This window comes from Sinohyriopsis cumingii, chromosome 2 (genome assembly GCF_028554795.1).
Source record: "Sinohyriopsis cumingii isolate HCF-2022 chromosome 2, ASM2855479v2, whole genome shotgun sequence".
NCBI classification, from domain to species: Eukaryota; Metazoa; Mollusca; class Bivalvia; order Unionida; family Unionidae; genus Sinohyriopsis; species Sinohyriopsis cumingii.
In genome coordinates this window covers 10,818,852-10,890,940 of record NC_142962.1, presented here as the reverse complement: position 1 = coordinate 10,890,940, position 72,089 = coordinate 10,818,852, and the positions used below count along the sequence as shown (strand labels likewise).

Below are 72,089 nucleotides of genomic sequence, written 5' to 3'. Positions count from 1 at the left end.
ATTTGTAGCCACGATTGTAGCTGGCCAAATGGGAGACATCGGCTAAATCGGCTTGCCATTGATGATCGATGCCTTCCACTCGGGTGCGACTTCTGGCAAACTTGCGACGAATGGGTTTGTGTAAAGTGTAGGTAGCTTGTTCTTGTAACCATCGTTGCACTTGAGGTAAACGGAGACTTTTCAGTGGCGTTTTGGCAGCACGATACAATTTTTGAACTCCTGCGTAACCTGCAGGATGCGAGGGATCGTAGTAAATGCTGGCTAACACTTTTTCCATTTTGTGTTTGTGTGTTAATAGGGCACCCACTCTTGGAAGATGCTACTCTTGTTCTCTTGGGGTACTTTCTTGGATTGCAATGCTTTGCGTGTGCGACCGGCAATAGGTGTCGCAGAGGAGGATGTCGGAACAGGGAATATCGGTTCTTGTTTCACGTCTGTCTTCACTTCTGTCTTCACTTTCTTTTTTTCTTGTGATAAAGAAGGGGTGGTCATCATCTTTTTAATCCATCCAATTCTTCTTTTTCTGTCTTGGTCACTGGTAGTGGTGGTGGTGGTACTGGTGATGGTGCTGGACTTTTCATCAAGGTCTTAAAATCTTTCAGAGTGGGTACAGCTGTTTCGTCTAAAGCTTTCTGGTGAAAGAGTTGCAGTCGTTGCAAGAGTTGACCGTACTTTTGCGATTTTTCTCTTTCGGACAAATTTTGGCGATCCATCAAGGACTGCAATTCGTGTTGTAACTCTGACATTTCGCTCAGATGGGGATTAGGAGGTAAATGCGGGGTGCGTTGTTCTTGCCAACGATGGTATTCCATCCATCGTTTGTAAGGCACTAAAGCTAGTTTTCGTCCTTCCATGGGGTTGTCAAAGGTCGATTCTGAGATCTTAGGACTTCAGATGGCCTTTTTATCTTGCTCCCATCAGTCCTCCCAACATGGTTCCCAAGACTCATTTCAGCAATGGGCCTAACAAGAGGAGTAAAATGCATCCACGTTGGACCAACATCTTCTTCTTTTGACGAAGAGGGATTTTCTTTTGAACCATTTGGCGAAGAACCTGACGATGTTTGCGTAAGCATTGTTTCTGGTGTTTGGACAAAGGGATCGTACCTTTCAAGACGTTCAAACAACATTCGCACACGGTATCGATGACCTCTTTGGAAGCTGATTGAATGAGTTTTTTTTCGTAGGGGTGGAGAAGCTTTGGACAGGACAGATAACATGTCCCCATTTTTGACTAAAGGTGGTGGCAGTCCTTTCCTTTTCTTTCCTTGGGGTTGTTTAGAAGAGGGATGTTTTCTGGAGGGTGACATCTTCAGGAGCACCAAAACACTGATGCCCTACTTGGTCACACACCTTTTTTATACTGGAACGCGTCGCCACTGATTGTCTTTACGTCGTATCAACTTCAGGACAGGCATGACACGTCGTGCAGGGGTACGCAACGGACTAAATCGAGCCAGTTCTTGCTTGGACAAATCCAGTAAACTTTGTAACATGCCCGATCTTTCTTGGACTTTGATTTTGGGAGAAGGTACTTTGTGAGCAGCGGCCACTGCCACTAAATTGGAGGGTCCTGCTACTGGAGAAGTTCTTGGGGTCATCAACGGAGAAGTTCTTGGTGTGATCAACGTCTCCAAGTACTCTTCAGTTCTTGGTGACATCAACGGAGAAGTGAATGAACCTGAGGCTACCGGAGAAGCGGTCACCGCCGTAGCAGGTCGTGGTTTGCGTGTGTAAGGTTGCGTCCTGGCCGAAGTGCCTCTCTTGCGACTAGTTTTCTTCTGTGGACTTTTCTTTTTCTAGGGGACTTTTTCTCTGTTTCTTTTTCTGGGGGCTTCTTTTCTTTTTCCGGGGTGGTGTCTGGTAAGAGGAGGGTCCCGCCACTGGAGAAGTTCTTGGAGACACGGGTCTCCTTGGGGACCTGGTCTTTTCCTTCTTCTTGGAGCTTCGTTTGACTTTTTTCTTGGGGAGAACTTTGGGGGCATTAGGATCCCATCTTAAGAGAGAGCGAATGATGACCCCTCCCAGAGTACCGCTCCCTCCAGGTTTCAAAATGATATTTTTTTTGGTTTGAGTGTCGATGCGAGGATCGGCCAGTTGGGTCAAAGCGACTTTGTTTCGATCAAAAAAGCGTTTGGTTTGATGAGGAATCTGAATGATCCCTTGTAGTAATTGACGTGCAGTCACCGTGAACCATCGTAAGACTTCTTTGAGACTAGCTTCTAAGACACGAGCTCGTGTTTGTGGATTTTTTTCTCGACTGATGCCATACAAGGCACGAATCAATTTGACGGGGAGATGTGATTGTAGGGACGTCATGTTGACGGTGTGTGAGACAGACGAAAAGTGTCTGAGGTTTTTATAGATTTTTTTGTGGAATGAAATTAAGTCGAGGACGGAGACGTGTACAGGACAGGCCCTCCATCTTGGCACCAGTGGTGAAACAAGTGGGTACGAAATCGCAAATCATCGGGGATCGTAGGTTTCAAATCGACGAGTATATAGGCGTGTGGAGTTTGAGTGGCATCGTCGTACGCCTGAGTCAGCCAAGGCGTTCCTAACTGTTTGGCTGAGACTTGCACTTGCCATTTATCTCGAGGGCTTTTAAACAAGACCACGTAATGCGCACTGAGACTGATGGTGCGATGGGCTTTACTTTGTTGAAACTAATTTTGAGCGATGTAAACGACACTGGCATTACGATGATGCCCTTTGCGCGTGAACCACAGTTTAATTTCTTCTTCGTCTTCTCCTAACATGTCATCGAAAATGACCAAATGGGTTTGACGGGAGTCAGAGACGATACCGTCGTCTTCTTTAGGAATGCCTTCCACAAACACGATGGAATCGCCTTGACTTTCTCGCAAGAGGCTGTACGCCGATTGCCACTCTTTGTAACACCACACGATGCGCTGAGGTGGTCGATCGATCAAATGATGTTTATGTTCGATCAAACGTTTGACGAATTCGGTTTTGCCTGAACCGCTAGGTCCAGCAATGAGCATGTTAAAGGGATGGCGAAGATACAAAGCCTCCCAACTGGCACGATCTAAGTGTTCGTCGATGACTTTGACAGTAGAGGAAGAGGGAGCAGAGACAGCAGAGGTAGCCATAGTGTTAGGAATGTCACTTGTGACACGAAAAGAGACAAGACAAGAGTTTATATACTTTTTCAGAACACGTTTATTGAATGTTTTAAACATGAACACGAATGGCAAAAATATATAAAAGCACAAGGATAAAAGGCACATCAAAACCATTAACGTGGAATAAACACAAGTGTCTGTACAACATGTTTTGGGTAATGTTCTGACCAGTTCTATAGGGGGTAAGGTCACACAAGTGTCCTCCCGAAAGGGTCTTTCAGGAATGTCCACGACAGTCCTGTCCTGGGTGACGGGTTCTTCTGGCACTGTCACTAACACAGGTTGAAAAGTAACTTTTTTCCTTGAACAACTCTCGTGCATACTGGGCCACTTCTTGGGTCCAAGCCTCAAAACCCCCATTTTTCCAGTCACGGACATCTGTCCAATGGGGATGTAAGTCACAAGCTACACACACATCGTCATACACGTCTTGGGTAGCTAAAAGTTGACTAATCTTTTTTTCCCGTAGAGGTCGAGATGTATCCAGATGAAAACGTAAGGCTTTGAGCAAAAGGAGTCTCTCGTGACCATTTAAGGACATTTGGGTGGTAAGTACTGTTCGTAAAGAGTCCACAAGGAATCGGCTGGTAAACGAAATCCCAGAAAACAAGTCACTAAGACACACACTATGCGTCGACCCAAATTGAATGGATACAGTTCTTGTAATAATTGATGGTAATGATCCACGGTTTGAATATGGTCATTGAGTTCCTTCCACGGAATCTGTTCAATCACTTGTGACATAAGCCGTGGCATGGATTCCTGATTTTATAGTCTCTTTATTTCGGAAGCAATAAAGGTACTTTCTAACTAGACATCTTCGTTCTCCAGTAGGGAATCTAAATCTTGCATACTGTGACCTACACTTCAGAGTTTGTTTAGATGTTTCGTCTTCCGCTAAGCAGATTCCACGTAAAATATGTTGGTAATCCTTTAACTCGTCTTCCTCAATACGTTGCTCTAGGTGAATCTCGAAGTAACCAAAATTACGAACATTTAGTTCATTCACTAACTGAAAGTGTTGAACAAAGTCTGACCACTGAAACAATTTCTGACGAATCAGTTCTTTTATACCATTCAGGTACCAGTGGTTAAAGATCTAGTGACGTAACGGATGCAACTGTTCTTTACGTTTGACTTGTATTTTGACCAGCTCTCGGTAAATGCGTTCTCTCAACTCCACAGGCAAAGCACGAATGTTCTCTTGTAAAGTATCCAATAGGTCAGTCCTTACAATTCACAATCTTCTCCTAGAGCAAAAGTGATCCACATAGTGAGTAATTTCTGACCACTGCCATTCAGGGTAACGTCCAAGAATCTCACTGAACTCTTTTGATGTAAACGGTCTTGAGTGATATAATAGGATGAATGCACACTTGACTCAGAGAAATCTAACACACTGGTTGACTTTTTTCACTTTCCTCTTGTGAATTTCTCGGCACAAAAGTTCTACAGTGACCCATTGAGATTTCACTCTGGCAAACCCCTGCCAAACTTCCTTGTAAATCTTCTATTGCAGTTCTTTAGGTAATGATTCAATATCGTTTTTGAAATGAAGTTTAAATACTGGTCTCGGTGATGTCCAACATTTGATTCCTAACCAATCTGGTTTCTTCTTCTTCAACGACATGGTAAGTTACTTCAATGTCTCGGTCCCACTAAGGGTAAGTAATGACAATTCGGTGACCAGCGAGCATGTTCTACGTAGGCCGAATCTTGCGGTTCCCAGTGGTGAAGTGACACACCGCAACTGAAGCACTTGACTTTATCCCCTTCGCCCAAGTAGAAAAATCCGGCTCTGGCTAATTCTTCGGGGGTCGGTCCTCCCAGATACTTAGGCCATTTTCCTTTGAACGATTGAAGACGATTTTCAAAGTCGCAGTATTCCGACAAACGTACAGGGAACGAATATTCGTCTTTCACAGGTTCGTTTCGATGAGGGTAGGGTGACATGGACAGGAGTTTGCTCAGGGCTGGATGACATCCGTAGTGGGGTAGACGTGAAGGTGAACATCCACCTTTAAAATGAAACCCAGTAAAGTGTCCAAGAGGACGAGCGGCATCGCTTTCGCATCCCTCAGGTTTGGCACGGACAGCATCACTTTCCGTGATAGGGGTAGTGAGAACAAAGTTCCCATGATGCTTTACGGCATCGCTAAGGTCACAGCGTACAGCATCGTTCCCGTCGCAAGGCTCACAATCGCATTCCACTTCAGAAGTCCCACACTTGAAGTGTACCTGTCTGAACTTGTTTTGTGTTTCTCTGAAAGTATTCATCTTGTTCGCTTGGTCTTGGTAGTCACAATGAACTATCGATCTTGACCATAGCCCCTTTTTATACTAGTCGCAATGCAGTCTCAAGCTTATACATCGTTCCTTTTTTATGTCTTGTTTTGGAAGGTACCGTTTCTAAGGCACCGTCATCATTGTACCGTAATGTCATGGGTGGAAAGGCTATAGAAAGGTAAGGGCAGTGCGGAGACCATCGAGTATGTTCCAGAATAGTTGAATCTTTATAGATACATAGATCCATTCGTAACTTCAGTCCGCAAGCGAAACACTGTACTTCGTATCCCAATCCTGACTCAGGTCCCAAGTAGACAAATCCTGTTCTAGCTAAAACATGCGAAGAAGGTAAAAATCCTTTCCTATCCGTAGGCCATGCTTGAAACGTGTCCAATCGACGGGCACAATCACAATAGTCAGGCAAGAAAACCGGAAAATGGTAGGGTTTGAACTTGGAGTTCTCATCGGGTTTCTCACTCGATTCTTGCTGTGGCGAAGTCATCCTTCTGGTGGGTGGCTACCCTCTTACAACCAATGTTTTATATCAACATGTCCATACGGCAAAGTAAAGTGGTTGGGCAGTCGCACTCGCTTCTGGTACACGATTTGATAGACTTTATCCAAGGGTTGACTGATGATGTGGTGAGTGGGTAAACGTACAATCTTGTTCGGTTGATAGGTGGTCACTTTAAAGTGTTCATCTTCTCTAGACTGCAAAGCTTCTTTCAATACGCCAAAGTTCACCACTCGACTGGTACGATACGTCAGAGTCAATCCTTTCACTTTACACGTCGTGTGCACTTCTCCTTGTTTGTCCCGGTATTCGTAACCGTAATTTTTAGGACCACCACTGGCGAAACTTAGAATCTTTCGTCGGGGTGCTCGTCTGACCAGGCTCCTAAACGGTCTCCTTCGATGTCAGGGTGCTGTTGACTCGGGTGATCGATGTAAATGCAACTGTCCGTGTCAAAGTACAGGACACGTTCACCTAACAGTTCTAAACCTTCGTACAATTTTAAGCGAGCATGAGCTGTCACGTAAGCCGCAATGATGACATTTCCAAAGGGGTCGTCTTGTACAAAGTCCAGATCTTCTTCGTAATTCACTAAGATCAAATCCTCGCGAACGACGTCCACGTGTTTCATGAATTTGATTTTGTCGTGAATCATCTGGAAGTAGAGGGAAGGTTCGGTCAAATATTCCGTCTTGGGTAAACACGGTCGTTGTGCCATTTTACAACACAAGCAATTTAACATCACTTTCGCCTGCCATTTTACAACACAAGCAATTTAACATCACTTTCGCCTGCCTTCGTTTTTCTCGATGTGATCTAAAGGGATGCCTTCTTGTTCATAGTATTTCTCTTTGAATGTCTTTTGGTCTTCGGGAGTGTGACACCAGGACGGATAGCCGCTGGCTTCTTGCTTCAGTTTCAAAAAGGCATCCACGTAGTCGGCGAAAATGCCTTTCTGCGTGGGGTCACCCTTGTGGTAATGTTGTGTCTTGGGAAAGTGATAAATTTCGTACACTTCTAACAGTTGATATCCCATGTCCAGAGCTTTGAACAATTCTACGCTGACCCAGGTTCCCGTCAAGGTGCGTTCTTCCTGAGTGTGCTGACAAGGCTGGTCTTGGTTGCACAAGTACGGCACAAAGGAAACATCAGTTTGCCTTGACAATGGTGAGGTAACACGGGATGGTACAAGTCGGTGGGAGGCAAAACTTTGCACTTGATCAAACCTTCGTATTGTCGAATGTTTTTCAGGTCGATGTGTTCCGTGAACAATTGCGGGTGCCCTGCAGGAAAGCGACAATATTTGCATACGTAGGGATACAGCGAACACACGTCCAAGTATTTGATTTCTTCTCCTTTCTATTCGTCGGCTTGGTATAGCAAACAGGTGGCATTGGTCCTTCCTCCGTACAAACTATCCCTCGGGTTCAGGGGGTCCATGAACTGGTAACTTTCCACGAGGCGTTTAAATTCGGGATCGGTTTTCAAACGGTGATCGTATTCGTGTTCCCACATTTCCACCACTTGGTATCCTTGCTGTTCTAACTTTAGGCGTCGCTGACAAGTGGCCTGGTACAAGTCTTCCATGGTTCGTTGTAAAAACTGATTTTTAGTGCCACGGTCAGGGTAACAGACGGGACATCCGTGAAATAAGCAACTGTTAAACTCGTACACGATCTTGGGGTTTTCTAAGTCCCAGCCATCGACCGAATGCGTTCCAATGGTCTTTTCGCCCCCTCCGTTGCGGGCATGCTGAATCCATTTGTCTTCCTTGTCACACAAGTAATGTAACCAGCATAGGGCTTTGACAGAGTATTGACGTTTGACATAATTGGTCGTTTGAGGACTGATGACAGCCAAGGTGTTTTCAGGCGTGAATCGTTGTCGGTACACTAAGGAACACGCTTTGGCAATGGTGCAAGCTTCTTTCAAAGGATCGACCCCTCCGTGTTCCATGAACAGTTCTCGAAATTTTCCACAGCAACGCCGTAAAATGTCCACGTCGGAACGACAATACTTTAGCATTTCTTCCTGAAAGTCAAAAGGGTCCGAGGCATGGGTCTGGTACCAAGCGTAGAAAGCGTCTCGTTGTTCGGTACGCATGTTGTCAGGGTCGTAATAGTGAGCCTCAGGCAAATGGGGTAGAACAGCGTGTTGATTGGCTTCCGTATTGAAAAAGTGTGGAAAGTACCCTTTAGCCATTTCTGTCATTCCAAACGTTTTAGGCATTCGACTCAAAGGCATAGCCAAGTAACTCATCGAATCTTTAAACTGTACTTGTCCCACTTGCATGAAAATGATTTTGGCTCCGTTCAAAGTGACTTTAGGACGTTCGGTGCCTTGTTCCGTATAGTATCTCAAAAGAAACTGTCCATCGTATCCAGAGAAATTGTGAGCCATCACCGTGGCATGACGATGACAATCTCCGTAACGTTCGATGTCGTCTTGGCTCCACGTCTTGTCGATGGGGTCTAAGACCCATCGGGCGAAATCGGCTAGCGTGTTCGGTCCTCGAAAGATTTTTTCACGCCCTCCAGGAATCTTGCTGCAGTAAGGGTAATGACTCATGATAGGTTCTTGAATGCACTTTTCGCCCGCTCGATGAGCCACGCAGAAATTAGGAATGTGAATGCCGGTCTCTTACATTCATTCGAAATCGAAAAAGATGAAATTGTCTTTCTTCTTGTGTCCATCCTCTTTCCCTGGTTGGGGTTGGTATTTTTGCACGTAGCATTGATGTTCCAAGTCCACGATGTGGTGACAAATGTGACATTTTTTCTTTCCTGAACATACGTGTGCCTTAGCACTGTTGCCACGTATGCCTTGTCCACACGCGGGGCACAATCTCATCAGTTGACAAGCGCATTTCTTCTGTGAACCTTGCGCCTTCAAATGTTGTTGGTAACAGGCAGGGCTGACAAACGTGCGCTGACAAGTTGAACAATGCACTGGTTCTTGCCCTTCGCTCAGACAGGGTGGAGAGGCCAAACATCCTGAGCATTCCGAGCCACAATGCTTGTGTTGCTCTCGATTGTTATAGCCATAGTCACATTTCTGACAGTAATAACCGTATCCCAGGAATCCGGTAATACTGGTAATGGTATCGAAATGGTCATCGTGATGATAGACATGAATGTATTTTCCGTCCTTAAAGTCTCACCCTCGAAACAACAGAGGCCCACGCATTTCTTGAGGGTGCACTTTCAAGGTGTAGCGTGGAGCTAAAATATCTTGCAATGTGTGCATCTCATGAATGCCACAGGGTGTGTCAGTGGACAGGCCGGCTTGTTGTAACAGGAGTTCTGCTTCACTTCGTTGTTTGGCTCGGTCGGATCGTTAAGTAGTTTTCCAGGTTTTTTTTCCATTCTACCGTGTCGTTCTTCTTGGCATAGGTTCGTCCCACCACGATAGCCCTGGCTAAACACATCTGGTCTTGAGGGTTGTGAATTCGGACGAGAGTTGTTTTGGTGCTGCGAAGCTCGTCCACCAATAACATCGTTTTGCGTCCAGTCCCTTGAGGAGGAGAGACGTGGGTCATGTCCAGTGTGGCTTTTCCATCGGTGATGTCAAACTGGTCATTGGATTGTTGTACGTGTTGAATCTTGTCCATGACTTTGGAAGCAGTCAGTTCTGCAGGGGTGCTAAACTCGATCCAAACAGGGGATTTCAAACCGTCGTGTTGTATGGAAAGTCTCAAGCGATCGTCTTCTTTGGGTTGACATTGTCGCTTGAGTGTGGTGAGCAAAGAATCCCACACCCCGGTGATGAACCCTTCTGCTTTCTCTAACGGTACTTCAGCCTTGAAATCTTTAAACTTCACCGTGTATTTGTAACCCGTGGTTCTAAATTTTCTAGAGGAGCGCTTTTCCGTCTCTCGAATGGAATAGTACTTTTCAGGGTTGACTGAGGGTTGTGAACTTTGTTTAGAGGGTTTGGATTCTGGTTCACTCATGTCCTCTTCAAAATCACTGGCATGAATTTGTGCCAAGACTTCAACCCTGGTACGAGGCGATAGATCACGTTTCTGCCTCTTACTTTCTTCTTCTTTCTTCTCAAATGAATTGGATCGTTTCATCTTGAGTGAAAAACGTCAAATGACTAAAGTTTAAACACCATAGACTAATTTATAGTCATGGCAGACCAGCGTATATAAAAGGGTGTGTGTCTTGTCCTTTCACTATTCATTTCACTCTCAAACCGAGCACAACGATGGAAGAGACTACAGAAATCGAACATTTCTTCAGAGCTTTGCGAGGGGTCATTAGAAAATTCTCTTCAGACCAGCCGACGGACTACTCTCCTTCCTTGCGAGATAAAAGTTAAGATACTTGCTATATCTGTCAGAAGAAAGGGCATTGGTCTTCAGAGTGTCCAGACCGTCAAAAAAGAAAAAAACGGGCTAGAAAAGACAAAAGTCAAGATACCTGTTATTATTGTCAAGAAAAAGGACATTGGTCTCCAGATTGCCCAAAAAAGAAACAAGAGGAGTCAGAAGATAAGAGGGATTCTTCAGAAGAAGAGAGGGATTCTTCAGAGGAAGAAAACAGCCAGGTAAAGAAAAAGAAACAGAAGAAAAGAAGAAGGGAAGAAAGTGAGGAGGAAGAGGAGGAAAAGAATGTGACGGTGAAGAAATTTAAAAAAACAGAGAGACTAAACAATGAGACAGAAGAAGTGTATGAACTTTTTAAAGTGCTCTGTTGTGAATTGTGAATTGGATTGCAAATATTTATAAAAGATTAAATTAGGTATAAAAAGGTAAGTGTCTTTGGGTTTTGATTTTAAAATAAGAACGTACACTCACTCACTCATACACAGACACGTACTATAGGGGTAAAATGGTTTTTTTTGAGTTATTGGCAATTGAAAGTCTATCTCTTTTCGAGAAATGTGGGTGGCCCTGAAAAGAGCCTTTTTTGGTGTAGGGATGAGTTTAAGCAATCAACTTTAACTGCCTTAAGCCTTTGCCACGGCCAAGGCCTACTTTTGGACTGCGTGCTGTTGATGATGATGATGATGATTTGGTTGAAATCACTAAGGTTGGCACGGTAGGCTTAGTCACAGGGTTGGAGTGTTTAGCTCGGGAAGGTCGTATTCTCTTCGGACGTAATAAAGAAGTCTGATACATTTGTTTTAGACTTCTTAACTCCGCTAAAATGTCTAACAGTACCGTGACCGTTTGATTTTCACACCCTTGTTTCTTTGCTGCTTCTTCTTGTTGTTGTTTTTCTCTTACCTCTTCTTCTTGCTGTTGTTGCTGTAGGAGAAAAGCTTGTTCCGCTTCCTTTTGCTGTTGCATAAATTTCTCCAATTCTTCTTTCTGCCTCTGTCTAAAATTCTCCACGAGCGGTAATGAAGAAAGAGACGAAGGTTCCGGAACAAATTCTTGCGAGGTAAGAAAATCCACAAAATCCCAATTGACCTCTTCTGAAAGTAAGTCCGGGTTCCCTTGGGTGGTCTCCCCTGCTGGTGCACCCCAATTGATCGTTTTCTGAGTTTCCGTCATGTTGAATAACTCTCGCATAGACTGACTGCACACAGGCGCTAGCGAATCTATATAGACCACGTGACGTCACAGACTGCTCTCTTCGGATTGGATGCGGGCTGACTGAATTTTGTAACGCGTGTTTGGATTGGTCAACAAACTCAATCCGTTTCAATCCTACCTCTACCTATAAATAAGCGCAGTTCACTGCATTGATTCACCTGTTCTCGGCGCCTCAACATGTGGACCGACATACACTCTTCCACCCTTGTGTCAACGATGATGTTCCGGACGGACATACCCATGTATGTCCGATCCAACTGGACAGGTGTCCATTGGACAGACACCAGTCTGTGGATACGTAGGATCTACGTAGAAAGACAAGGATGCCTCGAAAGAGTCCTGATTTACGGTCCTACAGTGAGATGCAGCCTAAGGACAAGAAGAAGACCAATGCGGTGCCTTTTATGTTAATGGTTACATTAACATAAACCCAAAGGCCCTTTTCAGGGCCACTCCAATCTCTCGAAAAGAGATAGACTTTCAATTGCCTACCCCATTTTTTTTTAATTTAAAAAAAAAAAATAGAGACCCATCAGGTCGGGACCCTATTTTAATAGGGTCCCGACCCTGTTCCATTTTCCCTTGTCGCTCAACAGTCCCAAAATATATTCCCCATGTTAAATTCCCCTTGTCGCTCAATAGTCCCACGATTTATTCCCCAAGTTAAATTCCCATTGTCGCCAGGGTACAAATGTTTTTCTCTAATGTTAAATTTTCCATTTTCGCCAGGGTACAACCCCCCTATTTTAACATTAAAGTCCCATTGTCGCTAGGGTATACCCATTCACTACTATTCTCTACTTTTAAGTCTTCTAATTTATATATCACTGTCTAAAAATCTTTTCTGTGAAATTAGGAATATATCCTTTACCAAAAAATTCTCTTATATTTTGAGATTGTGATTGTCCCACTTATTTTAGGGGTGGGCGTACTTTGAACATCTGTTGAAAGATTGACAAAAAAGTATACCCAGACTGAATTGTGTTTCGTTCTTGCTTGCTTCGATTGTCCACATGTCTGTAATTCGATGGTAAGATTTATTGATTCTGTCAGTATTATTTTGTAATATATCTATCAATTTTATGGTTACATTTTCTGCGAAATACTTAAGGGTTCTAATAAATATTTCCACTACTGATGCGTTTTGTCTGTGTGAGTCAAAGACCACTCAGTTGTTTCATTCCCATAAAAACTCACTTGACTTTAAGTGCTAAAAATCGTCTTCATTGAAATCTATTTTTGTAGATTTATGTTTTTAATCATTTCTATTATTTCATCTCACCCACCCCCCACTCTTTTTTACTCTCTTAGTCCCATCGTATTTTGAACAGACATCCATCGCTGTCGAAATACATCTGTAATCTTTATTACATTTTCTATATGCAAGTAAATCCAATCTGATTAAAATCAGATCTCCACGGTCCTAAATATATCGAACAAAAATTGATTATCAATGTGACTAACTTAAAACATTTCTATGTGGAAATCCTTTTAGGGTCTGTTGGCATAATATTTTTAATCTTGTCTCTGAGTTCAGAACATTTTTATCAGAATTAAAGATTGTTTCTTATCAAATTTAATTTGCCCTCCAGGTGTGGATACTATTCGTAAATATCCCTTAAATACGTTTTTTGGTTGTATATGTCATTTATTAATATAGGTTTTATGGATCCAAACGTCAGACACGTAAACCAAAGGTTTAGAGTTCGAACCCAGGTTTCTGCCTACAATTTTGCAAATATGATTTAATATCAGCTTTCTACATAAAGCTAGCCCCATAACGCAGATAATAATACCCCCTCAGTAATACAAAATTGCTCAAAATTTCCAAAAACAATACTACTATAGCATGTTAAAAATGAAACAGAATCTCATTCCCAAAGCACAAAAACACCAGTAAGAAAACATTGCTAGCGTACGATGAGCATGGCACAGAATTTCGTGTACGCGATAAAGGAGAACAATATTTCGACAGCGAAGAGCAGAAAACAAGATCCACAAAAGAGATAGGTCTCCTCTTCTGTGGGTAAATTTCTTTTTTATTGTTATATTCTGATGTATCTCCAAAGAGGAAAAACTGTTGATAGTAAGGTAGGCATTTGGGGGGATGGGGATTATATTTGCCTGAGGTATCTACATAGATAATAGGATTAATATAATTTTAAAATAATAGAATTGGAGGGATAAGCGCAGGGTCTTGTGTCCTATATTTTGGGGATTTGTGGGTTGCCCTCTTGTTATTAAAACAAATTTAAAGATCGGTGGCCTTGCTCCCGGGACAAGGTTTAAAAGACCAGTTATCCGGATTTTCGAGGACCAGTGACCTAGGTGGCTCAGTGTTTTTAAGTTTAGTGACCTGGAATGAAGGTCAGAAGTTATGGGTTAAAGGTCAAAGGTCAAGTAGAAAAGAAAATTGCCTGAGGTGAAAATTAAACGGAAAAGTGGTCCAGAACCCACCAGAGGTGTTGGCTCAAGAGTCATAAAATTGTTGCCTAGGGTTCGACAATACAATTTAGAGGATTAGAGGAGGATGGCCTGGAATTTTTCATGAAATAGAAAATATCGAATGGTCACATACTTGTTTACAAATGTTGAAAACCGGTTTTAACTGGATGAAAACTGGTTAACCTATTACATTAGGGCATCAATGGCGCGTGAAATCCGATACCGATATGTGGATACGGCCACATTGATAAATCTCAGTCAAACAATGCTACCCACGATGTTTTTAATATCTAAATACATAAGTACCAATGCATGAAAAATTTAAAAGCAAATGTGTTATTATATGCCTAATGGCACGCCCCCCCCCCCCACTATTTGTTCAGGCCCGTACCTAGGGAGTGGAGGTGAGGTGGCGATTGTTGGGTATGAACGCACTCCCCCTACCCCATTCTGTTTCAACAAATGAGCATCCGTTTCTATCTACATGTAAACTGGAATCAGCTGCGAAATTCTTATCATTCATTTCACAGTTCTGTACATGATCCATTTCGCTACATATTTCATGGGATTACCTAGTATCATGGATGTTTTGCCTCCTAGTCTCCCTTTGTGACTTTAACATTGAACCTCAATTCAAACCCTCCCACCCTGCCATGAAAACGGCCAGCTCAATTCGCACCCGTTTATACAAATTCTGGATACGAACCTGTTTAGTCAGCCATGCTTGGAGAGTAACCAGGTAATAACATCGCAATAATTATCAACAACAACAAAAAAACGCATTTATGTAAATACAACTGGGTTACATACACATTGCGCCATTTTCTATTTGAGAAGAAATCCTATCCATGCATTGATATTTCACCATATAGTGATTTCCATTGTCCTTTAAATAAAATTACACTCGACAATGACAAGATTTAAAAATCCCCACCCCAAAGTTATCCCACACATAGGCAACATGAAATGAATGCTTCTAATAGATTACTTACATGACCTGCTTCTCCTAACCTTTTGCATTACATTCTTATAGGTTAAATTCCATACAAACCAAAAAATGAACTTATTATTTGCAGAACCTATAAACTCTTTTTGGATAACTATTATTTATTATTGATCTTTTTCTTATGCCAAATATATACAAAAGGCGAAAACAAGTGTGTGTGTGTGTGTGTGTGTGTGTGTGTGTGTGTGTGTGTGTGTGTGTGTGTGTGTTGTGGATATCATAAGGCATGGCGATGGAACTATAGCAGGATACTACTGGAACAATTTATGAACCATCATGGTGTAATCCTATTGTGTAACGTACAAGTGTAGAGAATTATCACATGATTAAATATATACCACGATCACCACGTTATGCGAAATAAGCTGTATTCAGGCATCTTACATTTTGCACATTTCTATTTAGTGACTGGCACGGTAAACCAGGATGATTTTTAATTCCAATGCGACAGCAGTGCATGTTTGTGACAAGACTTGCCCCTGAAACTTTAGAATCGGACATTTCCTGTCATACTGAGCTTTACACTGGAGCTAAGCCGACCAAGGTGGAGAAGCTTTATACGAAATATAATACTTATGTCAGATTCAAAATCACATTTGATAACCGTACTAACAATTCGATAAACGGAATGGATGCGTCGCCAAGGAATACGTTGGTCTAGAGATTATTATTAGAGTCGGAATTAAGTTATAATATTCCAAAGTTTGATTATTTTTAACTAAAATCTACATAATGGCCATGCGTGATAACGGTAATCCTCGTCACTGACCTCTCAGTAACGGTAATCCTCGTCACTGACCTCTCAGTAACCAAAGGCGGCAAAACTATCAATCAATTTAAGCATGCTATCAGATTATGTACGAAGACATAATTAAAACATAGAGCAACACACATGCAGATAAATATGAAACTTTAGACCAACGCAAATTCTGGAGAAAAAAGTTAAACAAAATACTAGAACCAATTTTGCCTTACTCAATAGTTTAAAACGTTTCGAATAAGGATTATGTTCTTTCAGTATTCAAGGCCCGTTCTAGTCGTATTGAACCAATCACATTATATGATATCCAGCGTGATATAGCTAAAGGAAAGGACAGTAAATGTCCAGGATCACACTTTTTCATATGTAGAACATTTTACATTTTGAGATAGTAGACTTAATGTCCCTTTGATGATTTTATTTCATTGTATGTTTGTTTTATAACTTTGTTCCAGATGATTTTAATAAAAGTTACAATTACCTCTCTACTGAAAAGTAGTACTGGAAACATGGCAAAGAAAAATTATTATAATCCTATAGTTCTTACAACAATTATTTCAAAAATATTTGGACGTATATGTACTAAAACCATGTGAAGTCACAATCTCCAATAATCAGTTTGGTTTTAAAAAGCAGCATTCAACAGATTTGTGCCTATATGCCTGTAAGGAAACTAGCAATTATTATGTAGAACATGGCAGCCCTGTGTTTGTTTGCATGTTTTCATATGTTTGTATGGCATTTACAAAGTTGCTTCATTTCCAAATAATAGTCTGCATTGCTCATATCCTAGTTAAATCTTATAGCAAACAGTAGTAATATAGCGTTGGGGAAATGCAGTATCTAGCTCTTTTTATGTAACCAATGGGATGAGACAGGAAGGTGTTCTTTCGCCTTTTAATTTTTTAATATATGCATAGACGAGTTAAATCGTAAGCCGGGACAGTGTCATTTAGAGATACAGTTTGTACTAATTGCGTTATTTCTTAAAAATTTTAGTTTTGCTGTCGACATGTCATTGATAATCCCTTCTATCGCAGGTCTAAGGAAATTATTAAAGATATTTGAACTATGCGCATTTGAGAATGCTATTATACCAAATCGGTATTCATGACTTATCATTCAACTTCTTTCAAATTAGCATCTCCTCCCTCTGTACATCTTAATGGCCCTCCTCGTACGTAAGTCATCAGCTATATATAGTCGGGTCATATTTTATCAGTCAGATGACGAAGGTATGACGAGACATTACAGATTTTTGTGTACTTGAACAACCATTGCTGTTACATACATTTAGATATCGCTCTTTGATTATTAAAATTAGATTATTCAAATCTTAATGCTGCACAGTGTATCGTGCTCGTCTGTGTAGAAACTTTAGTGGATCCATGAAAAGAAAACTAGTTATTAGTTTAATAATATTCTTCATTTTCTGTTAATCTTTCCAAGATGGAACTGTGCCTCTAATAAGTTGTCAACAGTAATATATTCAGTTGTGAATAAGTAAACCGTGACTAGAATATCAATAGTAAGAACTGTATATTGAAATCTCTGTGCATTTGTGACATTCACTTAAATGTTCGGATTATAGATTGACGCAACAAATTACACTTTAAATGTCTTACATAAATTCTCTTTTAACAATACGGGATACATACTGTAGCCGTAAATGTGTCTATATATTTGTACTTAAGATACCTATGCTATTTAATGCTTAAAATAATTTTATAGTTGATATTTCAACTTAGATGTATTGACTATGCAGCCTGAAATGAAGAATACTTATCGTATCCTATCGTAATTATGTTAAGCGTTTTTCAGATTGAAGCCTTTATTCTATTTATATCACCAGAGGCCATAGTTGATGGCAGATTCGTGCCATTGGTATACATTTTGGAGGTTTTAAAGGTACTGTGCTTTTTGGAAATTTGATCAGTTTTGTTGAGTGGTGATGAGGTGTCATTAGAATGTTTATCTATTTTAGTAACCACGCCCACATCTGACAATAAATCAATACGAACCTAAATGGCCTTTATGACGCGGTGCTCCTTTCTGTCAGGTTTGTTCAAGTTGTGCGTTTTATCTGTGACACATATGATAGCGGATTTGTCCCATGTACATAAATTTGATAGACATTCATGCCAGAATGCTTCCTTTCAAACTTGGTCAAATTATATTCAACAGCTTTTGAGAGGAAGAGTTTAAATATTTTCCTACTTTTGGTAAAAGGTGGCCGTATTGTATTATGGATTACAGTGATGTGTACAAACTTGAATGGTGTGAGGATATTTTGGCACACGGACGGCATCACTTTATGATGGTCGAGCTAGGTTTTGCTGCATCACAGAAGAACAGCATCAAATTTTTTGTACACCACAGCATTATTCTTATGTCACTTGTTTAGGCTCGACTAAACAGTAACACAAGAAAGAGTGAAAACAACAAGCTTTAAAAAAAAAATACAATAATGTATGTCCCTGGAATAATTCTGTTAAAATGAAAAAAAAATATTAATTCACTGTTTTATAGACTCAAATCCAAAAAAAAAATAATCCAAGAATAATCCAAGAATAAAATTTTGAAGTCTTAATAACAAAATGTTCTACTGATTTCAAGTTCGAATCCCGATGAAGAATCCATGATGGAAGCCGATGACGTATGCTGCAATCAGTACTGTTGAAGTCTACAGTTCCTTGTAGAAACAAGAATTATCACTCCGGTTTTTGATAGCTGAATAAATTGCATTTTAAACAAACTGTCCTTGTTTAAAATTTTTACACGAGCACAAATATTTTCCAGAAACATAACAGAATTAATCGTTTTGAATCCAAGTAATTCGAAATAATTAGATTTTCAAGATGGCCACCATGGAGGCCATATTGGATGCTCAAATTGTCCCAGTTCACGTCTTTCCTCCATGCTGGCAAGAAGTGATAAAAACAAAAATTGCTAATGGACACAAAACAACTGCATAAGCTCTTCAGGTCACTGAAATAAAAGAAGCTACATATGTGTGTAATTGATTTATTAACATCTTTTTAACTTGTGTATTTATGCACATGGGTTTAAGAAAACAAAAAATTGAATTGAAAATATTAATTCAGTTTTGTACAAATACAGCTCCATGACTTTAAATATCAATAATGATATCTGACTAAACAAACACAGTTAATTTTACTGGAAATACAAGTCAAGCAATACTTAAACAAACATGATCCCACCAAAACATGTACATGTGTAACCTTCATAAATTTTGCTACCTTCTCATGGCATTAAATTACAAATAACTGCATTAAGGGATGGTAAAAGAGAGAAACCATCCCCTTACAGACAACATCCAATATCCCAGTGACATGTATCACAAATCTCATATTTTACTAATTTCGGAAGAATTTTTTTCTCCAGTATACAAATTGTACAATGAGGCAAGGTTATGTACAAAAAGTCAAAGGCTCTTTTTATCAGATGATTCCTATGAACTACCTTTCTTGTCAGAAGTGAATTGCTATTCCATGTATTAAAGTATAAACAAATTACGGCAGCAAGGGATGAATTGACCAATAAAGCATGTCTAACATTTATAAGGTTGCCGATTCTCATGTGCTTTGTTAAAAATGAGAAGTTACATATTATTACTAAACACAATTCAAGGTTAAGAACTGCTAATTCAAATGTAAAATATGAAGTAATTCCTTTGGACAACAGTTCCAACTTTGAATAGAATATTTTTCATGTGTTCAGTTCTCATTTGAAACATGTAACCTACTTGAGAATGTGGTGAAAATCTTTAAAATTAGAAACAGCACAATATTGTATTATAAAAAAACATCCTCTTCTATGTAAGTCAAGTCTCACACAAAATTTAGCGAACATCAAAGATGATATTATCAATTATCTACAGGAAATTATTATTAAATGCATGATTAGTTTTATAAACTGCCTGTAAATGTTTTCAAAACTGGTAAAAATGTAAAGGCATTTACATATTAAGGTCAGTAACAATCATGATATATTTCTACATCACTTGCTAAGAGCTATTTTGTAAGGAATTTCTGTTGATTCTTTCTTTCAAGAACATTGTCACACTGAAAGGGGCATCGCTAGGGAAAAGAAAGTTCACTAGAATTGGTTTTAGTGCTCATCAGGCTCATTTAATGATAATTCATTTTATAAAAAAAACACCATTTCAACATTGTAGGCCATGGTATGGTTTCTTAATCCCCATAGATTCTTCAAAAGCAACATAATTGCCATGTCCTCACAGTGCATCATCCACATGCACTTATTTCAAAAGCAACCAATTGCCATGTCCACACAGTACATCCAGATGCACTTATTTCTCCAAATTTTCATCATGGACATGTAAGTAGCAGTAGGAAACAGTATCACAATGATCATAGGAATGTTTTCACTGTCAGATATACTAATCCAAGACATCTCTGCATACTGAAACTGTCACAATAAGTGGTAAAAGATGTACAGCAAATGACATTATAACTACAGTCAGCTGATCAGTAAGCCTGACACAGAAGTATGAGGTAAAGTAGAGTTTCTAATTATTTTAATTAAAGGCATTATTTCAGTTATTGCAAACAATGTACACATTAAGAAATTTTGGCAAACATTGCAGCCTTATGCATGATGGCAAGTAAAGCTTCATTTAACTCCTACTAGTTATCTACAAGACCTGTACATGAACATGACTCATTTCTCTACAAGACCTGTACTGACAGGTCTCATTTCTCTACAAGGCCTGTACATGAACATGACTCATTTCTCTACAAGGCCTGTACATGAACATGACTCATTTCTCTACAAGACCTGTACTGACAGGTCTCTTATTTCTCTACAAAACCTGCACTGAGAGGTCTCTTATTTCTCTACAAGACCTGTATTTGACAGGCCTCTTATTTCTCTACAAGACCTGTACTGACAGGTCTCTTATTTCTCTACAAGACCTGAACTTGACAGGTCTCTTATTTCTCTACAAGACCGGTACTTGAACATGACTCATTTCTTTACAAGACCTGTACTTGACAGGTCTCTAATTTCTCTACAAGACCTGTAATTGACAGGTCTCTAATTTCTCTACAAGACCTGTAATTGACAGGTCTCTTATTCTCTACAAGACCTTTACTGACAGGTCTCTCATTTCTCTACAAGACCTGTAATTGACAGGTCTCTAATTTCTCTACAAGACCTGTAATTGACAGGTCTCTTATTTCTCTACAAGACCTGTACTTGACAGGTCTCTTATTTCTCTACAAGACCTGTACTTGACAGGTCTCTTATTTCTCTACAAGACCTTTACTGACAGGTCTCTCATTTCTCTACAAGACCTGTACTTGACACATTCAGCTACTTTAAAGCTATATTTCTGGAAGATATATACTTATAATCTGGTTGCACACTGTATGATAGTAGTCCTACAATGTAAGATATCAACCCTGGTGTGCATGTGTGTGTCTTTCTGTATTGTGTGTGTGTCTGTGAACATCTTACTGGAATATGAATCAGTGCTGTGGAACTCTGTTCAGACAGGAAACTGGAGACAAATTTTCAAGAGTACCTCACAAAGTCAGCCCATACTGACACTGTTGGATAGCTTCAAGTGTTTTATTCATTCAAGTGTTTTATTCATTTATTCATTCAAGTGTTTTATTCATTCTATATTTACTATGATGCCTTGTTCCTTATCAAGTAGATCCAGGCACAATCTAGTTGTTGCATAGTAAAAACCATTGTGAACTACCATTTCAGCATTTCAGTTCTCCAAAGAGCAATGATACCTATAAGGAATGCTGAAGTTGGTTTATCTAGTGTCGCAGTTTCTTTAATAAATAAATATGTATAATCACATTCTGCTTAAAGTGATTAGACACATTCATTTCATTCAAAGAAACTTAACTGGTAGTACAACCAAATTTGGCAATCCTCTGCTACCATTGCACTTCAAACAATCCACAATAGCAGAGATGCTGCCAGAAATTTTCTTAAGAGGTGATCACCCACACCTACCTCTAGAGTGGGAATCAATGGAAAGGACTATGCCCAATGGTAGCTGATTGGTGACAACATTATTATAAGGTGTTAAAACACTTCATTAAAAAATGTGTTTAGTATTTTGTATCACTTTTTTGACAATAAATATACAAATGATCTGCATACCTAATTGTTGCTCAGCTGCCAAATATTCCCATTTCTTTCATTCCCCTTCAAAAATGCCTTTTCAAAGAGAGTAAAACCTCTGTTACGAGCAACCAAGTATCGTTTACAACCCTAACAGCAATGCACTGATCAATTTAATTTATTCCATAAATGCACTTTTGTTAAGTGACTTCCCATAGAATGCAACCAGCAACTATGATGTATTGAAAAAAATATGCATTTTAACACTATGAACAACCATTTTCACACTGCTAAGAAGGACTGCATCACAAAAGCAGACATAAACAACATTGACGTTTTATAATCTTTTTTAACAACAACTGCTTTAAAAGTATTGAGAGTTCTAAACAAAAACATAAACAAAAATAATAGGCTGGATACCAATTTCTGAAATTTACAGCTCATGTATGCAGTGTGATGTGATATAGACTGTAAACCAGTCTGAAGTACATGCAGATTACTCTAAAATAACTGCTATAAACAACCGTCTCGTGAGAATCAAGACAAAAACTAGTGACCTTTACTTAATTGTTTGAAACCATAACTGCTTAAATAGTTTAGAGTATTTACAGCAAAAGAAAAAGAAACAAAATTAAGCTGGCTATCTGTTTGGTAAATTTATCAGGTCATGTATGTAGTCATTGTTACAGACTGTAAACTCGACTCGAATACACATCACTAACTGCCAAAGTCAATGTAGTGGTTGCATACATCATTTGTCTATTGGAGTAAACAAGTTCTTTGTCTTTAAATTCTAGTTAAGTGTTAATTTTTTTCCAGATTCAATTGTTGTTAAACAATTCTGTTGTTTGCTGACGTTTTTTTGTTGACATTACGAATGATTACAGCCCACATACCAAGCGGTCATCTTTTCACCTTAGTGCAGCGGTTACACTCTTTGTTTATAAAGTTAATTCATCTGTGAATTAAGCCATTGATTTAGTTACTAAATAAATTTATTCTGATTCTGGACAAATTGTGTTTTTTTAATTGCACTCATTGGTACAGATACCGTATATATATATTCCATATTTTCCCAAAGCCTAATCAAAACGGTTAGTCATTATTACAACTGATCATTGATAATGTTAACACCAAGTACCTTAATAACAATGGCAACTTCCAGCGAAAAAGAGACAAATTTTAACACTGGAGGAAATATGAATGTAAATGAATGAAGCTATTCATGTTTAATGACAGATCTATTTCTTTTATTGCTATATAAAATTATTTTCTGATGAATGGATGCAATACCTTAACATGAACTACGAATAAAGACTATTATACATGTATAGTAATTGGGTTTTCCCCCCGTCTAAAACAGTTCTGAATTTCCAACTTGGAAACTGATCTTTCTGAACAAACCTGTTATGAGAGACTACCTGTCTTGAGAGACTGACTTTTGATGACAGAAGGGGCGGTCTCTCTGTATATACAGTCTGAACCATATATTAATAAGGATTTTGTTTTATTTTTCTTCTCAGATATTCTGATATTTTCTTTTAAATTAATTGAGTTTCAAAAGTCTGTTGTTACTCTATTCCTAGGAGTAGAATTGATTTTTTGTTAGAACTGAATCCCCTTTCACAAACAGCCTTGTTATAATGGCCGAAATGCTGCACTTATGACCATTTCAAATAAATTCAGAAACTGGTTTTCAGAATATATATCCAAAACACTTCTCCAAAATTTACACATGTTGTTCCATAGATATTTCTGTTGATGTATTGGATTTTCTCCAAGGCCTATACCATAATAAAAGACAACATGGCATTAATTTATATTGCTGCATTCTCTGCTATGTTCCTTTAGCAGTAAACCATCCAATATTTCATCCTCTACAGTTTCATCCTTAATAGATGATGATCTTTCCATGTCACTGACTTTCCAAAGAAATGAGTCATCTTTTCTTTCTACATGACACTGCTGTTGTGCTTTAGACATTTCCCTAATGGCTGATCAATAGATCATTTCACTATACCAGGGAATAATTCGATCAGAATACCTCCATAATTTTTGCAATACTACAAAAGATCTATAGCAAAAATGTGCTTGTATTCAAACAATATTCTCCATAGATACATAATTAATGAGATCATGGAGAAAAGTTAAAAAAAGGATGATCTGATCAACCCAATTAAAAAAAAAAAAATTAAATCACACATTGGCCACAAGAAATGACAAAAATCACGTAACTTGCTAAACCATTCCCATACTGGGATTTAAACATTATACGACTCTTAATCATTTTTGTGAGGAATCTGCAATCTGGCAGCATCTCTGCAACAATGTACAAGAGAAAAATGGGTAATTTCTACAATTCTTTGATTCATAAAAATATGCCCAATCCTTTTTTGCACAACATTTTTTATTTTTGCAGCATCTTAATACTCGTGCCTCTTAGATTAAACCCTGGTAATTCCACGCTTCTAAAATTTTTACATTTAGGAAAATAAAATTGCTGAAGAAAGCCACTACCTATGAAGAAAAAAATATATGGCAGTGGTATGAAGTAGACAATAATTTCATGTCAAAAGCAACACAACCATTCATGGTTTCACCACAAAATTATCTCCATGTCAATATGTACGCCAACAAAAAATTTTTTTTGTTTAATTGGAATACAAATATAGTACCTTACAAAGTGACTCTTTTCTGCAAAAAATTAAAACTCCAATATTAAGTGTTTTAACAGAAACAAACAGTGTCTAGAACTTAACAAAAGATTAACATGAATGATCAATATTTAAGTTTTAATGACAGCAGTGAATTCAAAAACAGGCAGACATAAACAAAGCACCTGATTCAATATGTATTAACAAAGTTCACATAAGCTTCTTTGCATGTACAACATTTAAACATCACATAAGAAAAACAAAAATCCCATTTGGCCCACACTTTCACTCACCAACAGTACAAAGAGTCCTTGTACCACATACATCCAGAGGAGATTATCACATATAGAAAATTACTCATCCAGGAAAATGAAAATGAAAGGCAGAGAATTCTCAATGTCCACATTCCTACATACACTGTACAGCCCAGAACAGCCACAAAGCACAGAATAATGTAATTGCAAATATGATAATGAAATTATATGAAAGTTGCATAAATTTATCATATGTTTTCTGAGTTTTCTTCAATTTTCTAATGTAATTCTCAAACTATTGCTTGATATCAGGTTTTTTTAAATAAGAAAATACTTTTCATTTAAAGACATCACATGTAAATTATTGGTTGTAAAATATAAAAATACAAATCACTACTGACTGGCATTCAAGTTTTATACTTGTGTAACCCTGTTATTAAATATTTTTGCTTTACACCGAAAACTCTGAACCCACATAACACAGCTTTGATAAAGGAGATGGAACGACACTAATGCTTATGTTGTTGTTAGTGATAAAGGAGATGGAACAACACTAATGCTTATGTTGTTGTTAGTGATAAAACATCATCTAGTCATAATTACATTTATGAAGTTATTATTATAAAATAAAGTCCAGTGCTTGAAGACAGTTCAAAATGGCCATTATTTACATCCATGGTTTTTTTCTCAATTGCAATGGATATGGCAGAGGATGCTGAGATTGAGAAATTCGATACAAACTACAAATGTGAATTAAAATCACAAGTGAGATGTAATTATTTAAAAGGAGCAATAATTATTATTATTATTATTATTTCCTTGAATTAGTTCAATATCTATCAGAGAAAGATGCCCACATCATTGGGTTATTTAATTCATTTAAACACTGAATTTTGGCAATTCTTAAATCTGTAGAATGGGCAATATTAGACCCAGGTAAAATGCCTGTTAAGCCCATTAAAAGATACAATGAACCCCTAAAATGATGAACAAAATGTGATTCTCCCCAAAAACCCACAACTTCAATGAAACAATTTACTACATTAAATTCCTAAATATAAATCAGAATTGGTCTAAAAGCTTTTATTTTCAATCTTCCAACAAAACTACTTCTCGTTTTATTGGCATAAAGCTCTGGATAACTTACAGTAGATGGGGGAAAAAATGACAGACTTTTTGTGCGCTTGAAGTGTAAAATGTTTCACATGCTCATCAATGCATGGCCAATTAATGCTAGCACAAACAAAGCTCTATAACTGGAAAACAAAGATAATCACAAGGCTTTGAAACAGAAAGCTAAATTTGCCAAACACAATACATCCCTTTCTTAGATATGTAAAGTCAAATTTGCTTTTACGCATGCAATGTACAAAATCAGGCCTTCCAGTCAGTTACTAAAATCACCAGTGGTGATTGTTTAATTTTGGTAACCATCTATCCATTTTTGGATAGGCCTGCTTATTTCAGGATCACTGTACTTTTCTTAGTAAGCAGTTCAGGTGAAGTAGTTATCCTTGCCTGTAAAATTTCACATAAACATGCAAGGAGTTGAAGATAGATTCACCTTGCCACAAATTGTCAATCAATTCCCCCGACCCCAGGTAAACATTACCATTCAACCAAAAGTAGTGACTTTCCATGGTTTTAAGTTATTAAACTTGTCTTTATTGGTGTAAAACAGTAGAAGTGTGCTTTAAATTCAATTTTTGTACTAGTTTAGTAGTTTCTGAAATCCCCAAGTTCCCCTCCCCCCAAATACTGTATTTTTAAATAAGATTTAAGACTAAAATCTAATTGAAGATGAACAGATGTATCCAATCTTTCAAAAATAACCAACAAAACATTGTTGGATCAGTTCATTTACATTCTTCAAGTATTACTCCCCCATTTTTCAGGAACAGTTACCTATTTTCAATGTTAATATTTATTGGTGTTAACGAGGCCAAGCAGCTGTTTTTTTTTTTCTCTTCTGATTCAAGCTGTAAAGATTTTGACCTTTTCATAAAGTTTGATTTTAGTGTGAACCCTGAAATGCCCAAACTCCTACAACAAAATTTGGATTCCTATCCTGCTGAATTTTATTTGTATCTGTGTTAAATAGAAATTAGTCTAATGTAACCAGGAAATGCACTTCTTTGGTTTCCAGTGAACTTTGGTTTAGTTGGTACATCTCTTAAGGTTTTGGTTTTAATTGTACCTTTATATGTGAAATATCAAATTTCTGATTAATTTTGAACCATCTGAAATGCATGCAAGTTAGTATCTCTGCTAAACTATAATCTTTGATTGTTGGAAAAACCCAACCGTTTGGGAGAAAACCTGTCACATACAACTTGTTCAACATCTTGGTAATTTCTACCAAAACATTACTGTATTTTTTCTCTTAGCTATTTATCCTGCCCATTGATGAAAAAATCCATGTACAGCTTCTTTTTTTCCTACTTCATAATTCTCCTCTTTCTCTAAATGTTTTCTTGTCCAACAAACAAACAAAAATTTAATTTATTGTAAAATTATGCATTTCTGCAAGCTCTGATGTTAGGACTCTGAGTCCCTAGTTTTACAACCTAGAAAATACATAACACCAGCAAACATCAGTGACTTCAAGACAATAATCTAAATACAACCGCACAAGTTCTTAAACTTCAAATCATCAAATATATTGTTTCAATTGATATGAATCACCATCTGACAATCTGACTGACTTCAGAGATTTTGGTGACTGCTTGCACTAAAGGCTGTTCCATTTATATACACATTGTACACAATTAGGCACATTTTTTATAAATATGTGCCAATCTTTTACATGCCAATGTATTCAGACTACTCAAAAAGACTTCTAATTTACATTAATGGGATACTACTCCACACTGCCTTCCCAGCATGCAAAGTATGTTTTGCAGGAACAGTATTAACACAAAGGTAATAACTGCACAAAGAAAACATGCTTCCTCTTCTTCAGAAAGTATACAAGTTTACAGTATTTAGCTATAGGCTACATATAAGGCTATTATTCCAACTTGGCAATTTCTCTAAATTCCTCATTTCTGAAAAATATGCTGGGAAAACAAACACAAAATATGTCATTAAAAAACAGGGTCACAAAAAATGCCCAATTAGTAAATGAATGATAAATGTAAATTTAACTAGATCTTTCTTTGTACAACACATATGCCCCCAATGCAGACATGCAGACCAAAATGATAATTAAAACAAACGAGTCCCCTGAAGGGACTGATGCTTTATTTTCCAAAAAAGAATTCCGAGAAATAAAGATAAACTATTCATTCATTTAAAATGTTGGGCGTTCAAACGATATATGATATTCCTGAGCAACAAGAGTTTCAAATTAGCTGCAAGAGCAGCGCCATTTTCATTTTAGCAAAAACCCTGTGCCAATTTGACCATCCATTTAGGAGAATTATTAACAAGATTTTCAATATGTTTACTGTGGCTGCCATATTGGATGCCAGTGAGGCACCATTTTTTATTTTGGACCGACCAGATATTATAGGATGTCTGCTGGTGGCAATGCAGTGTTGATATGACCATCAAATCTGGAACTGTAGCGATAAAAGGATTTTCAAGCTAGCTACTCTGGTTGCCATACTGGATCTCTGATCAGCACCGTTTTAATCTAAAATGAACTTTACCTTGGTATGAATGTGTATGTAGTTTAGGAGTAATAGTGATAACAAACTTATGCTAATGGATGGATGGCAATGAGTGCTGGACACTGGACGATGGCCAACAGGTCATCCATAAGCTCTTCTGGCTTATGACCATCAGGGCTGTAAAAAAAAATCAGCTCAGAAAAATCTGAAATATTACTATAATTAAAACTGGCCAACAGCACAAGCATACAAACATGCATACATAAATTTCTTTGTTTAAATGCTGAAGGTTTTGCTTAATCTTGCCAAGAAGGATTGAGAGAGAAAAAAACAAAAAAAAACAACAATTTAACAAATGTGTAAACATTGAAAAACTGCAGTAACAGACTGAATATCTAAGCTGATTATCTGCATTCAATTAAAATAGTTAAAAGTTCATATGTTTACCAAAATGTGGCTTTTGCTTCATCCTGCTAACATAATTTGTATCGACAAACAACTCAAAAAGGAAAAATTGATGCGATTCCTGGAAAATCTAATCTGGTCATCTTATATAGGAATAAAAATATACCGATCAAATTAAATTTGTCTACCTCAAGCACCTCTGAGCTAAGTAGGTTTTTGTAAAACAAAATTCTGAGTTTAACAAGTTGAAATATGTACTAAAAAATTTTGAAAAACTGTTGTAATGACCTGAAAATTTAACTAAGTCATCTACGTTCTCTACTCATAAAATCACAATAACCAAATTCATTTACCTATATTGTGTGGGTTCTTTGGCAATCTTGCAAATAATCTAATCCAGACAGATGGAAATATGGACGGAAGAATCCAACCAAGCACAGACATGTACATATGGACAAGACCAAAAGATAATGCCCCTGCTGCATGCAAATGGAGGCACACAACTTGTAAATTAAAAATATTTAAACACAGGTGTATTTCCAACTTTTTGCACTGAAAGATATCTTTTATGGGTAATCAAGACATGTAATTAAACTAAGCCTTTTTCATTTTACTTGTCCACTGAAAGTATACATTTTCCCTATTTTTGCAGCCATGGATTTAACTGTACACATTACTGAGGACTTCAGTTTGGCAGTGTGCTCCATGATCTGCTGGTTTTATGCTGATCAGGCTGGTTCAATGCAGATCATTTTCTGATATGTGTCTCAAGACATTTTCAAAAAACACTGCTACCAGTCTGCCTCTCCAGTTCCTTTTTGGAAAACATAATCTCTGCCATTGAGGTTCATAATTCCATCCTTTAGGGTGAATTTCCATTTGTTTTTATTTCGACTCACCTGCAACAACAAGAAATCAATAATAAAGTATTAAATATTTGCAAAATAAGCTTTTTTTCTCTCAAAAAGGCACATAGATTTCAAGAATAATATCTGTGACAGAAAAAATTCTAGAAATGAAAGCCACTGCAATACATTTACAATTTTTCTTTCCCCCACCTATATCACATTCATCCTCACCCCACCCCATCAAATGGCTATCCAGGCATATTTGATCAAAGATTGGCACCACCTGCCTTGAGGACCAAATAGATATCTTAAGAAGTTTTTTCATGAAATCTCATCGTTGATATTGCTATAAATTCTGGAGCAGTAGCTATAATAAGATTTTCAAGACAAACTCCATGGTGGTCATACTAAATGTCTGATCAGCATCATTTTCAATCAAGATCAACTAGACACCATAAAAAATGACATTCCATTTAGGAGAAACCATTAAAAAAAATTAGAAGGTGGCCACTGGTGGCAAAATACTGGATATCCAACAAGACATCATAAGAAGTCTTTAGCGCATGCTGATATAGTCATCCAATGGAAAGGAGTTGAAATATTTTCATTTAGAACAAACTAGACTGCATGTCTCATGGAAATCCTGTTAATGACCTTCTGTTCAAAATGAGTAGTGATTAGAAATAAAAATTTTAGATGATTCTAGTGTTGGCCATGTTGGATGTCAACTTGGCACTGTGTTCATCTGACAAGTCTAGTTAAAGCCTGATGTTGAAAAGAAACTCAAAACAGGAGAAGTAGCAATAAGATTTTCAAAATGGCAGCAGGGGTGGCCATACTGAATGTCCAAGCAAGACAATATTCATTTAGGACCAATTAGACATTGTAAGAAATCTTTTAGCGAAATCCCCATGTTGATATGACCATCCACTCAGAAGTAGCAGTAACAAGCTTTTTAAGATGGCCACTGTGGTGGCCTTATTGGCTGTCCAAGTGGTGATATTTTCATTTAGGACCAACTGATATCATGATATGTCCTTAGGTGAAAACCCCATTTTGATACAACTTTCTGTTCAAGAGAAGTGCCAATTACAAGATTTTCAAAATGGCCACTGTGGTGGCCATATTGGATATAAAGTTGCCATAACTTTATTTAGGTTCAACTGGATGTCGTAAGAAATTGTTTAATGAAAAGCCCATGTTGATGTGACCATGTATTCAAGTGTATTAGGGATCACAACATTTTCAAGAGGCCACTGTGTTGGCCATATTGGATGTATAAGCAACACCATTTCATTTAGGACCAACTAGACAACATAAAAAGTCTTCTGATGAAAAAAAACATGCAGATATTTCCATTCAGGAGGATTAACAATAACAAGATTTTCAAAATGGCTGCCATGGTGGCCTTTTCAGCCTTTTCCACCATTTTCAATTAGGACCAAGGCACCATTTTCATTTAGGACCAACTAGACATCATGAAAAGTCAGGAGGGGCAACAATAATATTTTCAATATTGGCTGCCATGGTGGCCTTTTCTGACTTAAGACAGGCACCATTTTCATTTAGGAACAACTAGAAATCTTAATAAATAATTTAGCACAAATCACACATTGATCTGATTATCCATTCAAGAGATATCAAGCTTTTCAAGATGGCCACCACTTTGATGTCTGAGCAGCATACCTTTTATGTAGGACCAACAAGACATCATGAGATGTTTCTGGTGAAAACCCCATTTCAATATCACTTTCCTTTCTTGGAAAGTAGTAACAAGTTTTCAAGACGGTTCATGTACTGACCATACTGGACATCAGATTGACACCATTTTTCATTTAGGACCAACTAGTTTTTTAGTGAGGACACCATGTTGATATGACAATCCATTAAAGAGAAGTACCAACAGGATTTTCAAGAGGTTGTGAGCAGCATCAGTTTCATTTAGGACCAACTAGACACTGGGAAGAATGAATGTGTCAAGTTTAAGGCAATTCTCTAACTAGACACTGGGATGAATGAATGTGTCAAGTTTATGGCAATTCTCTAACTAGGAAGAATAGCAAAAACAAATTTGTGTTAATGGATGGAGAGATGACAAACAACAGGCCATTGCCTAGTTATTCTGGACTATGACCAGTAGAGCTAAAAGTTGACAAAGCAACTGGACATAGTGCATAGACTAACTACTACTAACACCAGATATACCATGTGCATGTTCATGTGCATGGTTACCAATTTTTGTAAACAGGTGGTAAACTAAAGTAAACTGTTGGACAGCTGGTCTATGAGCAGTACAGCTAAAAGAATAAGTGTGGAAAACTTTAGGAAAGTAGTGACCTGCCCCCACTCAAGTGTAATCAACCTATTAATTGTAAAGAAAATCTTCATGAGGAAACTTGATTTTTCATGAAGAACAATCACATTAGTAACCTTGACTTTGGAACTAGCAGGCCAAAATCTATAGACGTCTGTCACTACCCATCAGTAGGGCACTCAAAAGGCTTGTGAAAAGTCTGCAGCAAACCTGTGTTATACTGTGGAAAGCAAATCACATTAATGTAAGGAAATCAACTCCACTACCTCATAAATCCAGTGCTCCTGGAAATATGAAAATGTTGTCCATGTTAGCTATATACTACCAAGGCAAAAGGGAAAAAACTCTTAACCATTACCTCCCCTTAGCACACATAAACTTCCTGTTTACTAGATTTAGCCACTCTAGTGTGGATGCTCATATTTGCAGGGATGTGTGGGTAAGTTTAATAGTAATGTGAACAGGTAAGTTTTCATGAAGAAACATAACTGACTAAAACTAAATTCTCCATTACATTCCCCTACCACATTGTCAGAAGAATTGGTGGAGGACATGCATAAAAATCCAACCTCTATCACAGGCAGCGGCTGGATTCCCAACATGAAGGATAAATTGCTCTTTTATTCCGGAGGAAAGCACAACCAATGTCCATGAAATGCATTATAACAATGCATAGATAAAGAAGAATGTCTTTCTATTATTGACAAAAATCCATGCGAATCCAGCAAAATTGCTAAACTCATGCCTGTGAGAGTTGTGCTAGCATTAAGTGTGTTTGGTGATTATCTGGGTCACAGCTACTTGTCCCACTGACTCCAGTGCTAGATTTCTGAGATGAACACTTGAGAAGTCTTGACTGTTCCTGCTAGTCCGTGGCTTTTGACATGTCTCAGACTGAAATTCTGTCTTCAAACACAGAGCATTTTAATTGTATTATCAGTGAGTACACCAAGCATATCCCGCATATGATACTAAAATATGAAAATAAGATTTAATACTTACTCAAATCAATTTCTTCATTCAAATGAAACTGTTGTAAAAAATTGTAAACCCTCATGAAACTGTGTCATTTTATCTAATCATACTTAATCCCAATGAACAGTATGGCTATAGGACACAAGGACTGCTGCACAAAGCACAATTCCTAATGAATGCTATACATAAATGCCTGTTACTAAAGAACAATTCTTAATGAAACACTTTGTATATACACCAATTACTGCCGAGTAATGAAGCTCACAATTTACTGATTTTTAGACAAAACCACTGAATCAACATTATGTCATTCAGCAGGTGCACACAATTAAAAAAGTCTGGCATTTTCAATGCCACAGATAATTATGTCCAATCTTTCACACATTTTCATTTATTCCATTGTTTCTCAGTTTAGTTCTCATGTAGTACTTTGATGGGCCCTGAACACATCAAATGCCAAAACTGCTTGTTAACTGCACTGAGCAACGGACAGCTGGTCACATTTTTCATTCATGTGTGGAGTGATAAATTACACGAACTAATGGGGATCTATAAGTTGAATTTTACCACTCCCAAACTCCTTGTTCATGCAATGTAATTATGGACAGTATTTTACAGAAGAGATACTGCACATATATTTTAATAACAGATTGGCTTTGTGCTGCTTGTCAGCTCCTTTTGATTAACACATTAAATACATTACCTGATAATTGCATTGAGTAAAGGGCACCTGACATACATGCCAACCCCTGGCGAGGAAAATGAGTAATCCAAGCAGAAAATGAGTAATCCACACATGATAAAAATTAATAAGCACATGTACAAAATAATTCATTTATCCCTCTGGACTTTTAACATCAACTACTGCTTCAAGTTTTTGCATATAACACTTTGAGCTTTAAAAAGTAACAGACTCTCATACTGCATTTCAAAACACTTTGTACCAGCTGAGTCTATGAATTTTGTGCACACCAGCAGAGCACTAAGTGCTGGGTAACAGAGCCTGGATTTGAATTCAGTTTTACTTTGGTTAACAATACTGAATAATCTTTTATCAGTCAGCATTAGAGTGGTAAAGAACCAATATTCATTTCATAACCTGACAAAGAAGAGGAAATCTATATCTTCAAGTTATTGGGTCTTTTCGCTGGGAAATAAGATGGAAAAAATCAACTCTGTCCGCATGAGGCACATTGTCAAATAGAGTGCCAATTTGATACTTCAAGAGTTCTGTTTCTAATTTATCAGCAGCCTTTCCTGCAGCATGGTGCATCATATGACAGACAACCTGATATGTACAGTGATGGAGATATTTTTCAAAATACAGAATACAACTCCTTTATGAATTCCAGTCATCACTGATGCATTATCAGCTGAAAACCCCATACAGTTCTGCCAGCTTATATTTATTCAAAGCATTATCAAGCAAATAAAAAAATTGTTTTCTCCAGTGGAATCTACCATTAATTCTGGTAATGAAAGAAGAGCAATCTGACTTTGCCCTTTTCATTGTCAACATAATTACTACTCCTGTCTGTTGCAATACTAAACAGTCTTATTTTCATGGCTTCTGCAATTTTAAGTGAAGTATCTTCTGCTAAACATCTAACAATATTAGATGATTTTGTTCTTGGTAAATAATGCCTCTGCATTTATTAAATTCATGTCCACAATTTAGCTCTGCTGTAAAAAAAAAAAAGAAGTTACCTTAGTATTAGGAGTTAGTAAAACGAGCTAATTCAAGGTTTCTTTGTTTTACCACCATGACCAATATTAAAATCTTTCCACACAGCCTGCAAGGGGCGTGAAGCTGCCCTAGAATGGAACGCTGTATTATGTAATTAATGTATTCATCTCTGAATTGATTTTTTCGTCTTTCTAATTGATCTGTGAAATTATTTGAAAAACTTTTTTGCTCTAACACACACACCGACTAGAATAAATCCCACTTGACGTTTAGTGCCAAATACCTAAAGACTGGTTTTGTACCAGATATGAATTTGAACAAAGAATCTGCGAGCAAACATTAAAAGTTTGAAAACCAGTCTGTTCTCTACTAAATAAACCATACTACTGCTATAAATAGAAAATGATGTCGAAAGTTTGATAGTAGAACCAGCCTGTTTCTCAGAAATAGGGCAACTGCTATAAATAGAACATAATACTGTTAGGAAAGCACATGTAAGTCTACGGACAAGTGTACTCTTATGTCGTAGTTACACAGAAGCTGTCTTTTCTAGAATACAGTCTGTGGGATTAATGGGATGTTGATAAAAATGAGAAAACAAATTATTAATTTTCATTGGAGGGGGATATACTGAAAATGCGTAATTCGAATACCTTGAATTATAAGGTGTAATTTAGTGGAAAAAAGCATGATCATTATGCCAAAAGTGTAATGGTTGACATGTATGATCTGGTCACGTGCTTGTTTTATATGTGTAACGATGACATTATCTAAACAGATGGAGACCTAAGTTTATTTTGACCACTCTAACTACTGTGTTTGCCATGGTCAGAAAGTAATTGATAGTGCAACTTCATGAACAGTCTTTTAAGAAAGAGATCATAAACATGTACTTTAATAACTGTTTAGCTTAGTGTTGCTAGCTGCATCAGCTTCTACTGATATCGTAAGAGATTGGACCTTGACAGGTGTTTGATTTGTGCTCATACAGAAGGCCACATTGTTTTATTCATCAAAATAACTGCCATTTGGTGTCAACAAAGTTTTGATTTTTGTTATTTTTTATTTAGGGTATCTGTGCAGATTAATCCTCAAATGAAATTTCTACAAATGTACAAACTTTAACAGGCAAAATCACAACTTTAAGACCACTCCTGTGGCCTAATGGTTAGAGTGACTGCCTCAGATGTGGGAGGTCAAGTGTTCGAACCCCAGCCAAGTCATATCAAAGACTTAAAAAAATGTTACTAACAGCTGCCTCGCAAGAGGTTAGTGTTAGGACTGGTTGGCCTGGTGTCAGGATAATGTGACGGGGTGGGACATCATGCTACATGTTTGTGGCATGATGCCCCGGTGCTAGACATCACTATAAACTGCCACACTGCAGACATCATAGTGATATGACTGAAAAATTGTTAAAACTATGTTTAAAAATCCAAATCACACACACACACACAACTTTAAGTACTCACAAAACTGAGGCTAGTGAAAATAACTGATTCTACAAGTATACTCAATAATGAATTTTAGTACCACAGTACACCAGAAAACTGGTTTGTTTACTTTCTGCAAACCCCTATGTTATGATGTCTTAACCCTCAGTGATGTTGGAGTTTCATAATGTGACTTGCTTTCTTTAATTTTTAAACATGCACCATGTTCAGATGATTGTTTTCATTTTTTGCTGGGTCTACTTCACTTTTATAGGTAAACAGGTTTTGGATCAGGGACATATCATCTTACCATGACTTGGGGACAATACTATACACCATCTCCATCTTTAATTTTTGGTTAGCCATGAACACGTTGCAAGTGCCATGATGAATTGTTATGTATAATTTTTGTAATTTTTATTCATGCAGCAAATGTCAGTGATCATCTTTAGCTGAAATTTCATACATGCATTGGTTCCATTTTAAGACACTGAAGAATGTACAATTGCATAGGGTTTATAAATAGGTTCTTCAATACATGTTGATAGTTACTAATAATAAAATTGTTAGTAAACATGTTTACAAGTTTCAGGCTGTTTTCCACTGGACCGGACAGTCAGGTGGTATCTTAGAAGAATTAAACTAATTCTCATTGGATGGGTTAAATCATGTGAGTTTTTTTACGATGTTGGAAATTAGCGATTTGTCATGTATGAGTGTTGATAATATGTGTGTTTTAGCTTTTAGCCTGTATATACGGAGCTCAGACTGGGCTGTTTTCTCATTCCTATTTCCTGTGTTCTTGTTGTAACATCAAGTCTGCAGATGCATTTTATGTTGTTTTTAAATATTATTTGAGAGGAAAGGCATTCATCTGGATTATTCAATGGAAATGCTCATTGGGCTATAAGATTATTTTGGAACTACTGTGAATTATTCAGAGGCATTCTGGACAACACCATTCTGATACATCAGGACTGTTGAAAGACCAGTATAATCCTGGATCTAAAATTTATTTTGGAACATTTTTTGTTCTTGGACTTTAATAGAACTTTTTCAGGATATTTTTGGATTCAGTTGACAGTACTGTAAGTTCCTCTTAAATTTTCATTTTATAACTTTGATAAATGAATTGTTTCTTAAGTTTTACAAAACTTGTTGGTTTTGCTTCTTTCTGTAACTTTGTTTATGACAAAAGAGTCATAATAGACCTCATTTCTGGTTTGGTGACATTATGACACAAGTACATCAGCAACAATGTACTGGGAAATACATTATTTAAAAGAAATATCATCTTGGGCTAAGCTTGTATAACCTTTTTTTTTTACTCTAGTTTACCTTTGTTCAAAATATGTTCATATTATTCACAGCCTCAAAATCACATCATATCATTATCTCAAAATAATATATTATTGGCAGGAATGCCGCTATAACCTAGTCACAAAATAAAATTTTTGAAAGGAGGATTTAACTACAATCCCTCACCTTCTCAAACTGGCACACAACCACATTGTCTGTATCAAACAGCTCCGAAGGGTCTTCCTCACTCACATCATCTTCAGAATTCAGGGGCTCCTGAAATATAGGAAAAAGCAAATTTTTAGTAAATTGTGTTTCTCCAAGAATACTTACCCAATCACATTAACGTTAGGGATATAAGCCTGCTACCTCTCGAATCCAGCCCTACTAAAAGATGAAAATGCGTCTTTTCTGTCTATATCATATAGACCAAAGGGCAATAACTCTTGCCCCTTACCTCCCCTTGCCACCGCCAGGTGTCACTAGTTTTTTAATCTGAGCGATATATATTACACAAGGATGCTCACATAGCGGGGTGGTTGGGAGGGTTTTTAAGTAATGTGATCGGGTAAGTATTCTCAAAGAAACACAATTTACTAAAAATGTGCTTTCTCCTTCAAATACATTCCCCGATCACATTAACGTTAGGAGAATAAGTAATAGGAAGAGGGAATGCTGAGCATCCTACCTCCACCCTGGGTACCTTCTAGGGAATGATGGCTGGATTCCCCATTTGAACGATAACCCGTTCTCCTAATTTCATCAGCAACACAGCCTAGGGTCCCATGATATGTGGCCCCTATATACGGTTAAGAAGATAGTTAATGAAATCTTCTTACCTACGAAATTTCACTGGCGAATCCAGCAAGGCTGATAGGCTGTGCTGATTGTTTTAAATGGGTCTGGTGGTTATCTGGGCTGCTGACACCGGACCTACCAGATTCAAGGTTTGCCTCTGTGAAGCCAAATAAAAACTGAAGAAGGTTGACTCTGCATGCCAGCCAACAGCCTATATTATATTGCGGATTGAAACATTGCGTTCGAATGCCAGGCTTGCCAAGATTGCTCTAATCTCATGAGCCGTAATCTTCATGAGGCGACTCTGATCTTGTTAGACCTCAGAGTACGCTGAGCATATAACCCACTTCAACCATGAAGCAAGGGCTTGAGGGGTGATATCCCGTTTACCAGCTTTGACCGGAAGAAAGAGGCGCTTACGTGTATCCCGACATGCCTCTGTGCGTTTTAAATAGTGCTTGAGTGCACGAACAGGATCTTGCATGGCTGCTGCTCTTGACTTATCTATGGAAGAGAGCGAGCGAATGATGATTCTTTGATTGCCAATGGATGGTAACCTATTTTTGGCTACAAAGCCTGGTTGCATCAGGAGGACCACCGAACCATCTGATCTGAACTGAAGAAAGTTCGGGTCACTGGAAAGGGCATGTAACTCGCTCACCCTGCATGCTGAAGCTAAGGCTATCATGTTTTGTATGATAGTAGCTTTAACGAAGTGTGGGCTAAAGGTTCAAATTTGTCTGAATTGAGCCATGTTAAAACCCAGGACAGATTCCATTTTGGAAACAGGGTGAGGGATTTTGGTCGATTGAAATCAAAATTGGCTAAAAGATCTGATAGCTCTTTGTTATGCCCAATATCACAGCTACCATGATGGCGGAATGTGTCTGATATCATGGAGCGGTAGCCTTTGATAGTAATTGGGGCCAACTGTTTCTCCTCGAAAAGCCAGAGAAAAAAGTCGGCCAGTAGAAGGATTGAGACACTCAAAGAGACGATGTTATTGATATGGCACCAGTCCCTGAAAACACGCCACTTTCCCCCATAATTCTTCAGAGTGGAGGGCCTTCTTGCTCTTGAGATTCTCTCCACAATTGAAGGTTTAAATTGTTTTCTCGCAAGGCTGCCCGGACAAGCGCCAAGCGTGAAGAAGAAGACGGTCCGGGCAGAGGTGGAACACCTGTGACCGCGGTTGTTTGAGAAGATTTGGGCTGGTTGGAATCTTCCTGGGTAGATCTATCGCTAGATCGAGTAGATCGGTGACCCAGGACTTGTTCCATCTGAGAGGAGCAATCAGAATCATCCGACAGTTCTGACCCCTTAACCTCTGGATTATTTTTGGTACCAAAACTGTGGGAGGGTAGGCGAATGCCCACAACCCCTCCCAGCTGATTGACAGAGTGTCCACGGCCCAAGCCACTGGGTCTGGAATCGGAGAGACGAAGGTGGGCAACTTGCGATTCCACCTTGTCGCAAAAAGATCGATCATCGGACGCCCCCAAAGAGTGCAAATCCGAAGAAAGACTGATTGATGGAGTGGCCATTCCGTGTGAATGACTTGACCTTTCCTTGATAAAGCGTCGGCCAAGACACTGAGTCTGCCGGGAATGTGTCTGATTTGTACGTTGATGTGGAGGTTGTCGCACCAACGTAGAAACTGCCAAATCAGAATGCACAGGTCTGGTGATTTGGTGCCCCCTTGTTTGACGATGTAAGTCACCACCACAGAGCTGTCTGACACAATGAGGACAGTTTTTCCTGAGAGTTGATCCTTCCAGAAATGAAAGGTATTGATGACAGCCCTTGTTTCTAAAAGGTTGATGTAGAGAGGCCTCTCCCCTGGCTCCCACGTGCCGCTGACTGTAGCGAAGTCCGGCAACAGGTGGGCACCCCAACCGTAGATACTGGCATCGGTACATACCGTTATCTCCGCTTGGGGCATCTCCAGAGGAATCCCCGTGGTCAGCCAACCTGGGTTGTGCCATTGATGCAGGAACGATCGTATCTCGGACGTGATCATTATTGTTTGATTGAGGGGACTTGAAAAGGGGCACCATTGTGCCAGTAACGTCATTTGTAAGGGACGCATAAAAAGACGGCCAAGTGGGATCAAGTCTGCCGCCACATTGAATAATCCGAGGAGTTGCAAGAATTCTCTCGCTGAAAGCTGAAATCCACGTCCTGCTGGAAACGGACTCGATGAGTTCGACGATCCGGATTATGCGAGCGCGAGGAAGCCATACCAGATTCAGATCGGTGAGAAACTCCATACCCAGATGGACAAAACGCTGGGATGGATGGAGATCAGACTTTTTCCAGTTCACGAGAAAGCCTAGATGATCTAAAAGCGCTAAAAGATCGTTTCTGCCTTTGAGCAGAATAGAACTTACCATATCTTTCTGGAGGATGTCCAAGTACACTGCCATCCCTGTAGATGAAGTCGAGCGGAACAGGATGACGACGCAATCCATAACCTTGGTAAAAGCCCAAGGACTGATGTTGAGGCCAAAGGGTAGGACCTGGAACTAATAAACAGCATCGCGGTAAGCGAATAGGAGAAATTTCCGTGACGCAGGGTGGACAGGGACGTGAAAATATGCATTGGTCATATCTAGACTGACGGCATACTCGTCCCGCCGGATGGAAAGACGGATTGATCTCGCCATTTCCATCTTGAATTTCGGTGGTAAAATGTATTGGTTGAGGTGACTCAGGTCGATGATCAGCCTCAACATGCCATTTGCCTTCTGGATAAGAAAAAGCCTGGAATAAAACCCCGGCGATTGCGGTTTTTTCACAATCTTCGCTGCCCGTTTTTCTATGAGCCACCATATCTCCTGTTGTAGAAAGGTATCCTTCTCCCGATCGGACGGTACGTCCGTGAAGAGGGAAGAGGAGGACAGGGGAGGGGGTTGGATAAATGAAATCCGAAGTACCTCCAAAATGACCTGGATCACCCAATCGTTCTGAGGAAAAAAGGTGGTCCAGTGGTCCTGAAATTGCAGGAGGCAGCCACCCGCAGGTAGGCTGTCCGCGGGTGGTGGAGAGGGTATGTCAATTTTTAGAGTTAGGAGGCTTGAAGACGGAGAAACTTTGTTTCTTACCGCCTCTGTATGGTTGCCTCCTAGCTTGATTAGACTGTTGTCTCCTGGCATTGGGTTGGGATCTATACTGCACATTTGATTGTAAGGATCCCTTGTCCCTGGTCCGCCAATCATCCCTCTGCTGTGGTAGTGGTTGATTTTTTTCTAAACGCCTGCGAGGGTTGGGCGGCGAGTTGGAGGGGCAGTTCCAGAGATGCCTGCTTCCGAACTTCTTCAATTTTTCCTCCAAAGAGTAAAGGCGACCCAAATGGAGTCATCCGTAAAGCCAGAGTATGATGGGGCTTGAGCGACATGGACCGCAGACATGCGTCACGTCGTATCAGGTCTAAGTTGGCAGAAGCTGTCAACGCATTAGCCATGGAATGGTGAGCTGCCCTGTTAATAACTCTAGCAATCCGGGCCGTCGCTTCCCAAGCATGGTCATTGTTGGATTTTTCTGCGAGTCAGAAAATGGTTAATGAAGCCAAGCCTAACACTGAAGACGTAGCGACTACATTCCGGACTAGCTTTGATTCGGCATGGAACACATTTTTGTCCACTTTGTAAACCAGTGGAGTGGACATGTGAACTGCTGCCATATTTTTGTCCAGGGCTGGAAGATCTGTACTGAAGGCTTCTGAATGAGTTTTGTACCAGTTCCATGAGAACGTCGCTGGTACTTGGCTTTCTGAAAAGAACGCCTTAGCATTCCCCGGATCACCTATTTGTCCTGATAGACGATCATTGATCTCCTTAATTTTTGCAGACTGGGGAAGGAGCCGGAAGGACGGCGTCTCTTCCTCCCCATCAAGATCTAGACGCCTTAACTTTGTAGTCTTGAGTGGTGGTAGGAGGTGGAGGGCATTCTGAAGTTGCCAACACCCTATAAATTTCTTCCACTGCCGCCTTGAAGCCAAACTCAGTCCGTTCCATGGTTGGATCTGTGTACAGCTGATTTGCAGGAGTTTCGTTACCCTCACTGTGTGCCGAGTCGTGTTCTGTAATAGCTTGCATTTCTGGATAGAGCATACCAGGTGGCATAGATGACGCGATTCCGTCATCCTTAACACTGTCACTAACTCTCCCTTGTGGATAAGCCAGGAACATATGGACGGACGGCCCTGCCAGCTGGTTTGTCTGGCTTGTGGTCGGTCTGAATGTTGGCGACGGTCCTGCTATCACCGGTACCGGCTGCTCCAATGGCCTGGCTGGACGGACAGATTTCTCACTAAAATCTCCGCCATAGTATTGGAATGTTGCCGGCGGTACAGCTTGACGGACGGATTTATCACTTAAATCCCCATTAAGTCATGTTTGGTCGGACCGTTTTAGCAATAGGGTCCCCATGCTGGGACAGCTGGACGGCCAGTGACATAGAGGTTGTATAAAGAAATGGATCTGATGGATCTGGCAAAAACCCCATCCGTCCTGACGTACAGGCCCGAAGCCATGCTCGGACATGCGGGGGGACTTACGCCCACTGGGCAGCCTAAAATTGGGGGAACATTCCCTCAAAGAGTCAGAAAAAGCTGTGGAAGCAAGCGAGGGAAATAAGGGTAATATCTGGCCTGATGTCAATAGCTGCGTCGTCGTTTCCTGGACCAAACGACGCATCTGTTTAAAGTTGGACTGTTGTACCCTGTCAACATTATTTTCCTCCATTGCCGCTGATGTTACTGTGGTTGACGGTTGCAAACGACGAACGTTAGGTGGAGGGGGGACCCCAACATCCCCCACAAGGCTCGCAATGGAGGCCGTCTTCTGATGTATACTGAGGACATCAATGCTATCTTTCTTCGACTTATTTCGTCTATCCCTCCCTTTTGCTGCCTTCTGGACTACATCAGCCCATGTTTGCTCTGTCCAAGTATTACACACGCTGCATGGTATAGATGATGTACACTTGGTACATACAATACAAAAGTCATGGTTGTCTTCTTTTGCTTTGAACTTTTTGCATTTCATGCATTTCGTTGACATTTCTACTGAAACGACACAAGAAAAGAAAACAAAGCACAAATTATCAATTCAGCATGTTATTAATTCGCTAGTACCACAACCGTTACTAACGGAGTAAGCGAAATTAGTCAGTGTCGCGTTAACTCTTAACTGACAACACGAGTTCCGCGATAGCGTGTGTAACATGGTCTTCAGTAAACGAAATCCGTAAGGGTGACAAAGTCACTCAATTTTGAAAAAAAATGTTAAAATAATGTATACAATCTGTAGAAGAATGATTGTCCAACGCAATAAATCCAAATTTAACTTCGGATGGTCCAATTTAATGCTAAGATGGCTTGGATTGTTTGGAGGTATAATGTACGTGTTATCAGTACAAGCGAAGCTTAAAAACTAGTGACACCTGGCGGTGGCAAGGGGAGGTAAGGGGCAAGAGTTATTGCCCTTTGGTCTATATGAGATAGACAGAAAAGGCAAATTTTCGTCTTTTAGTAGGGCTGGATTCGAGAGGTAGCAGGCTTATATCCCTAATGTTAATGTGATCAGGGAACGTATTTGAAGGAGAAATTGATATGTCAAAGCAAGTAAACTGGTCAAATTAATTATTAGTCTTAAAAAAACAATCAATTAAAAGTTTAATGTTGTTTTTTTTTCATCTCACAGCAAACAAAGCCCAAAGAGCATTACGTAAGCCGCTTGAGTCAGCAAGTGACAGTTTATACCACAATAAACTCAGAAAAAAAACCAACATCAAACTCTTATATTTGCAAATCTTTATAATTTTATTAATTTTTATTTTGTTTTTTAAGGATATTTCCTACCAGCTTTTGAGCCTTATTTAAGTGTCTGAATTCTTTTTGAGGGCATCTGCTGCATAGCTATTAAAAGATTTCTCCGTCTGCATAATAGTAAATATGTCAACATAAAACAAATGATTCTACGAATGAGAGGCAATCGAAGGTTTTGAACATTCAACAGCATGGTTGTAATCTCTGATCTAAATTGGCTAAATGTCTGAGTAGAAGTTCAATATTCAATGCAATGTCATTTTGTCTGACATACAAATGACTCTTGGATTTGATGCTCTCATCAATACATTGAGATTTGGTAAAGTCGCTATTCTCCTTGTGAGTAGCCAAATTTCATTTCTTTAAATATATTTTCGTGTTCATTAACAGTTTATTCTACCTACAGGGGCTACTTACAAATGAAATTAAGATGATCAGTAAATGGTTATAGTAATGGTGGTCCAATTTTTAACCCACCCACCCCACATCGTAACTATCAAGGTCAGTGTCTTACACTGTAGCACTGTGAATCCAATTGTTAAAATGTTAGCCATTGATCCCCACCTCCTCTCAAACCCAATATCCATTTACCTATAGTTTTAAATTCATTAGTAATGATCCGCAATGAAAGCACTATGCAACATAACCTGAATGCTCTTCTTGGCAGATTTTAAGTTTCCCAACTTTTTTCTTCAAATCTAATCAAAGGAAAAATTATTTATCTTCAGAAGATTTACAAAGATTAGATATTTGATTCTCTCAAATCAATTTATTAAATTTTCTAAATAAAATACAAACCCATCATTTTATTTCGTTATAAAGGCAGGCAGTGTGTATGCTTTCGGATTCAATGTTTACATTAGTTACTATGCATGTGACTCTATTTACAGAAGTTAGCATGAAGTAGTTCTCTGTTCAGTTTATACAGAAATAATCACAACAGGGTCTGATCACATGGTTATGTTCTGACCAATGGAAATCTTTCCTACATTTATCAAGTGCATTATTCTTTCATAATTAACCTATCATATTAATACTTTTCCATATTTTTTTAAGTTTTGCTTCTTTTGCACATTCTTAAATAAAATTATTTTTATTTGAATCCAAAGTCCACTTTCTCAACATATTACATATAGCTACTACGAAGAAATTCTAGCACTTAATACTGACTGGAATTTTGACATTTTTGGCAGCAATAGATTTGAAGATTCTTTATTCTGTAAATCAGTTTATAGACAAAAAAATTATGCTGCAATTGATAATATGAAATCATGATTAATTTGTTCATCAAATGCAGAAAGAAAGGAGCATTCATCAACCTAAATACACTTATCAGTACACCAAAACTTTACAGTGATCCATGGAAAATTCAGTATCATTCAAACCTCTTCTTCCCCCTGCTCCTCTTGATCTTCATCTTTTTCATCTTCATTGTCATCATTATCATCATTGTCATAGTCCTCATCTTCTGAGGAACTAGTGTCATTGGTTCCATCCAACTGAGGAATACCATGCACCTGCTACAAAGAAGTAGTTAGATGGATGGGTTATCACCCATTACACACTATCACAAACAAAAGTTAAAAGGAAAAGACATACTGCCATATCATACATTTCTAAGAAACTGCGCAACAGAAGATTATATATAATTTTTATTTATGATAAAATATGCATATTAAAATTATTATTATAATGTTTAAATAGTGGTGTGCACAAGAGACAATTATTTAAGTAAAAAAGCGAACACAATGTATTAATTCCAACTACTAAGAAAGAGGAATGCCATATTTTATTCAATGATTTTCAAATTTCAATTTTCTTTTTGTAATTTTTCACAAACATTTGCTTTTAGCTACATCAAAAACATTACCAGCAAGAAAGGGTTCCTTTTAAATTTGAAATCTTCTAATGCTCAATGAGACTCTCTTGACACTTCAACAAAATCAGGATGTCCAGTAAAGCTACTGAAACCATTGCCTGATACAGTCCTCAAACCATGACTTAGCATTTTCAATAAAATTTGGAAAACTGGCAAAACCTGACTAACGTGGCAAGTAACAGTTCCTGAACCTGGCAAGGATCATAGTAACCCCTCAAATTATTGTTCTGTATGACTAACACGCTGAATTTGCAAGAATGTAATGAATAATAAATGATTGATTCCTATAGTATCTAGAGTCCACAAAAAATTGAACTTTTGATGTGGATTCAGTTGCCACAGAATCACAACTGACCATCAATTAAAACTTTAAACATTTCTATGTAACATATAGCAGCCCCTTTTAGAGAAAATGTACAACATCCTTCTCAGAGAAAACATAAGACATCATTTTCAGAGAAAGTGTATGACATTCCAAGGAAATGTGTCCTGATGAATGACTTAATCACCCTGTGTCGAATGTGCTGTGTGGCCATTTTATACTCAAAGATAGCTATTTCATATCCAAAGATAGATATTTCATATCAAAAGATAGATATTTCTGAGTTAAAGTAGATGACGATTTTCCTTAATTGTCCTCAAGAGATGCATGTATGTCATACATCTGATACATGTATCGGTCTCCGTTTCCAACATCAAAATTACAAGCACCCATCAATGCTTTAATCCAAGATCTGATTCTTCATTGTAGTTTAATTTATTTCTGTGGGCCTCAATTTACATGGTTTTGGATATAAAAAAATCAAAGAAACCAACACCTTTTTAATGGGTACTTCAATTCATGGATTTACCTAAGTCAGCATATTTGTTGGTATTTAATTTTGAAGATAAATCTTTACAAAGACAAAAATAAAAAATAAAAAACAACAAAACAATGCTGACAACAAATAATGGTTTCTTCAATGGTTACATCAGTACAACCACCTTTATGTGTACCAATCAAACAACTGCCAAGATCAATCACTTACACGATGTTTTTACCGATGTGCCCAACATTAACGGAAACAAACATGGCCAACAATAGTAACCTAATCAGTTATTAAATCACGTGCATGATCTTTTAGATAAAACACTGACCATAAAGTAGTACCATCAGTACTTTCTGATGATCATGGCAATAACACAAGAGTGGTAAATGTCATCATTTCACATGTGATCCAAACATATTACCAGATGCTCCTTGTTAAATGCAATCATCAATAAACCATTTGATTTTTGAGGAGGAGAGGGAATTTATATTTAGAATAAAGTTCAGGTTCTCAAAAATTAATCTTGCCCTAATTTACATGACAAAAAGTGAGGTGCAACTTTCCATCTTATATATTTATAACTAATCTTTTAATCAGCACTAATACAGCAGGTTATGTGCTGATGTCCTGCTATACCCTATATATAATATGAATTATCTCCCTTGAAAAAACTGTAAACTTATCTCCAATTTTCAAGCAAAACTGTAGGCCTTATATTTTTTTTAAAAAGATAAAATCAACAACAGCACAAAGGATCGATTAAAATCAATGGCTTCTTATATATAAAGCTGACAGGCACTGAGAAAGGTTAATTTTCTGGTGACCTTTAAATTTCTGGTTCAATTACTTCTGGTAACATATCGGATAAAGCATTAAATTTCATGTTAGGTGCATAATTCTCCAACCTAAATAGAATATTAATTTGTTGAAAGGTCATACTGTTGATAGCTATGGCATGGACAATGGCATTCATGTAATGTATCTTATCACTCACCTATATCGTAGCCTGCGTAGCCTGGACAATGGCATTCGTGTAATGTATCTTATCACTCACCTGTGTGGTAGCCTGCGTAGCCTGGACAATGGCATTCATGTAATGTATCTTATCACTCACCTGTGTGGTAGCCTGCGTAGCCTGGACAATGGCATTCATGTAATGTATCTTATCACTCACCTATATCGTAGCCTGCGTAGCCTGGACAATGGCATTCGTGTAATGTATCTTATCACTCACCTGTGTGGTAGCCTGCGTAGCCTGGACAATGGCATTCATGTAATGTATCTTATCACTCACCTGTGTGGTAGCCTGCATAGCCTGGACAATGGCATTCGTGTAATGTATCTTATCACTCACCTGTGTGGTAGCCTGCGTAGCCTGGACAATGGCATTCATGTAATGTATCTTATCACTCACCTGTGTGGTAGCCTGCATAGCCTGGACAATGGCATTCGTGTAATGTATCTTATCACTCACCTGTGTGGTAGCCTGCGTAGCCTGGACAATGGCATTCATGTAATGTATCTTATCACTCACCTGTGTGGTAGCCTGCGTAGCCTGGACAATGGCATTCATGTAATGTATCTTATCACTCACCTGTGTGGTAGCCTGCGTAGCCTGGACAATGGCATGCTGAGGTAGAGTAACCATTTGCTGAGTCCCTGTCAGCGCAACCTGATGCTGCTGAGTCTGTGGTATTGTCTGCAGGATGTACTGGCCATTGGCTGAATTTATGCAAAAGGTAAATTCTGATAGTTTCAAGGAATAAAATGTATAAAATCTGGACTATGTAACCAGACCCATGCATCCAGAATTGCAACCAAATCATTCAAGATGGGATGCCTGTAATATATTTATATTGTCAAGCTGAGAAAACATAAATTTGTACTTTACAGCTTCTACGTTTTAAGCTGATGAAATGAGGTTCAAAATTACTTTATATGTGAAAATGTGAGTAAACATGTGGATGTGTGAGCAAGAGAAATGAACGCACATGCATTAAAATCAACGCCCATTATATTTATTTCCTCCATGCATACAAACTTAAGAATTCTCATCTGCAGATAGCCGTTTAAATTCTTTTTCAAAATCTGAAATCAAAACTGTTGGATTTGGGCAGTGTGTCAAAAGGAAGGTGATGGAGCCAGCTGTTGTGTTGCAGATTTCTAGTTGTGACAGTACAAGAAAATTAAACCTCTCATATTAAACACTCAGAAAGCTGAAAATGTTGGTTTATTTACTGACTCTGTTTTAATGAAATCCTTGAACACGTTAATAAGATACCATTCAAGCATTTTTTACCCATAAGGAATCTGTGTCACAAATTCATTTTGTAGTCAATTGTTGGATCTGTCACAGGTATATTTTTTGTTAAAAAATTTTCTTCTTCCGTAAGCAAAATCTTCAGCAAGATATTTAACGGCAGAACAGTATGCAAATATTTATATTACCTGTATGTTGCAAGGTGACAGTCTGGCCAGCATTGACTAGAGCTTGTAAATGCTGTTGAAATAGGCCTCCCTGTGCATTAAAGGCCATTGCAGCTGCTCCACTCTGAAAAGGCAAAAATAAAAGTAATCCTATTTTTATAGGACAATTTGTGAAATGCTTTTAATTGCAATAAAACATGATCCATTTTACTTCAAATTGTTTGAAACATTATAATCCAGAACTGGGAAGTAAATAAACATGAAAGCTTTGAAGGTAGAGATCATGAAATGGGTAATTTTCATTTAGACTTCATTTACATTCAAGTCTTCTGTATTTATCCATTGTCTCATCAATTCTTGTTTATCATATCAGAAATGCATTCAGATTTTGCTTTTGCTATCGATTTCTTTCAGTTTTGCTTACATGGAATGAAACAGAACTACATTTACAGGTTTTCCATTTTCAAAACTTTTAAGGAGAAGAACTATAGCTATCATATATCTTGTCTTGTATATTTCATAATCAGATACTGTCATGTACATGTTGGAGAAAACTAATACTGTCATTGGTAATACCACTTTTGTCATCACAATGGCTTTACAATTTCTAGAACTTTCTTTTCCTATTTAGGAAATACATCTGTTAGTATGTGTATTTTTCAAATCTGTGTTGCCATATTCAAACTTGTATCATTTTTTATCTTTTCTCCCTCCCTCATTTCTTCTCTCTTTCTCCTTCAGAATGAATGGATCTTAAAACGTCAAGATTGTTGTATACATTTATGTATGCAATGAGGAGGTGCCATCACAAAATGCCTAAAAATAAACTCCAACCAACAAAAATAGGCTACAAGTATTAGTTGAACTTGTTAAAAAACAGTTTTCCATAAAAATCACAACAATTGTCAGTGAATGAACTCGTACAATGTATTAATGAACTCATACAACTTACAGTGAATGAACTCGTACAACTTATTTATATCCATATACTACCTGTTACTTTATGACAAACCAGAAATATTTAGACAAGTATTAGAATTAGAATTAGACAAGTAGAAATTTTTGGGGAAAACTCTTTTTTAAATATAGCTATAAAATTGCTTGTGTATAAACTTTAACTTTCATCACAGTCAAGTTTCAAAATTGGGGATAGACAAATGTTGACTGCAAACCAAAATTAAGTGACAGACAAATGTTGACTGCAAACCAAAATTAAGTGACAGACAAATGTTGACAGCAAACCAAAATTAAGTGACAGACAAATATTGACTGCAAACCAAAATTAAGTGACAAACAAAATTAGCGATGGACAAATGTTGACTGCAAACCAAAATTAAGTGACAAACAAAATCTGGGTGCAGCATCCACACAATTTACATATTAATGCAGATATAAACAAAATCCTTGTTGGTAAAGTAATAGTCATTAAAAACTTTTATTTAAAGACATTACATGTTGAAGTTAATTAGATACAATGATTCCAATATGTTTCTACAGACTACCCCAACCAATATTTACTCTGTGCAATAAATGTAACCAAAATTTCTTTCACATATAAAAACATTCATTCATTTGACAAAACGCAACAGTTTTAAGCACTGTAGGTATGAAGTTATATTTATAAAAGTCAGTCTTTCTTTTATCTACAATGATGTGCAAGTCTTTAATCGCACTGACAGAAGAGAGAAAAAATCCATGCAAATCAAGTTTTGCTTTAAAAAATATTCAAAAAAAGAGAGAAAATCTATGAAGTTTTTGGAAGATATAAGGAAATATTTCACGCATGAAGTGGAAACAGTCTGTAACGTATCTGCCACTCATGATATATTTACAAATATACAAAAATTGTAGATTTATTAAATGTGTGCTTAAAGAAACTACAAATGCATAAAATTCAGCAAACTGCATAAAATGTATGATCAATTGAAATATAACTGCAACTTCAGTGAATAATTTAGTTGCAGAGGGCCTGTCAGAAGATTCTATATTTTTCCTATCATGAAATAACAAAACAGCGGTTTTGTATATAAAAAACAACATGTCTATTCAGACGATTTGTTCAGATGAGTAGCCATATTAGGATTTTCAAGATGGCTGTCAAGGCAGACATTTTGAAGGGTGGATCAGCATTTGTTTTCACAACTGTTTCCTGCATGATTTTTCAGTTTAAACAGAACATGTCAGTATGACCATCCATTCAATATGCAGCTGTAATCTTATTTTTCACATTTTAGGAGGTCACGATGGCATCATTTTCATTTAGGACCAAACAGGTATAGTCAGCCATGTTTTAGTAGACAACCTGATGTCGATACAATGATAATTTCAGGAAGAGCATTAATAACACGTATAGTCAGCCAAGTTTTAGTAGACAACCTGATGTCGATACAATGATAATTTCAGGAAGAGCATTAATAACACATTTAGTCAGCCATGTTTTAGTAGACAACCTGATGTCGAAACAACAATAATTTCTGGAAGAGCTTTCAAGATGGCTGCTATGCCCATAATGCTGGACATCTTATCCTATCAGCCTATATTTACCATGAATGTTTGTATCCCTTTCAAAAATATTAACCTACCGATCCGTTTATTAAATCCACTAATCAGACTCCAATGTTCAGCCCATGGACAACATAATGGCATCCCTACTAATCAATGTATATGCAAGTTATGTAACAAAAGCCAAAATAAATGAAGACCACTTTGTTTTACAATGCCCATTTTACACAGATCTAAGAAAAAGATTTTAACCTGTGGGGCTTTTTGGCAAAAAAAAAAAAAAATACATGTGAAAATGTCTTTTAAATATCCATGTAGGGAAGTCTTCTATTCTTTTACAAGTTCTAAGAATCCAGTCACAATATCTCAACTTGCACAATATGCCTTTTTAGCATTCCACAAATACAGCCAAGTGGATACACAACTATATTTCCAAGAAACTAATGTCACTGCATTATCTCAGATAAATTCAAGAAGTTTTGAATAAAATTCAAGACTTTTCAAGTACTGAATCACTTTTCAGGGATAAAATGAACTTTCTTAAATTCATGGATTTTTCAAGCTTGCATAATCCATGCAGAACTAATGTTTTTGAATAGAAATAATTCTTTCACTCACAATAAACTTCGCTTTTGACCTTCTAACCCCAAAACTGATAGACTTCTTCCTTATCAAAATGCTCAAGCCATCCATAATGATTGGTAATGATAGATGTTGGAGAACTCAAGTGCAGAAGCAAAATAGGAACCGATAGATGAATGATACATGTCAAAATAAAAAATGTTCACAGTGGGATGACCCATGATTCATCATGATTCAAGTTAAAGGTACCATATACATTTGCTTTTACGATGAGTCCAACTGCAAAGACCCGATTCTCCTGCTGCGGAATGCATGTGCAGATCTGGGTCTGTGCAGTTTGTTAGGAAACTCTAGGGAGCACAAACAACATAGACCTTGACCTGCAAGTGCATTATGCTATGGCAGATCTGGATCTTTATTATTTACAGTCTGACTTGACTTAAAAGCAAGTATATATGGTAAGTGCATACTGATGAAAATTTCAAAATTGTAAGAATGTGGGATACAATGGCATTTAAACAAAAGGAAAGCAAAAAACATTTACACTGCATGTCGATGGACACAGATACAAGCAAAGATGCCAGGATGATAGCTATTTTGCGCTTCTACTAATGAGGGATCTACAAAAATTATTCCATCAAAATAATTACCAACCATGTTTTGTTACACATATCATGTGTACATATTAATTGACCATGCTTTGGAATAGTTCTGGGTCACAATGTAACACAATGATTATATGGTAATTTCAGCCCATAAAATTCATTTCACACACACACAAATCTATGAACAGTTTAATACATGGTGTAAGCGATATTTAGTAGCTTACCAGTTCTCCTGAGGCCCCTATGTGTAGAGGCATAGGAATGGCATGCTGCACTGAATGAGCTGAAAAGACCACAAAAGGAATTTGAATTCTATTCAAGATATAGTAAAACTCAAGCAATTTTTTGTAAAGCGGAAAGAGCATGGAGGGGATTAAGAAGAAAGAAACCTCCACACTGCAGCCTTGCTAACTTGTAAATACACTGCTGGAACATGGAGAATTGACAATTGCATCGTAATTCTTTCGGAAGCCATGTTGCATAGCAAGGGCATAACTTACTGCTGCTAATCAGTATGATTGCTGGCAAAAAAAAAAGAGACAAATATTACAAAATAAATATGACTAATTAAACTGATGCCTTTATTTTACACAATACCTTGACTCGGGTGTTTATGCCTTTATTTTACATAATACCTTGACTCATGTGTTTATGTAATAAAAGGTGTTCTGTTCCAGATACTACCTGAAACTCTTCAAAAATAAAATTCTAGGTTCTAAAATGATGACATGGAATACTGGAGATTTAATTCATTAAAAAACTCCTGTGCCCAACGGTGTCAGGATCCAAGCCATGCCTGTAACATGCCCAACTGTGCCACGATATAAGCTGACTCGGTGTTGTATATCACACAACACCAACATCAGTTGTGTACCTTGACTGTTTCAAGCAACTTTTGTCCTATATTCCCCAAATCTTGACCCCTCTGGGCAAGCTTTTTTGTTTGAACAAAAACTAATAAAAAAACATGCCAACTACTTATCTTTGGTGCATATTCATCCATGTCTATGTCTGGTGCATATTCATCCATGTCTATGTTTGGTGCATATTCATCCATGTCTATGTCTGGTGCATATTCATCCATGTCTGTTTGGTGCATATTCATCCATGTCTATGTTTGGTGCATATTCATCTATGTCTATGTTTGGTGCATATTCATCTATGTCTATGTTTGGTGCATATTCATCCATGTCTATGTCTGGTGCATATTCATCCATATCTATGTTTGGTGCATATTCATCCATGTCTATGTCTGGTGCATATTCATCCATGTCTGTTTGGTGCATATTCATCCATGTCTATGTTTGGTGCATATCATCCATGTCTGTGTTTGGTGCATATTCATATATGTCTATGTTTGGTGCATATTCATCCATGTCTATGTCTGGTGCATATTCATCCATGTCTATGTTTGGTGCATATTCATATATGTCTATGTTTGGTGCATATTCATCCATGTCTACGTCTGGTGCATATTCATCCATGTCTATGTTTGGTGCATATTCATCCATGTCTACGTCTGGTGCATATTCATCCATGTCTATGTTTGGTGCATATTCATCCATGTCTATGTTTGGTGCATATTCATCCATGTCTATGTTTGGTGCATATTCATCCATGTCTATGTTTGGTGCATATTCATCTATGTCTATGTTTGGTGCATATTCATCCATGTCTATGTTTGGTGCTAGCAGTGGTCCAAATGGAAGGTGATTTAAACTGTAAGATGCCAACCAGCATCCATTTTAAAGCAACATATTTGCCAGCCAAAACATTAAAGGTTTGAAGGAAACAGCCAAGTTGCAATGTGAAGTTTTTCCCAGCCACTAGTATAATGCATTTTTTTAAGGTTAAAGCTGTCTCCAAAGCAGTGAAGATTAATTTATTTTAAGGCTGAATTTGTGACAAATAGCACTAAATTTATTTAAACTCACAATCTGTCATTCTTAATTTGAAAACATAAAAACTGTGAGAAAATAAATTGGGAACTGCTATAATAAATGTTAGTAGAGTTTAGACACAAATTAATAAATTGGGAATTGCTATAATAAATGTTAGCAGAGTTTAGACACAAATAAATAAATTGGGAATTGCTATAATAAATGTTAGTAGAGTTTACACACAAATTAAATGAGAGCTAGATCCAGAATGGAATATTCCGTATTTCAAGTTAACCAGATATTCACTCATATTAATGCTTTCATGAATTATTTTAGCACCTGTACAAAAATATTACATTAATACATGTCTTTGGAAAAGATGACAGGAAAGTGGAGACAACAAAGCTAAGGTGGCAAAATTGTTGAAGTCCCCCCAAAAAAGGCTATCTAATTTTTGTGACGTTACCAATGCATCAAGTGTTATGTACTATTTCCCTTTGCCCCATTAAAATGTCACGAGTCTCCAAAATTTATAGGATGGTGAAAACAGTGCCCATTGCTTGTGGCATCCAAAGTGCAGCACCACAACATGTGCTGTTATTTCAAACATATTATCCTCTGTACTGCTCATCTGCAGTTCAGTGTGAATATTATACTATTCTGTGTGCATCATGGTTTTCCCTATATTTTTTACTAGCAGTGGTTTGTACTTGGAATAAAATTGCACGTATCAAATTACTTTTCATTTCTAACAATGCTGAGATTCATTTATCTCCTGGATAATTGAAATTTGTTCCTCAGTGCAAAGGTCAATTCAGATTTCTCAGAATAAAATAAAAATGAAAAATTCCCACAATTCAATTTCCTCTGATCATGATGCAAAACTGGTAGGCTACATGCATTAGAGATACACAGTAACACGTGACCTTTTATATCAAAATACATGCATAGATGCAGATCAATTTTTTTTAAATATGCATGCATTGCATATACAAGAATACAACTCTTTTAAATTCATTTTTTTTAACAGACATAAAGGCAATTAAATTGGTATCTAATTCTGAATCACTTATGCCATTTTATGGGAAGCCTTTGTGACTCAGCTGTTCAAATGTAGATCACTCAGATTCCAGACCCCCACTGCATTGAAGAAGCTCCACATATGCCCACATAACTGACATTCTTGTTAAACTTTTCTATAAACGATGTCTCATTCTAAAGTTATTTTCCCTGCTTTGCTTTTAATTAAGCAGGCTGTATTTCAAGAACTCTAACACTTCTTGCCAGACATTCCCCACCACCCAAATGTCATGGAAGCCTGAAATTTGTGAAATTAAAATAGAAACATTTGATGGGAGTAAAAAAACGGCATGACGGTAAAGAAAATACTGGTATATATAATTATTAAATGAACATGAAGATGCTGACTTCAGCTTTAGCATTATCCTTTTGTATTAAAGCAGTTTTATCTCAAGCAATTTAGTTTTAAAAATTATTCTTTTTTGCTAATAACCAAAAACAATTAAAACTTGAACAAATCCAGTACCCACTAGACTAGTTCTGGTTGTTTTCTGTAATGCACACCTATATCCAAAATAGTTTTTTGTCCTACCTCCAATAGAATGACAAATCAAGGTGGGCATTAGAAGTAATTCAGGCAGTCTGTTTCCCATTCATAGGTCATATGCCTCACTTCGTACAAAAAAGTTTACAGCTTTTGATAGATGTATGATTACAAGACAATTGTCAGAATGGAAAGGGGCACAAATAGGAATAAATATTATTAATGTACTAGTCTTTCAACATCTTGTAAATAAATTTCTGCGTTTCATCAGTGCTACTTAAGTTTTCTCAAGCATATTAGATTTTTTTCAAGGTTTATCTTATCTGGAATAAAGGAGGGGCCCAATCCTGAAATAGGGTCCCCAAGCATTGGGCTAACAGAATTTTTGAGCACTGGATGACCTTCTGAGATGAACGAAAACCATTATCTTACCCTGATGTTGCTGAGTTTGTTGCTGTTGTACAGGCATATGTGCAAACTGTATTGTTGTTGGTATCATCTGCTCTTGCTCAGGAGTGACAGGGTCAAGTGCTTTGGACTGGTTCAGCTTGCTTTCCCATAGCTGCAAAATTAATTGCCAAGTTCTGAACCGGAATAAAAAACTATTCATCAGTCTCCATCTACTATAGTAAAAATGGTCTGATTTATATGATACAAAATGCAACGAAATATTGTCTTCAAGATTGAATGAGATAAACTGATGGTGATATCCTCACTGACTCTTGCATAATGCAAGCCAAATCCCAGTGTTGCCAATATACTTTTTGTGATAATTAATATATGACTAATGATTAAAAAGTCAAAAATCATTCCTCTCAATGTTAGCTGAGGTGCACAAGTGTTGTTTAAATGTTGTAGGTTTAGACCAGTGGTCTTAAACTCAAACCACCCTGAGGGCTGCATGAGGACATTTTCAATGGCCCAAGGGCTGCACCACTTTTCTTATCTCTCATGACACCTTGTGGTGCCAATCATTTTGCGGGCTACAGAATACAGCTTGGCCGGCTGCATGCGGCCTTTGGGCTGTATGTGTGAGACCTCTGTTTGGACTATAAAACAGATGGGTACAAATTTTAAGTTCAACACATTAAACATCTTGAGGTTACCAGATAAGAAGTCATTATGAACCTGAAATTCAATCCACATAGAGATTTTAACAAAATAAAGCACAATCGCCATGACAGCTCAGCAAATCTGCAGAGAAGAAATTAGCAAAGATCAAAATGTACAGGTACATGATAGCAGCTACATATGCATCAGAGATAATTATGACAATTAAACTACCACACATCACCGATTAATGAGTGATCGATTAAATGAAAGGGAACAATGAGACTAATTTAAATAAAGAGACATTAAGATCATATATGAAGACTGCATCCAGTATCATGTAGTCAACTTATGGGCAAATCTGACTTTTTTCCAATTTTAATATTTTAAGTATGTTACCGTTAACAAATCTTTTGATGAAAATCAGTCCAAACTGATAAACCGAAGCAACTCAACTGGTCCAAAGAGGCTTCCCTCACTTCATCCCGTCTTCCACAGGAACTGCCTTCATGAGTGCCTCAATGGGACTGATGATCTACGGTTCTAAAACATTTCCTGGAATTTATTTTAAAACCATTTTTTCTTTATACTTCTGTGTGCTTAAAACATCTTGGAAAGTCAAGAGTGACAAGATTTCCAATTAATCATTGTGGCAGCCATACTGGATGTAAGATCAGTGCCATTATCATTTAGGACAAACCAGAAACCATTAGATGTCTTTTGGTACAAACCCATGCCAATATACATGGACAAAATTTCTTCTTTTTTTTAATTTTTTTTTTATGAACTGTAAAGAATTTTTTTAAAATGTTTGTAAGAAATATTCTGAATTCTATGAAATTTATCTGAACTATTATATATGTCTTCTCTGTTTTCACTACAGGTGTATTTCTCATTTAATGTGCATCAATTAAAGATGGTAACTGTGCCGATGAAGCACGTATTTTACCGCCCGCATTTATTACCTACACCCCCTCCAAGCAATTCTTTTTGGGTACATGCATAATTTTCTAAGCTAAATGACCTGGCTGCTTTTAACACGGTTCGGTCTATAATGCGGTCGGTTTCTATGGCACCCAACTACCGTGTTACAGCGGTGGTCACACTGCATTTATTTTATTTAATTCACATTTATTTTTGCTACTTACCTGGATATGCAGGTATAAATTTTGTCACCAATCGGCTGAATCCACGTGGATTAGTAGTCAGTACAAGAGTACAGACACAAAAGAAATGGATAAATTATTTATGCATAACACCGACTTTAACTAGTCTACATGTCTACAGTAACTTTCACAAATAGTCATAAAGTTCACAAGAGTTGTAGTATCCTCGACCTGCCATGGTTTGTCCCTTAACAATGTCCCAGTGTAACATGTGTTAAGTTTAATAAAATCCCTCTCCTCTAACAGTTTTCAGTTATATAACATCCAACATTCACATCAATACCGCCCGGTATTTTTATGTTATCTGGCACCATTTATTTTTTATTCAGACTGGTCCGCTACGTATGTAGTACCAAAATAGAATGAATCTATAACAAGTGGTCTCACACTGAAGAATCCCATCTGTTTTCTTAGAATAGTTTCAAGCAAAATTATTGCAAAAATTACCATATTTACACAAGTGACACTAAATAACAAAGATTTCTCTTACATTTAAATTTTTCAGTTAAAAATTTCATTCTGCAAAGTTGTTCATTTCGTTCATTTTTTCCTAACATGGTATAAGAATTGCATGTTACGGTCACCAAGTTTTTGTACATGCCTTTACTGTGACAAAAATATGTTGGGTTTCACTATAATAAAAAAAAAAGTCCAGTGAACAAACATGTGAACGGCGGACCTGACCTAAACAGCTAATACTTGCTCCAGGGCCACAAACTTGAGGCAAAAATGGCATTAGTTAAACTGGACATTTATAGTGTGCTTTCTTTTAAAGAAATGTAGTATGTATTTAAATTTTATTTCGTTGAATATTTCTTAATCAGTACTTACTGTCGCTGTCCACGAAGGTACTGACCACTATAATGTCATCAGATCTTCAAAACAAGCACATTTAAGTCGTGAGAAACATGGCGCACAAACCATGGACAGGCATGAAGTTAAGACAGTCCAGCTCTAAATATCATCACTGATTCTTAAATAGGTAAATAGAGAAGTGTACTCCCTTGTATTATTATCTAGTACATGTATGACGAGTAAATTATAACGAGCCTCAAACTGTAATTGTTATTCTGCATCTCGATCTAAACTTGGAATACTTTTTTTTTAACAGATGCCCAATTGTTCATTTTATTACCCAGGTTATTATTAATGGGCAGATACCCAAGTAACCGGGTACCCATTGGCATCTTTAGAGACCATAGCTGTGATTCCTCATTATTGGTGGAAACAAATGGTGTTTAAGATTTCTTGTCTCATGCTGAAATAATGGCCTAACTGATTATAATTTAAAGCAGATTATGATTTAAAGCACAATCAAACAAACACCAAAATTTTTATCAGAAATTAATCCAGTGAAGTCATAAATGAATCTGAAGTTTAAAATATTCCATGAAGCAAGTCAATTGCTAATAAATTTATGCTCCAGTTCTGACCAGTTGATTATAATTTGATGTCCAAACAGACAAATTCTGATATTTAATCAAAAGACAGTCCATTTTTGTAATAATTGTTTTGTCTTCCTCTATCATAAACTTCAAATGTAATCTCAAAACAATTCAATTCAGCTGCACCTAAGTGTCAGTTCCGCCCAATTCATATATATCTTCCATTAGTGCAATGTTAATGGCCGTCAAGGTGTAGACTGTTCTCAAGCAGATGTCAATCGGTGCCTACTACAGTAAATTTGATATGGACAGCATACTCTTAGTAAAAAACAAAGGCAGAGGCAAATTAAGGGCAATCAAGACTGATGCTCCAGCACAAATCGAAGTACACCCTAAAAGACACACAAGTCAGAATTTCATTGCGTCAAACATGGGTCATATTTAAATTCCATGCATCAAAACCCCAAGGTACGCATCTGTCGAAAACCCTGAACCAGTTGAGCTAAATAGAAAGTTTTTGTAAGAAATAAGACTGGAAATGAAGTTAGTAGCATGACATCATGGCTTTCTACATTATTAAAATCAACATTTTACATATACCTCCATCTTCACTAAATAAGGTTCTGATATGTTAACCCTATTTACACCTTGGCAGATCGATAAGATATGTCAGTACTTCAGGTCTGTGAATTTCATTGAATATGGCAGCAAGCCACCACATTCAATCAAAATCTGACAACAAAAGGAGCACACAACTAGAATGGATTCACAAATAAGGAAATTGTTCCATTGCAGGTCCATGTTTGTACAAATGTATCTTATCCCTCCAATAGACCTGTAATGGCTTCTCTCTTGTACATAGTCATACTTTCAATGTTAAACTTACAAAGTATCCATTTCAAGTCAATTGCCTCTACCATATTCAGCCAATGTACAATGCACCACCTTTACATGCTTTTGGTTAGTTGTCATTACATAATAAGGGAGGCAACTCATGAAATCCAATAGATGTAGCAAGTAAAAAGCAATAAATATCTGATCCAGCTAACGTATCTGAACCTTGGCTAGCAAAGATAATGTACCTCAAACTGTAAGAATAAGGATAATGCAATTAAATTTTGTAATTACATCAGAGTAGATAGATAAACAAGAAGCAATTCCCATTTACATATCAACAGATGTTTACTTTGTTGAACGATTTATGTTGCTAATCAAATAATTTTGTCTTAAAATAAAAAAGCAAACTAATCAGTATTATGTAATGACCACAACATAATGTCTGGCCCAGAAGTAAACCACCAGTGCCTACTGCCAAACCAGCAACAATTTTTAAGTAAGATGACAGCTGAAATGTCAACTGAATACATGAAAATTGTGCATCACATTTTAAAGCCAAATCATTTATTTATTCATTCCAAATATATCCAGGAAATTCCATGTTTATTTTAATGGAGTGGGTAATTTACCCCCTAAATTTTCAGTTCTAGAATTGATCCTGAAGCAGCCATGGTATTTTTAACTCAATAATATAAAAAAGTGGATAAACTTTTACTCGTATAAATTAAGCCTAATGGTCCGCCATAGGTGTTACTTCATAAATATGTAAATCAACTGTGAACAAGATGGAAGACAGTTTCATGAAAATGATGTCTTTATGTGATATCATTTCACTCTTCTCATGTTTAATGAAACTGTCTATCACATAAAGACTTGACTCGATGAAGGATGAATTTTTAATGGCACAGTAGTGCTATTATGTTTTCACTCTTTGGTGTATTAGCTCATACACAACTGATGAATTTAACACCTATCACATATCTACTTGTCTCTGAATCAGCTGTGAATGTTAAAAGTAGGGACTTAACTTTAGGCCATCAACTCAGTGACCATTAATCAGACGTCCAGTCAAATAACGGACAAAATTATATTAGAACACTCTGAAACATCATGTGAACTTTAGACTTTATCACAATAATATGATAGTCATGCAATGCATACCACTGCTGATTTTTATTCAGATCACTGATACTGCTGTGTAGAGTACAGTATGCATTATGTAACAAGGCCAGAGCTTGCATGTAGTGTACAGTATGCATTATGTAACAAGGCCAGAGCTTGCATGTAGAGTACAGTATGTATTATGTAACAAGGCCAGAGCTTGCATGTAGAGTACAGTATGTATTATGTAACAAGGCCAGAGCTTGCATGTAGAGTACAGTATGTATTATGTAACAAGGCCAGAGCTTGCACATAGAGTACAGTATGCATTATGTAGCAAGGTCAGAGCTTGCATGTAGAGCTTGCATGTATTATGTAACAAATCAGAGCCTGCATGTAGTGTACAGTATGTACTATGTAACAATATCATAGCTTGCATGTAGAGTACAGTATGTATTATGTAACAAGATCAGAGCTTGCATGTAGAGTACAGTATGTATTATGTAACAAGGCCAGAGCTTGCACGTAGAGTACAGTATGCATTATGTAACAAGGTCAGAGCATGCATGTAGTGTACATTATGTATTATCTAACAAGGCCAGAGTTTGCATGTAGTGTACATTATGTATTATCTGACAAGGTCAGAGCTTACATGTAGTGTACATTATGTATTATCTGACAAGGCCAGAACTTGCATGCCAAGTCCATGGCACAGAATGCATTGTCTTATCTTCATACTGATTCATCCAAAGTATGAAGAAAATCTATCAATGTGTTTACAAATTATAAGCAAAAAGAAACTAAATCACCAAGGGAATGTTGAGAACAAAGCTGTGAAACATGTGACCTTCACCTCAAGGTCATACTGTTGAGCAAGCATGTTGGGGAATGATCTGTCTTAGCTAATCATAATGATAAAGGGTTTATGAATTACAAGCACATGAAAACACTTTAAACTATAACCTTAGGCAAATTTTCTATTATGGTAACCAAAGGGACAAACAAATATTCATGCATTCCTTTAGCAATAACATTTCTCTCATAAGCTAGAGTCAGTCTATTTTCCATTTTCAAAAGTAAAAGAAATAAACTGCTTTCTGGGTCATGAATGGCCTTTGTATTGTTGTGTTCATTTCAGTCAACATCACACTGAAATAACAAGCCTAGGGGGTACAGTATCACACTGAAATAACAAGCCTAGGGGGTACAGTATCACACTGAAATAAAAAGCCTAGGGGGTACAGTATCACACTGAAATAAAAAGCCTAGGGGGTACAGCATCACACTGAAATAACAAGCCTAGGGAGTACAGTATTCATCTGGCACCAATCTCTAAAGCCCCCACAATTTCCTGCAGGGATAATAGTCTATATCCATTGTTCCCACAAATCCCTGTTGGTTTCTATGTGATTTGCACACTGGTATCCAACCAGAATACCAAGACGATTTTTCCGATTCAATTCTGGGTGTTTATTCTGTCGATATCACATTAGGATAGCCAAAACTCCCATTTGGAACCCATCTAAGTATATAAAAACAATCCCTCATTTTTCTCAAACAGAAGCCTGATAAAATGCAAACATATCCGATCACCTTTTCCTGGTTGAATTCAGATTTTTGTTCTTGGCAGAATCATGCTGGGATGCCACAATTCTTTCCCAAGGTTCCCCCAAAATTGTCTATGAAGAAATTGTTACAGTTACCTGTTTTAACTCTTGTAGCACCTGCTCATCTACACCTTCATCTAGAAATGCCTCTCGAACATTTGCAATCACATCCTCCACAACTGTGTGGTAAACTTTGCGCTGAAACAGAGAAACAGACCACATTCAACAATGACTCAGACTCAGTCAACATGTACAGATTTTAACTTTAGTTTTAATTACTTAAGTTGTTAACTAGTCAATAAAAGCACTGTAATGTAAAAAAATGATATCAATATTTTAACTTTAGACACAAGGTCACTACCATTTTATTCTTCACCAACGAAATCATCTCTGGCATTCTCCATGATTGACTGCATTTTTGTAATAAAAAAACAACTGCAACAATGATAGGAAACTGATCACTGACCTTGACCAAAGATTCTGTTTCTAAACAACTGTAAATAATATATTCAGGTACACTCGTTTTGATCATTAGGTGTTGCCTCAAACTACAAAAATGAGTGAGAATGCTTTGACAGTGCTGCCAGATCCCACCACTTTAAGCACAGACCAAAAAACTTTAATTGTCGATGATCCTCTAATATCACCTTTTAAATAAACAAGAACCAAAAATTAACACCAGACAGATGGTCACTGTTGCCACTATGTTTTACGTTTTATTAGGACATTCCTTGTGAGCAAAACAAAACCAACCTTTATGTGCTACCTACAGACCACATAATTTGTCTATGATGAAATTGATCTGTGCCTTGTTGCCAGCTCGAGATATATGTGCAAAATACTAAAACATCAGGTGAGTGTTAAAATCAATATAGCCAAATCAAACATTTTACTCCAATGCCTGTAGAGTAAAAAGATCTGAAGAGCCCAATCTAAAAGCCTCATGTTTTGGAATTGATTGAAAAATATGAATGTACTTGGCACTTAAAAATTCTGGTTTTGTAAAATGTTTATTTCAGAAAAATGATTTTTTTTTTCAATTTGCAATAAATATCATATTAAAATCCATTTCAGATGGAAATGAGAGTGTGTGAATGGGGGGGGATGAGGTTTTAATTGAACAAACTTTTTTTCTTTTTTATCTTGCAAATTTGAAATTCAGATACCCCTCTGATTAATAATAACTGTGGAACTAAATGGACTGAGATAATTCACTGATATGTTGATAATTCATGATACTTAATTTGCCAGCAAGTGTAGCAATATAAAAACCATACTTCATCAACAGGTTGGAAATACACATATTTTCAATATGAAACAAGCAGTGTCTACTTTCATTCAGGTAGTAAAGAAAACAATATCCATTTTTTCAAGACGGAAATATTTCATGTCGATATATCTTACTGGTCATAAAATCTGCTTTAGTCTCATGACTAGTTATATAAACACAAACCAAAAATTGCAATCCATCCTATTATATTCCAACATCAATGCACTGTTGGTACAACTTTAGAATGGAGGCAACCAATTATTTTTGATTTTCTTTTCAATCAATTTGAATATGAACACCTAAATAATACATGATTTTAATGTTAAACTTACGTTAAGTCAGGGATGACTCTGCTATATTATTTGGGGAAGCCTGGTCACCTAAATTTCTATCAGTGGCCTCGTGTATTAAAATCAAAATTTGGGAAATCTTTCCCATCATTCCATTCATACCTTTAACATGTAGATTGTAATTGTAATTGGACCTTTTATCATCATAATCATACAAACAATGGGCATTGTCTTGATGTGCATTTCATCATAATAAGTAGGGGTCCAAGCTGGACACTTATATTAGGGGCAGAATTACCCCTCTCAAGCCACAATTTTGCAAACTTTTTGGCAACTTTAGGGAGAATCTAGTGTAAAAAGTTCTAAATGGTCACTTAAAACTATTTTTGTATAATTTCAGGTGGCAAGTGATTTGCATAATTTCATATGTCAGATTATTAAAATGCTTATGAAATACTATCAAAAAATTTCTATACCATAGATGGGACTGATGTTCTACTAACCAAAAGAGATTTCAAGGAATCCAAGGTAACGTTTCTTTCTTTTACCTACCGAGTGTTGAAACCATCTCTGATATTCTTCAATAAAAATAAGGTTTTCAAATTACCTACTGTGGAGGTCAGATTGGCACCATTTTCATTTGTGACCAACATAACTTCATAATGAGTTTTCTGATGGAAACCCCATGTTGATATGATTTTCAGTTTTGGAGAAGAAATAAAAACAAGATTTTCAAATTACCTGCTGTGGATATCAGACTGGCACAATTTCCATTTACGACCAACATTGACATCATAAGAATTATTCTGGTGAAAGCACAATAATGACATTACCAGTCATCCAGAAGAAATATCATTTACAAGATTTTCAATATGGCCATTGTAGTGGCCAAATTGGAAGTCAGATTGGCACAATTTTAATTAATGAAGAACTTGTTCTCCTAAGGAAGTAGTGACAAGATTTTCAAGATGGTTACTGTGGTGGCCATATTGGATCTATGAGCAACACCATTTTCATATTGGAGCAACTAGACATTATAAGAAGTGATTTATTAAAAATGCCCCATGTTGATATGGCCATCCATTCAGGAGTACTAGTAATAATAAGACTTTCTAGATGTGACAGCCATAATGGACATTAGATCAGCACCATTTTCATTTAAGACCCAACCTGACATCACATCCATTCATAAAAAGTAATGACAAGATTTTCAAAATGGCTGCCACAAGTCATATTGGACATTTGATTGGCACCATTTTCATTTAAAACTAATGAGACAAGATAATGTCTTTCAGTGAAAACCCCATGCTGATAAGGCCATACATTCATGAGCAGTTATTAGATTTTCAAGATGCTCAGTGTGCTGGCTATGCTGGATGTCATAGCAACTCAGTTTTCATAGGACGACAAGATAAATGTGTGAACGTGTGTTTCATAGCAATCACCCAAGTATTTAAGGAAGAATGATAATATACTTGTGCTAACAGATGGAGGGAAGACCAACAGACCAGTAGAGCTATGTTAAATATTTTTTCACTTCGCTACAGTTGTTATATACATAACATGGCAACCTCAAAAATAGATTAGTTAAACAATCGGCAACATTTCCATATGCATGCATATGAAATATGGAATAAAATGACTTGGATACATCCAGTTATAATTTGCTTCAGATTGGGCAACAAAATAATAAATTTCTCTAAGGCAACCATTTCACCCAAGGACTCGGTTCGAATTTTCTCCGAAACTCCACTTAAAGCAATGTAACTTATGGCATTTATGATCATCAAATCAGCACCAAAACTGACTACATAACACAGAACATTCTTCTCCTGTTTCCACCTTCTACTGTGATGGAAAATATTAAATTTACCTTTGATTATTAATACAAGGTACTGAAACAAGGGCTTAGGGAAATGCTGTGAAATCAGTACAGTGTGAAGCAAATCTTGCTTTTCGTTTTATACAGTGAAATGTCAAGACTCTATGGCAGGGGGGTCTCAAATTCAAAACCACCCTGAGGGACGCATGAGGGCATTTGTGATGGCCCAAGGGCTGCACCACCTTTGTTATCGCTCATGACACCTTCTGACGCCAATCATTTTGTGAGCCACATGATAAGATTTGGCAGGCTGCATGCAGCCTGTGGCACATGTTTAAGTGTGTGTGTGACTTGGATTTTTAATGTAGCTTTAACAATTTTTCAGTCATATCGCTACGATGTCTGCAGTGTGGCAGTTTATAGTGATGACTAGCACTGGGACATCATGCTGCAGACATCTGGCATCATGTCCCACCCAGACACATTATCCTGACACCAGACCAACCAATCCTGACACAACCTCTTAATGCTGAGCACCAAGCAAGGCAACTGTTAGCGCAATTTTTTAAAGTCTTTGTAATGACCTGGCTGGGAATCAAACCCACGACTTCCCTCTAACAACTAGGCCATTGGAGCAGTTGGACCACGTGTTCAAGACCCCTGCACCAAGGCAACCATTTCACCCAACTCACCCCTATCGCTGACCCTGCAACTATTCAGATTCTCCAACATACAAGCATTGTCAAAATGCTGAACATCAAGTAGACAACTCCATGTTCATCGTGATGGATATTTATTCCTTCCTCAATTATACCACTTTTTTTTTACTAAATGTTTGGACAGTTTACAGTACATATTGGTAACGACTGATAGACAGTTTGAGGTTTTAATTATTTTAATTCAACACATAGCCCGTTATTCTTCTGCCAAGGTAGGCATGTGTGTGTCTGTATGATTTTGGATTTTTAACTAACTTCAACAATTTTTTCAGTCATATCGCTACAATGTCTCCAGTGTGGCAGTTTATAGTGATGTCTAGCACTGGGGCATCTTGCTGCTGACATGTAGCATGATGTCCCACCCATTCACATTATCCTGGCACCAGGCTTACCAGTCCTAACACTAACCTCTTCATGCTGAGCACCTAGTGAGGCTGCTGATAGTACCATTTTTGCTATGACTCAGCCAGGGTTCAAACCCACGACTTCCCGCATCCGCAGCGAATGCTTTAACCACTAGGCCACTGGCCAAGTTAGGCTTGGAGTCTTATCATCTAGCAGGAAGCACTAAATAACTTTTTCAACTACTTCACTTCCAATGAACCAAATCATAATTTATTTATGACATTTTATTTCCTGTTTTTTTCTTCTGCAAACTGAATATACTTTTTGCTGTGTTGAGTATTCAAGTCTGATGATTTGTATCTGCTCAGTGAATATGCTGCAAAGATTTCCATCATTTAAACAGAACAAAATTGTCATTTGATGCGAAACTAATGGTTTCTAAAATTATATTATGTTATATGAATAGATTAGTATCATATTAAAGTCTTATAAAAAAAAGAAGCCATTTACTAAATAAATAATATGACGACTGAAAACTACTACATGCACATACCTTAGGCACTAAAATCACTCTTTAAAATTATTTCTTTTCATATTTTGTCACATATTAAATTAATTTAATCTTTTTCATAACTGTCAGAAGAAACCGATAGCAAAAACAACGGGGTAGGCAGATTATGGGCCAACATTTATATCCTTTTTAATTTGAGGCCCTACATGTGGTAATTAAGATACTCAGCAACAAAAAACACTAACTGTGCACCATTTGCTATTGCAAAAGAGTGAGAGAACATGGAACAATTCTAGTATCATATGCTCAGTTACGTAAATAAATATAATTTGACTCTTTTTATCAGTTCTTAGGAAATGGCTTTAGTCATTAGCAGCTACATTTGCAACGAGAATTATGCCACGATGCAAAATTAAACCATCATTTTATTTCATTTAATACAAGCTAAAAACTCGTGTAAATTGCGTCACATCATTAATCATTTTATGAAATAAAATAGTCACCTTACGCAATTAATTTTAGAGCCTTAATGTAATTTAAAGCAATCATTAACTGTAACTGTATGAGCAGCAACGAACAAGAGAAAGTGAATATCTAGACAAAACATGTTTCTTAAGTTCCAAGATGGCTATAGGCTCTGTACAATGTAGGCCATCAAATTCATGAAAGTTTTTCCGAATTTACCAGTCTTTACTTAATTGCGTCACAAAATAACCTCACAACACTCACCGCTGTAGTTGAATTAGCCATAACTGGCTAGATTTTAAACGAGAAATACATGAATTTCTCCCTTTCCTCTACTAGTGGGCTTCTACGAAGCCAGAGATTTCTGCCACCAGCTTGCTTATATAGCTGTTAATATACCCCAGTTCCGTAGAGGGGTCCTAGAATTGATATTTTAACTACCAATCTCCCTAGGTGTTGCTAAAATCTCGCGAGAAACGAAGTGACTTGGAGAGAATACTGTACAACCATGCGAGTCGTCTCAGCAGGTGCCCGCTCACTTCGCACAGCTGTATTAGCTCCCTCAGAAGTTACTATCCTATTTTGGATATTAACCAGGTTGGAAGACACGCTTGTATGTTAAAAGTGACACAGTAGTTTCAAAGACGATGCCCTTACTTTATTTATTTTCATGACTTGTTAAGGTTAGTTTAACATATTTTGATAACAAGATAAACAAAGTAACATTCTTCATAAATATAAAATGTGTTTACATGATTTTGCAAAACGTAAAATTGCCCATACTTGGAGTTTTAACGTTGTCATATTGTTATCCTAAGAGGAGTGCAGATCTGCATGTTTTCTTGCTTTTTTCCGTTAAAAAAGTTTGCCTTGGTTCTGAAGGGTTTAAGGTCATTGTTTAAGTACATGATATACTGGCGACCAGCATATTTGGTGGAGAAAACACCCGCAAAGAACCACCGACACACGGAAATCTGTGCTTTTCCACATACACACGTTGGTCGATCAAAATTTCTAACTCACGCGGACACATGTGTTTTCTATGGAGGTAAAAAAAAAAGAAAATAAATAAATAAAAATAGACATAAAACACTGGCTTTACAGAAAAGGTCGTAGCTGCTCATATTGACCGTTCGGACACCGTTGAAAGTCTGTTTGAATTTTTTTTAAAAAGGGTGAAGATAACATGGCGAATATGTGTTTTGTCAAAATTCACCGAAGAAAAAACATGCAAAATTCAGCTACTTCCAAGATGTATGGAAAACCATATATTAAAAAAAACAAAAACAAGCACGACAATATTTTGCGTGCAGCATAACATGTTGGTAAATTTTATAACAAGTACATAAACCTATTAACTTGTCATGGAACGGATCTTTGGAAATTTGTCTAAAATCATTCTGTATTTGCAACATTCACATGCATGTCAGTATTGTATCGTATTGTAAACAAGTATATATATATATATATATATATATATATATATATATATATATATATATATATATATATATAACTTTAAGTAGATTTAAATCAGATTGTGCTAACGAAATGTATCTCATGTACATCTGTCATGTTTTGGAGCTCTATTATTCCACCACCTCATTAATAATCCCCTTGTCATCTTTACGTCCTTCCATTCCAACTTGATAAACATTACGGTCACCGTCTCAAGATGCACTTACTAGACAATCACTTTGGTCTTCAAAATGTTTGTTACAGTTATTGTCCTCTTTATCTTTAAGTTTACTGCAGTGTATGACAATCTCGCTAGCGCAACTAGTCCTGCAGGTTTTTTGATGGATTGCCATAAAATTAGTTATCTCCTGATGATGTGCATATAGCTAAATCAGTGTGTTACCGCGATTTTTGTAAAGGTCATTGCCCTTTTCTTCTTGTAGCTAAATGCAGTGTGTTCACGCAGTTTTGTAAAGTTCATTGTCCTCTTTTTCTTGTAGCTGATTGCAATATGCTCTCGCAGGTTTTGTAAGAACTATTGCCCTTTTTTTTTGTACCTGAATGCAGTATGTTCCCGCAGTTTTTGTAAGAACCATTGCCTTTTTCTTTTTGTAGCTGAATGCAGTGTTCACGCAGCCTTTGTAAGAGTTATTTCCCTTTTCTACTTGCACCTGAATGCAGTGTATGACAATCTTCCAGCCGCAAATAGTCTGACAGATTTAATGGTTCGTTATGAAACTTGGGAAATCTTAATGAAGAACTATGATGTGAGAGAAAAAAACTCCTTCAAATGAAAATGAAAAAAAGTCTATTTTTATGTATTACATTAACGTATCGTCGAACGTCAAAATCCAGCACGTACCTATACCCATTTTGTAAAACACGACGGTAATATTAATATTACGTAATAACAGACACGATGGAGGCTTGGCGGACATTTTGGTCTTATACCAGTCACCTAGCCGACTGGCGCTATATAACATGCACATATTCAAATGGCAGAACTTCATCTTTCTAAACCCAATTTTCATGACATTTTCAGTTGATACTTAGCGTTCTCACTAATTCATATTGGAGTATATTTGAAAATAAATAAGTGCGTTTTTTTTTTCTCTCGATGATGTGGGATGCTAATCAGGCGATCGGTTAATTTCATGCACTCGTAACATGTGAACTCATTGTCAGCCTTCATTGTACATCTTGTGAGGGAAATAACTCGAACATGAATATTAAAAACATAGTTTGAAGTTGCTTTTCTTAGATCAAGCGAAAAGAATTAACAGCTGAGTGGCCGTGGGTGTTCGAGCGGTATATGGCGCTCTACTTTACTTATCACTCATATCTCAACTGACCGCCTTGACCAACATGAGTATATAAAAAAGCTTTCCAGTAGTTTTCCGTGGGTTAATGGTTCTTCCCGGTCTGTATCATCCCAATGTTAATATTATGCCTACCTCCGCTGGGAAAAGAAATTTTTGAAAATGGTATTGATGCGTGATTTCAGACTGGTAGAGACATTAAAAATGAATTATGTCTGACTTAAACATGTTTCTTAACATGCAGGTCATCTTTAGACTTTGTATATCAAGGTTATGTCACAACTTAAAACAAGCGAGAATATCTGGACAAATATTATGTTTGCACCTTCCAGGTCAGCCAATTTTAATTTCACTCTTCAAGAGAATTAATTTATCTTGAGTAACATAATTTTTGGGTGATGTGTGCTTAGTCGTGAGGGAATATGGGCTCGTGTGTGCAGGCAAGGCGATGGGTGCCGTTTACCCGCGGACCTGAGTTCGAATCTCCGTAGATTAAAAACATATTAAAAATTCTCCAACCTGGATGATTGTCTTCTTGGTATTAAAATATTAATT

At 37.3% G+C, this 72,089-nt stretch overlaps 1 protein-coding gene across 1 annotated transcript; it reads right to left on the bottom strand.

Moving 5' to 3' along the window:
- Window positions 1-18,711: 18,711 nt before the first annotated feature.
- Window positions 18,712-69,161, bottom strand: LOC149804335 (transcription initiation factor IIA subunit 1-like). Its single transcript, XM_089939004.1, has 9 exons — window positions 69,022-69,161; window positions 63,432-63,533; window positions 56,622-56,751; window positions 52,970-53,028; window positions 49,078-49,180; window positions 48,224-48,351; window positions 45,327-45,461; window positions 37,500-37,589; window positions 18,712-29,656 (listed from the first exon to the last, which is right to left on the bottom strand). Exons 1-9 carry the CDS (start codon window positions 69,040-69,042, stop codon window positions 29,549-29,551), a joined length of 876 nt encoding a protein of 291 aa, XP_089795130.1. The 5' UTR covers window positions 69,043-69,161; the 3' UTR covers window positions 18,712-29,548.
- Window positions 69,162-72,089: the final 2,928 nt, after the last annotated feature.

Excerpts from the sequence above, each read along its gene's own strand:
- LOC149804335 (XM_089939004.1), bottom strand. The coding sequence starts at position 69,042 with ATGGCTAATTCAACTACAGCG. Across the intron at positions 63,534-69,021 it reads TGGCTAATTCAACTACAGCG|CGCAAAGTTTACCACACAGT; the intron begins GTGAGTGTTGTG and ends TCTCTGTTTCAG. Across the intron at positions 49,181-52,969 it reads TAGGGGCCTCAGGAGAACTG|AGTGGAGCAGCTGCAATGGC; the intron begins GTAAGCTACTAA and ends TTGCCTTTTCAG.